The sequence below is a fragment of the Morus notabilis genome, unplaced genomic scaffold, assembly GCF_000414095.1.
Source record: "Morus notabilis unplaced genomic scaffold, ASM41409v2 Scaffold3, whole genome shotgun sequence".
NCBI classification, from domain to species: Eukaryota; Viridiplantae; Streptophyta; class Magnoliopsida; order Rosales; family Moraceae; genus Morus; species Morus notabilis.
The window spans coordinates 567,819-618,370 of NW_010359918.1; the positions used below are offsets into that span (position 1 = coordinate 567,819).

Here is a 50,552-nt window from a genome sequence, read left to right on the forward strand (position 1 = left end):
ATAATATAATAATATAATAATATAATAATAATAATAATAATAATAATAATAATAATATAAAAAAAAAGAGCAGCACAAAATAATATAGGGATATTGCCTTTTTTTTCCTCCCGTAACTTGACTACCTTTCAGTGGGCACCAAGAGCACAAGCCTTTTTTTCGGAATCATCAACAGTCCAGCACATTCTTTTTCAAATTAAGTCTGAAACACAACCATATATCTACATCTCTTTTCAAGTAACTGCGTAATTATCAATTAAAAAAAAAGAGCAGCACAAAATAATATAGGGATATTGCCTTTTTTTTCCTCCCGTAACTTGACTACCTTTCAGTGGGCACCAAGAGCACAAGCCTTTTTTTCGGAATCATCAACAGTCCAGCACATTCTTTTTCAAATTAAGTCTGAAACACAACCATATATCTACATCTCTTTTCAAGTAACTGCGTAATTATCAATCTCTTTATTGCTATTAACTAGTTTTTTCTTTTTTTTTTTCTGTTTTGTTGTATTATTAGGGTTTGTAATTATATAAAATAATTTAATACGTAAATTGGATTATATTTCATTGACATGAGAATCCTTGGAAAAAGACCAAGCATAGTACGTATAGAGATAAAATGTAAAAATATTGTACAGTTCATAATTTATACAGAGAGCACTGAAATCAACATATGGATGCCTCCAAACTCTAAGAATATGATGATCATATGACGGTGACTTTGGGAGATAATGGTTATCCACAATATTCTTCTATAACCTTTTTGTCCTCAGCAGTAATGAATATATATATATATATATATATTTGTACACTAGCCTAGCCTGATTGAAACTAGGAAAGTTCCATACAATTGTGATTACGATCTTGAGGAATCAGTGAAACAAATTACAATTCGGTTATATATATCATGTTTTTGCTAGTTAATTATATATATATATATATATATATGCGTCGTCAAAGATCACGTAATAAAACCTCCACCGATCAAATTGAACTCAACTTTCGAAATCTGCAAAACAGCGGGCCTGGAGTGTTGTAGTGTGGGACACACTTTGAAATACCACCACAACATGTGATCGTTTGGGCCCCACTCCCCCGCACTTCAGTGGTTTGAATTGAAACCAAAGTCTTTATTTTGCTGCAGTAGATATATATGCACTGTAACAAATATTAATGATGTAAAATATATAGTCAAAATTATTACTAGAAATCATTGCAGAACTCGAGAATTGTTATTATTATTAGATATCCCACAGATGAATGCATGCCCAGCCAAAGAGGCAAAAGAACATGACAATTTGCTTGTCCCTACCTTACAAACATCCAAAAGTTTGCCCAAATATTGCCAGCTAATATCTCAAAACACAAAATGCATGGTAGTTCCCTTGGATTTATTCAATGTTTTTTTTTTTTTGTTTATTATATATTTTGATCTGTTGAGACTCCTTGCTCTTCAACCCTATAAAAACCCCTTCACTCCCAACATTGAACTCCATCAGCCTTTCCACTGCACACATACTTGAAAGTAATAATAATACCAAAACCTTTTAATATGGCTTCCAAAACTACTTCCTCTTCGCTTGCCCTCTTCCTTGTTGTCAACCTTCTTTTCTTTGCCCTTGTAAGTGCTTGTGGCTCTTGCCCTAGCCCTAACCCAAAGCCAAGGCCACGTCCCAGCCCTCGGGGCGGTGGGGGCGGCGGGGGGTGGTACTCCAAGCCCTGGAACTGGCACAGGTGCTAGATGCCCTAGGGATGCTCTTAAAATAGGAGTATGCGCTAATGTGCTCGGTGGGTTGGTTAACGCCACCGTCGGAAATCCTCCGGTGACTCCATGTTGTACTCTCATCCAAGGCCTTGCTGATCTCGAGGCTGCCCTTTGCCTTTGCACTGCCATCAGAGCCAGCATTCTTGGGATCAACATCAACATCCCCGTCAATCTAAGCTTGCTGCTTAACGTTTGCTCAAGGAATTCTCCACCTGGTTTCCAGTGCCCCTAATTAGCTAAGGCTCCCAATAATAATATTCATTTCCTTATAATAAATTTCCTTTTTATTATAACAGTTACCTAGTACTTGTTGTCTGGCTTATAAGTATAACGTGTGTCGTGGAAATCGCCCATTTCCCTTGTTATATGCTTGATCATATGTTTGATTTGCGGGTGTTACAGTGATGAATCAATAAGATCCAACTTGTGATGTGTCTTTCTCAATTATTATGTAATTTCCATGGGTTTATGAGATGTATTGTCCTCCTTTTTCCTGTTAAAGAAGTTTGAAAATCTCTTATCAAGTATCAATCTATCCTTGGTATTTTTTTGGTATATGATTTATATATATATATATATGTGTGTGTGTGTGTGTGTGTGTGTGTGTGTGTGTGTGTGTGTCTATGTATGTATGTATGTATTTGAACGCATGTATATTTTTGCCAACATGACCTTGACAGATATATAATTTATAAATATACGTTATATGTTTTGTACGTATATATATTTTGGAGATTAACATGACCTGATTTAATCAACATATATATATATATATATATATGTTCGTACATATGTATATTTTGGCAACATGACCTGTTCTAATTAACATAAAGGATCGGTCATATTGGAGATCTATTAAGGAAACATAGTACGTACTGAGCAAAATATACATGTAATGTATATACATATACATATATAACATCTTTATTTGCAGTCACGCACGTATACTACTCTATATGTATGTTCACAAATTAAAAGAAGGTCCATGATGTTGTCGACCGAAACTCCAACATAAATACATGTCCCGCCAAGGCGGATGGTTGGTAAAAGCAATATTAAAATATATGACGTACCTAAGGTTCATCTACTACTAAGAGTATAAGGCGGTTACTAAGATCTTTATTCCCCCTTCTTTTTTAACTATGGTTCATGGGCATTAAACCTAGATATATACATATATGTATGTATTTTAACATACATATACATGGGGAATCAAGCTTTTAGCAGTGTCAATATGTTGCATATATATATATATATATATATATATTAGTGTTTAGGTATTCAATATGCTTATAATTATATATAGACAGCAAAAGAAAAGGAGGAAACTAATAGTTTCAAAGCAACTTAACAAATTGATAACATTAATATTAGGACCTATTAAAGCCTTCATATGTAGTTCATTCCACACTCATTAATCAGTAAATCAAATCTCCACTCAACTTATATTAAAAAAATTATAAGATTGTTAACTAAAATGAATGTATCTAAAAGACATAAAAAATAAATAAACAGATCGAAAATATTTTATAATTTTGGTGTAATATTTTAAAGAGATTAACATAAAATAATTGAAACTTCTACCCTTCTATACTCGAAATAGCCCGAGGGTGCTTCATTTTCTTTTCGGTGTTCATGACATATATGTCTCATTATATATGAATTCATTTTGTACATTTTATTTATAGTATCAAGTACTACAATTATTTATCTAGCACTGTTCACCCGTGACTCATGGTATTTTTTGGGTGAATGCCTCCTCACATGGAAAAAGAAAAAGGTTGAAGCAACATGTGCACACCTAAGTTTAATTGTTAGATTAATTCCTGGAATTGGCTAGCAAACAAATATTTCATAATTCAAAAAGTAGTCACGATCATATATGTTATTTCAGCTAAAAAGTTGATAATAAATATCTAAAATGTTTGAATCACAAAATTAGACAGCAACTTTCAATGGAGAGATCAGAAGGATATATTATTATTAAAATGGAAGTAGCAAATTATTGTACGTACGTTTTAAAATTAAAGGTAATGTAACTTTGTAACCACCTGTACCTTTATCAGGTACAAATTGTTACAATAGGACCGGTTAGTGTTAATGTATGCATAATTATGTTTAATCATTATTCAACAGTAAATTAATTAGCTCTTTTACCATGCAAAATTCCATATTGATGATCATGATCTGATGCTGAATACGTGTGATTTAAAACTATTAGACATAATATTCTGAGCCTGATTTTCTGCCACCGTTGTTAGATTTTCTTCTGCGAAATATTCTGTCATGATTTAAAATCTGGAGATTCTGACCAAGCTGGATCGATGAATTAGGAGAATTACCAAAAATTATGTCATGATTATTGGACTGCAGTACTTGCTCATGGATATCGCTCATTAATTTTTCACCCCACACGTAAATGGAAAACCAAGTAGCAAAAACCACAGTAAGGCACGTATTCACGTTCCATCATATGATGGCCAAAAAATCGATAAAACCCTATTAATAACAGGTAAGATCTGCGCAGTTTTGTCTATATATATATATATATGTAGTACAGCTAGCTAGTAAGATTATACAGTAACACGTATATATCTCGTGATTTTATTTTGTTTTCTATATATGAAATGAATATTTAATGACCGACATAACAAAATTATAAATCACATTTTTAATCATATTTAATAACAAATCACACTTTTAATATTTATTAATTATCTTTTTAGACAAACTAAAAAGAATAGACAACTAGTATTTAAGTTCGCCGAGACATCCCAACAATAATATTTACTACTACTAATAATAATAATAATAATAATAATAATAATATTACAAGTTATAATAAGTTCAAATATGTAGAGGATACAAAAAAATAAAAATAAAAAGAGAGAAATCATCAGAGCCAATTACAACCGAGATTAATAAGGATTCTAGGCATACGCAAATTTTGATTTGCCTAGCCATATGCTAATTATCTAGTGCGCTCTTTCTATCTCATATTCACATCTTTCTCCCTCTCTCTCTACTACATTTTTCTATCTTGTCATAAATGGCCATTCTCCACTTGATATACCCCCATAATTTATATTTCCTCAAAATCAATTGTAGCTCGATACTGGAGTCATCAGGTCAATTATATTGGTCCCACACGACCACTATATTCTCTCCCGTGAACCAGTTTTGGCACATTCGCGTTTTTATAATAATGAGCAATAAATTATAGCAAACAGAAAACAAAACAACTTTATACTTTTAGGTTACATATATATATACACACATATATTATTGCACGTACATAGATTGCTTAAACATATGACCAAACATAGCATTAATGATGTGAGCGCACGTTGAGTTTGGTACTCCTAACCCGTTTCAAGATCGCAAAGGATAGCACATGTGAATATTAATTTATTCTTAATAGATGAGATTTTCCGGCCTAAGCTAGCTTCACCAACAGAATACACGGTATTTGGTTTTCGTGATATTTCAAAAAAGACCGATTGATTTATTTTCCACTTTGGTCTATATATCAACATTTTCTTTTTGGTGATCATAATTGAATTATGGAGATCAATCAGCTAAAAGTTTCAAAAGCTAAATCATGCCTTCAGCCTTAAAGTCAAAGTTGATGGCCATTTATATTTGGTTTGTGTGTTGATCCCTTTCAAGTAAAAGGTGGTAGAAAAGAGACGAAAATTTTAGTCATTAATTAATAATAGCATGTTGGAAGTATTAGTAAATCCCACCTATATTCATATGTGGGAAAAAAAACCAACAACTTCATATAATTATGCCTTGGGATACAATGCCTAAGCTTGGCAAGCAATTATAGTTGTGTGCACTCATAATTTGTTGTACTTTTTCTTCAAGTATACTCAACACAGTATTGTTTTCAGTAATTATAGCATAACACAATATTTTTTTCAGTAATTATAGCATATTCACGGTCAGTTTCGCAGGATGCATATATGTTATGCACAATACAGAAAGAGATCACCATTCCCAATGCTAATCCTGTAACGGAAACATCCTATGTATTCGTGTAATAATGTGGTGAAAAACTGGTTATACATGTAAAACATTCCGATTACTGCAATGTGCAATGTTATAACTCGGACGTAGCTAGCTAGCTTATAATTAAGAAACTTTTAACAACAACAACAACAACAAAAAGAAGAAGACTTATAGTAAACAGACAGAATAATCACAAGTACTACTTTCAGTTAACATGAATGCATGCTTTGATCACTAAACATAACGAGAAGTTACAGAATCCAAAGCAGATGATCACAATGTGCAGTACCCCCAAGCAGTAACATGAGGGTTGCAACAATATTATGGAAAAAACATAAATTAGAAGGAAAACAAACACAATCTTCGAATAAACCCGACAATTAGGGTTTAATTAAAACCCTGTCTTTGGGCACACGTACTTGATTAACAGCAAAACTTATGAGGACCATGATCATGATCATGAGTTTCTTGCTAGTCACATTTAGAGAGGAGGACAAACGAAACCAGGTGGAGGAGTCTTTCCACAGGTGATTAAAACTTGAAGGGCAAGAGGGATGAATATGTTAAGGTTAAGAAGCTTAATTCTTATTGCAGTGCACAGACAAACCGCTGCTTCAAGCTCAAGCAATCCTCCAAGCACCGGACAGCAAGTATTCTGAACTGGGTCTCCCAAACCAATGTGAACCAAACCACCAAGAACGTCCAGGCAAAGCCCTAACTTCAGCGCGTCAATGGGACAAGTCTGTGAAGCCGGTGGCGAGGGCGTAATTGGGCTTACACCTCCACCTCCGCCACCGCCGCCGCCACCTCCACCACCACCTCCTCCTCCTCCTCCGCCTCCGCCACCAGGAGACGGTGGACCGGTGTAAGGTGGGTATGTGGGGGAAGGAGGAGGGTTGGTCACCGGAGGAGTTATGATCGGAGGAGATATGATGACCGGCGGGGAGATAACTGGAGGGTTTGTGGAGGGCGGGGAGACTTTTGGGTGGCCTCCTCCTCCCCCTCCTCCGCCTCCGCCACCGCCGCCATGGTGGGGAGGGTTCTTGTGGGTGGGGGGTTTTGGGTGAGGAGGGATTTTGGGTTGGCCACCGCCGCCGTGGCCGGGGCTGGGGCGGTGGTAAGGTGGCTGCGGAGGATGTTCATGACGTGGAGGGTGTGGCTGTGTGCATGGACCGCATGCATGGATTAATGGCGGCAGTGACGTGACCATGAAAATCATGCAAATGAAGAATGTGGCGGCAACCTTATTGGAACCCATATTGGTTTAGGGTTCCTTTGAAGATCGATAATAGGCGCAATACTACGGGGTTTCAATGATATAGTGGTTTGGTGGTTATATATATATATATATATAGCTGAACTTAAGAGACCAACCCGTGACAGCTGATCGATAACCATTGAAACACAATGGAATTAGCAAGTTTTAAAAAAAAAAAGGAAAAAGAAAAGGGACTAGAGAGAAGCCAGAGTCCAGTTAAACAACAAGTTGGCGTAAAAACATGAGAGAGAGAGAGAGAGAGAGAGAGAGAGAGAGAGAGAGAGAGAGAGAGAGAGAGAGAGAGAGAGAGAGAGAGAGAGAGAGAGAGTGTGTGTGTGTGTGTGTGTGTGTGTGTGTGTGTGTGTGTGTGTGATGAATGTTTAGAGAACTTCATGGGTTCGAATGTGAATAAATTCGAGGGGTTTGTCCAGTGTTGTTGGTCGATTGCAAACTTCGATATGAAATCCGTGAGTGCTTCAGTACGATCTCGTGAACGTGATCGATTTCAGAACCACTTCAGTTTCGCAGCTTTCTATGCATCCTCTTTGTTTGCTTCTAAATTTTCCTCCCCCACTTCTCCTCTTCCCCTTCTCTCCCTCTCTCTTTCTTTTTTTCTTTCCTTTTTAGCCCTTCTAGCTTTTGTACGGGATGTTTATTTCAAGGATTTTATAGTTCTGAATTATGATTCTTGAGTTTTTAGAGTATTTTTTTCTTATAAAAAATTTAAATTTTAAAAATTAAAATTATAAATCATAATTCTAACTTATAAACTAAACGTCCCAATAATTTCTCTCTCTCTCTCTCTTTTAACCTCTTCTTCTTCTTTTTTTTTAATATACAATATGAGACCTTAATTTTTCACTATATTAAAAAAAATAAAACAATCAAGATTTGAATTTTAAGTTACACAATTACGCACCCAACTACTTCTTTGTTATACTGCACATAAAAACAATACAGTAAAATGTTTTTATCGTATCCCACCAAAAAATTTTCATTTTCATTTTTTTTTTCCTATTGTTTTTCATTTCCTTATCGGGCTGTCCTTAAAAATAATAATTAGGCATGGCTTCCAGCCAGGCATGAGTAGTATCCTAAGAATTTTATTCATTAGCTATATGGACAAACTTTAAAAATTATATTTGGTTACGACTTACTGTTTATGTTTGACAGCTTTTGTTTATTGGCTGAATTTATTATGTTTAACACATAAACCTTTAACTATTATACTCAAAGCCAAAATCTGCACCTTTAGGTTACAGAAGTGAATGTTTCAGAATATAATAATTTGATAAATAAAAAGGGCTACTAGAAGCTCGAGTGAATATCAAAGAATAATATCATATGAAGTTTGATCAAGAAAATATCAAATTTGAATATGTTTGTTATAAACTTATATATGTCAATTTTTTTTTCCATCCACTCTTGGTATGATGGCAGGTTAGTCGGAGACCTAAACACATATGCTACCCAAAAACATAAAAAATAAAAGAGTAAAGATCATATGCTCAGAGTCTCTGCATATATAGGACGTGCCAATACTGCTATGTACTCCAGTTCACGATGCGAACATGTGAATTCTTGATTTTTTTTTTCTTTTTGCGTTTTAATTTTTCTGTGTGCGTGAAGGATGTTAATGTGAATTCCCTATTCATTTTAATTTCTTACCTTTTATTTTTTCATTTTTTTTTTCGGTTTCTTATATATGCATTTCTACAAAAATTCACATTTTACATATGCAACGAGTACAGCTCACCTAATTACCTTTATATGTCAAGATTGTATAATACAATATAAGTAGTTTTTTTTTCTTTCTTTTTTACTAATGCCTTTAATAATTGGCTAGCGTCACATTGCAGATTGTAATGGTATATCCTTTTTCGCCAATATATATCAGCCTTCCTTCTACTACTTAATTCATTTAAAGGAATTTAATTAGCGTTGTATGTAACTTTAATTACCCTTTCAATTTTCATCTAAGATTTCTCGGCCTTTGAGTTTTAGACTAGAACTATTAGATGCCTATCTACATCTAGCAAAATGCATTTATATATATTCTATCGTTGATTTTTTTTTCTTTTATTTGTATCTCATGGGACTTGATTAATTGAACCGCGGAATTGTATAAAATCGAAAGTAAACTCGCACACTCACCAAACACTAATTAAGCTGGTCTGAAATTACGTAAACTAATCTAACCTTGATGCTAATGAACACAACTTGCTTCTTGATCAATAGACATGTCGTCGCAAATATTTTGTCAAAAGATATACATAGATAGGGGTTGGTACTTTACCCATATCATCTTTTTGTTTGTGCAGAATGTGTTTTTTCAATATTGAACAGTGCATCTTGCGATATAATTAGCTAGCTATAGCATATGAAGTTCATGCAGACAAATCAAATGGCTTAAAATACGTGTTTCAATCTGATCCACAACTTTTCTTCTTGATAACTAAGTACCAGCTGAATTTGTCTTAGTATATACGTGTAACTTTAAAGTATATTAGCAAATGTTTTGTTTTAGCATGACATAATACGCATTAATCTTCAGTAATTAAGATTCTTTTCCCTTTTTTTTTCCTTCTTTTGGTTGCTGGAAAATTTTAATCATAGTTTGTCTGTTTATGGCCGTGGACCCAAATTCATAGCAAGGAACGTTTTGGAGTGTACCCCAATTTGTCCCAAGCGAAGTGACATGTGTCCCGAGCTGCTATGTTGCAAGTGGTTGTGTATATATAGGATTAGATTGTTTTTATTTTTATTTATTTATTTATTTATTTTTTGCATATCATTGTAGCGTTCTGAGATGTGAGAGTGAAACCGCGTACTTTCTAGCCATATATAACTTTGCATTTAGTTAATTATTAGTCAAAAGTCCGAGCGTTATTGTATTATACAAAAAATTGATAATTTTTATGTACATACATATAGATATATCTATATAATATTCTAATTTAAAGTTTCTTAGAATGTATTATAACTTTTGTTTTCTTTTTTTTTCTTCTTAACTGTAAAACACAAATTTTAAAAAATTATACTAATAATAATAATTAAGTAACTTGAAAATTTTTAATGATACGTGGTGTAAATTAAAGAATTTAGAAGTCGTTACATTACCTGATCTTTGGATGTTTTCTGGATTGGTCTATTGACTTTAGTTCATAACTAAAATAATAAAATATTGTTAAAATATGTATTCAAAATAATAAATGTTGATTTTTATTGATAATTGAAATAAATTAGTAAATATAAAGAAATGAAAAACTAAGAAAAAAATGCACAATGAGACTATAAGGTAAGAAAAGGCCCAAAGGCCCATGCGCAGTAAAAGAAAGGGAGAAAGAAGAAAATAGGTCAAGACTTGAGATGAATTAAAATTAATAGGCCAATAGTTTACATAAGTTAATAAATAGGCCAAATTACTGTTTTCGTCCATAACTTGTCTGGTTATGAACTATAACTTGACAAGTTATTATCCATAATTATCCATAACTTGTCTGGCTATGAATCATAACTTGACAAGTTTATCCATAACTTATCGTGTTATGAACCATAACTTAACAAGTTATGGCCTATTAATTTCTATAACTAAAAATTAGCCTATATACTTTTTTAAACTTTTTATATTGGCATATTTTCTATTATTTCCCTAAAAGGAAAAGAGAGGGAAAAAAAAGGACAAACTGGACAATTCAAACTCAAAGGATAAAACCCGTATTTTACTTTCCTGCTTTTAGTGCTGAAAATAAATAATTGACGAGATCATCGTGCATGTGTTTCATTTTATCCTGATCAAATGTATTCTTGACGATCATTGGCCTTAATTATGCCATCCATTTGAATGTTCATCCAAACTAGGGAAAAATGAGATATTATAAAGAGTAGTTTTTTATATGAACCATTACTCGACGGGTACTATAATATTGATCACGGAATATTAATAATCATCAGTTGCTATATATAATTATTCAAAGAATATATATACATATATGTGTGCGGGCGTGTGTGTATTTATATGTATGCTCATGAGTTGATAAAATCATCATAGCTTAGCTAGTGATTTACATAACATCTCAATAGTTATAACACTAAATTCTGTCTTGCAACAAAACGATCTGAGTATATATGTACATATGTGTGTGTCCATGCTGGCTAGGATTTATGCTTTGGCAGTAAGTCTCGGATACTTAATTATACTTGCAAATTAATCCTATTTAGTTTTTGTAATTGCAACATATATTTTTGTATTATTTTGGCTTGAAAACGATATACTTGGCTTGGACTTATGTTTTGGCACTAAATCATGGACACTTAATTCTAATTGCAAATTGCAAATTAATCCTGTTTAGTTTTTGTAATTGTCATATATTTTGCATTTGGATTGAAGACGATATTTTTCATCAAAAAAGACTATATTCTGTTCAATTTTTAAATATATAAAAAGAGGCTGGATATATTAAATGTGTTAAGGTCCGGAAAATACTTTGGATGATTTGAAACACTCTAAAGTAGACAAGGCTTGACTTATAGAATTGTAAATAACTAGAAGCTCTCCAGTACTAGTCATCATCACTGAAACCACAAGTAAATATTTCGGTAATTAAGAACTCAAACAATACATGAATTCAAAATCCACATTTTTATTAGAATGATACAACAAAATCTAGAAAATCATGACTAGGATCAAGAAGGTCAAGATCATGAGGATTGATCCTTCCATATGATCCCCGTGAAACAATATATCATCGATGTTCAATATCGATGGCATAATGAGCCAATGAAAACAATCCCAGGAATCAAACAACGTCATCATCATCGTGATGAAATGACCAATAAAAAGGAAACAAATTAAACATGAAAAGCAAAGATGATCAAGAGAGAGTACTAGTAAGTACGTAGTACGGTACTCAATGATGATCAATTAAGCACATTGGAAGCCAGAGGGAACGCCCGTGCCACAGTAGTTGAGAAGCAAGCTAAGTTGGATTGGGATGTTGAGGTTGACGACTCCCAAAACATTAGCCTTAAGGGCGGTGCAAAGGCAAACAGCAGCTTCCAAATCAGCCAGACCATTGATGAGAGAGCAGCAAGGTTCCTTGGGTGGGACCCCCACAACAAGGTGAACCAAATCATCCAACACGTTGGCGCACACGCCTAACTTAAGGGTGTTGATAGGGCAGCTTTCCTTCTTCTTAGGGCTGGGGTTCGCCGGCGCCGACGGGGTCGATGGGGTTGATGGGGTCTTGGGGTGGTGTTTGTGGCTCTTTTCGGGCACCGGTGGACAAGCTGGGACATAGGTGGAGCTCACCATGCTGAAGAAGATTATGTTGAGGGAGAGGATTAGGGCAGTGGACACTTGACCCTTGGAATAAGCCATATTAATTTCTCAATTAAAATTAAGGACAAGAAATTAATTGAGAAACCGGCTTTGGGTTTTCAGCTAGCTAGAGAGGAAAAAATTGTACTAGTACTAGCTAGTTATGGAAATGGTGAAGTTGGGGTGTGGATTTTATAGATGGAGATTAGGGTTAGAATATATACATATATTGTAATAATAATTGGACACATACATATAGAATTATATTATTGGGCATGTGGGCATGTAGGGATAGATCGGAATACCAAGCAGCGCACAACCTGGCAACGCAACTTGGAAGATAAGCCTATGGGACACTTTGGACTTTTCTTTGTGTTCTCGTTGTCAATTTTTGTGGCTTCTTAGCTTCCTAATTAGACATATATAGTAGTGTTATACTACTATATTCTATACAATTTCGAGGGTCGTAGTTTTCTATACTTTTTATTTAGTCGGTAAAATATATGTTTTTTTTAAATAATTTTTAATACTTGAGTGTCACATTAGGGATTTGAGAAGTTCGGTGCTTTTGTCAATATATATTATTGTGTGGAAAAATATGCTTTGACACGTCATATAATGATCGTGCTCCATGTGACCCTAAACCCGCCACGTCAGGTAGCGGTCGACGCCTAAAGCTCATTTCCCCATCCGCCATCCGGTGAAAAGGCCAACCCTATGGGACAATTCTTGCAACTATCAACCCTACACAAAGTCGAGGCCTGCATGATTTGTTCGCAGCAAACCAGCGGTACCGTGAGGGGATCGACCGGAACGGAGGCCGCGCCTTGTGAAATATGATATAGGCGCAGAGGGCAGAACGCATGAGTTTGGGTCCACGCCCCAAGAATGACCTCTAAGGTGGCAAGGGGGAAATCCCTATGTTACTTCTGGGTTTAGAGAATGTCAGTAGCACAGGAAATGATTATCTGCCCATAAACCACCTAGAACGCACCAATGGAAATCACAGAGGATCCGCAGAGCCGCAATAGTGGATAAAGTGGGTGAGTGAACAGTCCAAAAGGTGCTGAGAGGCTACGGTCTAGGCAGGTAGGATAATAGGTTACGTGAGAAAAACCATTAGAGAACCCCCTGTCACAGTCCGCCCCAAAGGTACCCATATGTAATCTGTAAGACATAAAAAGGGCAAAGCCCGAGAGAGAGAAAGGAGGGTTCTTTGTAATCTTTGGAGAAAAAGAAAAATACAATAACAAGTGGATGTAGCTCTTTCGTGATAGAGTGAACCACTATAATCTCGTGTGTTCTTTTCTTTCGTTTTAACGACAAATCGATATATCTTCAAAATACCTTGAAAACAAACATAATCGGTTGCATAAATCCGAAAATATAACTAGTTTTGGCCGGTAACCCAACTGACCACCGAATGGCAATCCAGCATAACTTTGTTGACGAAATTCCACCATCAACATATACATATATATATATATAAGAAGTTAAATTTTAAATGTCTTAGGTAATATTAATAAAACGTGTTTCAGATTTATCTTGATATTATTTGTCATCTGGTGGTATGTTTCCAAGCGGTGAAATTAAATGACTATAAGACGAATATTATAATCTACTGACTAGCTAAGCTAGGCGCCGATCAATTTATACTTTGTTGAACAAGGTTTCCAACAATATGTTTTTTGTTCAACGTCCGATTAAAGAAATATAAAATTAGAAGAAACATGATGATGAGGCCGAATTTAGTCTTGACAAGCATTAATATTAACCAGATTTTGCATCATGTGAAGTTCATTTACTGTTTCCTCTAATATTCACTTGGTCCATATGTGTGTATGTGTGTATACATTAAATAAGATTAATTATAATTACACATTTAGCCAAGAAATGTGTAGAAACTAGAGATACTAAATCGACATATACATGTGATTGGAATTGTCATTTAGCTTGTTACTGATCATATTATTATGGGGAAACTCAGATCAACCCATTGTGGACCTTCACTCGGCAGGAGAGCACATGAACAAAGACGTGTTGTGTCCTCTCCATCTGCTAAAGTATATTCTACATATAATTTCCGTCTATTAATTAAGGTCTCGTTCAGTTCACTGATTTGAGTTTTAATTTGAGTTGAGATGTAATTTTATGTGAGAATTTCTAATTGTAATAAAAAAATTAGATATAACTTTTTATAAGAACTTTTAACTGTGATAAGCTTAAAATTAAAAACTCAAATCGATAAAATGAACGAGACACAAGAGATTTTATATTAAGTTTTAAATCCATAAGCAATAGCATGAACTTGTAATATGTATCTTCCGAATACGATTATTATTACAGCTAGCTCTTATTGCACAGAAGTCATGATTAATATGAATGAAATTGTGATGGTGACTATATATATATATCCAATTGGCTAGAAAATGAGTGGATAAAGAAAGTTGAGTTTCGAGAAGTCTAGTGGTACTATTTTGCAGTTCATAGACAAGTGAAAAGAAAAGAAATCTTATTTCTTGATGATGCCACGGAAAGTTTTCACTTTCTCTGAGTAGTCAATTTCGTTTCTCTGATTTGACAACAAAAAGAAAATGGCATCATATAAGTTTTACTAGTTTCAATAACATACTTTTTTACACATGTTAATAATTGTGATTTTACTTCGAGTGATTTTGTATTTTGTACGATGGAATTAGAAATCATAAGGTAGATTAAAAAATGATGGTTTCCCAACCTAACAAATGAACAATAATCAGATCAGCACTTGGGAATACGCGACCAAATATCATTCATCGTGAAGCATCATTATCATAGAAAAGAACTGTTGCACATTGAAACTTAAGCGGGTCGTGCATTAATGGACAAATGAAAATGGCAACAAAATTATATAAATAGAGAGAGGACAATTGGTGGCGTATTTAAAAGAAAAAGGTGTTTGCATGTTATATAATACCGAAGTTCTACAAATATATATATATATATAAAATAAAATTGTACCACCAATACAAAAATGAATCCTAAAATATAAAACCATTGCACCCGTAAATGAATGTGCAAATATCTAATAAAAGAATACCCCATAACATGGCTTCACAGTGTCTACAGTACAACTTGTAGTTTCCGTTAAATCGTCATCCTTGAGATATAAAAAATTACAAGTACCATACTCCTTTTTCCCATTTTAATCAAATAAATAGAATATATAATTACTAAGAGCATCTTCAATACAATGATATAATTGATTTGCCAATGGTAAATTTAGCATTTAAAAAAAAAAAATCCAATGCAATGCTATTTATTGTGGCAAATTTATCATGTGCTATATTTTTTTGATAAATTTCTCACAAAGTATAACATATAACAAATTTGACATTTGATTCTTATTGTTTATACGGTTACTTTTACATTTAATCATTAAAACTTTTATTTTTAAAAATTATTTTAAAATTAAAAATTTACTTTTACAAATTTCAAAACTTAATAATTATAAAAAAGTAAATTTAACATTTCAAAAAGCATTATACATTGAACCAGAAATAAAAATAACACGTCATATTATAATTTTTAGTGTCAAATATAGCATTAGTATTAGCATAGAATTAGACGGTTTAATAGCCAAATCCTTGAAAAAAATAATTTGACAAATAAACGTGGCCGGCCCATCCGCCACCGTTTGAAAATCGAATATACACAGTAAAACCTTGCCAATTTGCAATCTCACAACGAAATATGGATCATGGAGACCAGAGCTTGATGGGTATCTGGCCCCCAGAGTGTAAAATATTTTACCTCCAAAAATTGCATTGGCCATTCATTCCTTTAATGAAACTACATAATCTATCAAACTAGGGAGGTTTAATTCCCTTGACAATCAGAAACTCGAGATTTCATCATTTCAAGAAACAATTTACTTCAAATCAGAACATACAGCACATTTCCGCATTGAGACCAGTTTGTCGGTTTTAACTCGCTTGTTCCTAGTTCATTTTCTTTCATCCAGTTTGAGCGCTACTTATACAATATTTGGAACTAATGAAGATTGATTAAAATGAGATAATTCTCACTTTGTTGCCAAACAAAACAATATGCAACTCTGTGGTTGAAGATGTTAGTTCAGAAAAAGGCGAAAATGATCTATTATTTAAGTTTACACATAAGGTAACCATGATCCCTTATTTTGAACCATTCCAAACTCCGAAAACATACAAAAACCAAAGACAATCTTAAACATAAGTAACCAGCAACTAGCCACTCCCAGATCTACCTATGGTTCTCCACCAAGCTCCACTCGTAGATTGTCATAGGGATAAACTTTGGGTGTCTGTACAAAGAAACAAAAAAGATTCACCAATCAGCATAAGTGTCAAATGCTTTTCGAAAGCATTATAGCCAATTAAGCTGGTATCAGAAAAATATTACATGAATAAAAAAAAATGCAACATAAGAGAAACTAGAAAGCAGAGCCAAAACAGAGTCGGAGAAGAACTATAAGCTTTCTAATAATTTGCACCTCTTAAGTACAGTTCCATAGATTCATAATACGAATATCTCTCACAATAATAGCTTACAAGGTTGCGCTTTGAATAGATACAGTCGACTAGTCATTGTAAAGTCTCAGACACCACGTATATAAATGTTTCAAGTATACGTCAAATTGTCGAAGTTCAGATATAGTGGTGTCGGAAGAAAATAACTTTCTTTGAAAAAATGGATATGCGTGCGGGCTTGCTTCTTGACACATTAAGAAAAGGAAATAATAAACAAGGACATCAGCTCTTTGCACTCTTTATCCAGTTTCCGACACACCCAATATATATAGAATTCTGGGAAGAAAACTAAACTTGACTGGAGTAATGAGCTGGGAATATCCCCTCACAATTTTCCACTTTTCTCCAGAATCAGCATGCTAATACCATACCATGCGACACTCCATGTCAGATGCAAAGAACTTCAAACCTTCAAAGATTCAAATTCCTATTTACTTAACAAGATTTTGTGACTACTGAGAGGTATCATAGCAACAACAATTTCCCGCCACTGAAAAAACAAATGACTCCATCCAAGAGTCTGACAAAAGATAATTTGGTATTTCCCAATCTGCAATTGCCCTCTGCAGTCAGCGGCAGAGTGTCCAAAAGAAACTAATAACGTTCTCTGAGTAAAGCTTATTAAAATTGTGTAAAGCGCTACTTAGATGACCAAACTATACATAATGTGAAAGGCAATTAGAACAAAAGCAACTCGTGAGATAGTGGTTAAACACCTAGAAAGTGGGTTAGAGTCCATTGTAGCCACATTACACAAAATTTAAGACTTTGATTCAATTTAGAGCAACAAGAAGTAATGCCAACTCTATATGTATCACAGGATCGAGCGGTTTCATACAGAATCTACAAGTCCAGATCAAAGCCATAATCGCTCCAATTCAACGTAATATAAGATTATAGTACGTTTTAATGTTACAATTAAGGCCATTCAGCTCTTTCAAAACTAAAGGCAGGGGTCATTTTGAAACAAATTCTAAAAAAATTCCATCTTTTCACCGGGGGCGTGATTCAGCAAACAGGAATCTTGGAAAACAATCCCACTGGGAGAATCCTTAATTGAGAAAGATTAAAAAACAAAATTAACTATGAAGCAAAGCCGAGTTTTGAGACTTACAAAAGGAATCTTGGAGGCTTTGTCATTCCAAACAGCCAACAATCCCAAGGACGCGAAAAAGCCCAAACCTCCACATAGCCAAGCCAATGCTTCATACTACACAAAATTCAGAAATTCCAAAATAAACAAATAAACAAATAAATTCCCAAATCTACGAATTCATAAACCCTAAAATTATATACCTTACCAACAGTATCGGCAATACGATCTATACAGGGCTCGGGAAATGGGGTTCCGTTGTCCCAAACCAATTCGTCGTTCACAGGAAGCTGAATCGCCACACACACCAAAAACAAAAAAAAACAAAAAAAAAAACAAAAAACAAAAAACAAAAATGAATGCTTTCTTAGAGTTCGATTTCAGGTTTGATTAATTTGAATAACTGTTGAGAAATAAAAAAAGAGTAATAGAAATGGGTTATGGATATCTAGGTTTTTATGCATACGGGCTTTTCGGGGACGATGTGCTTGCCGACTGGGAGGCCCATGCCGGAGCGGAGGCGGAGAGAGGAGGCGACGGAGCGGCAAACGACGCCGTTTCCGCCCATGATCTTGGACGCCACATTGCTTAATCTCCCTGCCATTTCTCTCGATCGAAATTCTTCTTCTTCTTCTTCTTCGCTGTTTGTTTTCTACTGCGATTTCTTTAGTTGTCGTTTACAGACGGCATAATAGTGGCCCTGTTGGTGTGGTTTTTTGCTCTCGATTTGTGGGTGTGGTTAGGAATTTGGGATATGCGTTTCCAAGTAGAACGGCGTCGTTCCTAAGGCCCAGCGCCAGATTAGTGTGCGTTGTCTCCTAATGGACTATAAGCCCAGTAGTCTCTGATTCTCTCTCCATGTTAGGCAGTGTGGCCTGATGGACCTGATAGCCCAACCTCATGCAGTGCTCCAGTAAAACACAGAGAGAGATAAAGAGGGAAGTAATGGTTTCCCATGATTTTACGAATGTCTATTATTTATATAATTTTAAATAATTAATATAAAAAAAGTGAAAAAAGTAAGTGTAAAAAAAATGAAGAATTTATTCTTAAGAATATATGAGTCTGGACCTTTATCCCTTACTCTTGATAAATATCATTTTATTTGTCTAATTATTTGACTAAAAAGGTTATGAATTAAGAGTAAAGGGTAAAAATCTTTACCCGTACACTTTCAAAAAGTATTTATCAAGATTACCCATTAAGTGTCATCGTAGTCTTTTTATCTCCTTTTTATTAATTAAATGAAAAAATTTTATTATTTAAATGGAGTGCTATAAATAGTATTATTTACCATTTAAGTGGTATTTTTTGTTTTTTGTCAAAAAAAAAAAAAACAACAATAACAAAGAAGGGATAACAAAAACTCCTTATTAGGTTTGGAGATATTTAAAATGAAGTTGGTTGAAGTTTTACAATTGAAATACTATTTTTAAAATGGTTTATGAGTGATTGAAATAATGAGCTCGACTACAAAGGAATCCAAGATGGCTCAGAAGTAAGGGTGTAAGAATTGAGCCCGAACCCGAATAATCCACCTGACCCGACCTTAAAATATAAGGTTTTAAAAAACATCGGATTCAAATAGTCCCAACCCCCACTGTGCGGGTTAGGCCGCGGGGCGGGCATTCTTTAACCCGTTATGCCCCGACCCGGCCGTCTCATTTCCACTTGGGGTAATGAAGTCTGTAACCTTAAATCCCTAATCACTTTCACTTCACGCCCCCCTCAGTCTCGCTCGCCTCCCTCAGTCTCACTCGCCTCCCTCAGTCTCTCGCCTCACTTCACGCCTCTTTCTCACTTCTCAGTCTCTCGTCGTTCCTCACACTCATCGTTCCTCATCCCCCGTTCCTCTTCTTCTTTTCAGTCTCTCATTGTTCCTCAGTCTCTCACAGTTCCTCACACTCGTCGTTCCTCAGTCTCTCGCCGTTCCTTTTCTTCTTCCATAATTTTTTTGTTTTGTTTTTTATTTCTCTCTAAATCAAAGCAAACCAAACAGAAACGCTGTCAAAAAAGAAGAAGAAGAAAAAAAATAGTGGGTTTTTCTTTCCTTGTCTGCTTTGTTTCTATTCTCTCTCTTATTTTTTTTTCTTCCCTACCTGTTGTTGTTATTAAATATTGTTGTTTTGTTTGGGATTGACCTTTCGTTTTGTTTTTTGTGTTTGGTCCATCTTTTTCTAGCTTATTTAAGCTTGAAATTTTGTCAAAGGTTGAATCTTTTTCTTGAAATTTATTACTTTGTGAATTGGGTTTGTTTTTTTGTTTGTTCTTCCTTGCTCTGATTAGATTATAAGTAAGAATTGGCAAAAATAGGGTTTTTGATTAAGGCAATGAATCAGAGCTGACAGAGCTTTGATTTGGGAAGTCCTTTTTTTAATACTTTGAAAACAAAATTATGGGAAAACCAACTAGGAAGAAGAAGGATCAGTGAATGTGGTTTGGCTTTGTTGAGTACCGTCGGGCAATCAATGAATGTGGTTTAGCCTTGGAGGTTTCTCCGAGATATAGCTGAAGAGAGCAAAGTGTTTTCTCAGAGCTGGGATTGATTCAACTTCGGGTTTGGAAACTTGAGGATTCTGTGGAATTGTGATTGCATCTGTCATATGGATTTTCTTTTTTATAGTCTATAGTCGTTGGTTTTAGCTTTTTGTATGGTACTCGTTTATTGTTTCCAAAATCTTTACTCTCATTTATTAATTTCTAGTTTTTGCTTTCCAGCCGAGGAAGAAGAATGAAGACTGAAGAGGCATTTTCAGTCTATAGTCTATACCCGAAAAAGGTTAAGAAGAAGGCAAGACTGAAACAAAAAGGTTCTTTTTTTTTTGTTTTTTGTTTTTTATTTTCTGTTTGTTTTGTGACAACTGAGAACTAAGAAATAGTATGCTTTCATGAGAACTGAGATGAACTGATTTTAGGTTAATCTCTACGCTTAGTCTCAATCATATTTTATCTGTTTTTTAGGTTAATTTGTGTGCTAGATGGAAAAATTTATCATCCACCCGATACAAACTTCTGAAAGCACTTATAAGTCCTCTGCTGAAACAGAAAGTGACAAATGCCAGACCAAAAATCCAACCTATGTCTCTGTGCCTAAAGAACCCATTACCTTACCCACTCCCACACCCAGCCCTACCCCTGTACCTATTTTGGGCACTGAAATTGAAAACAAAAAAGAGGAAGGATATAGTAAAAAGAGGAAGAAGTCACAAAAAAAGTCTCCTGTTTGGGATCATTTCAAAATCATAGAGGGTGAGGATCCAAATGAGCCTAGGTGTAAGTGTATCTATTGTGGGGCAACATATGCGCGTGATAGTATGAGACATGGCACTAGTAGTATGAAGGTTCACATAGAAAAGCAATGCAAGAAATACCCATATAGGATCCAAGACAAAAAGCAAAAAATTCTGAGTTTCCAAACCAGCACTGAAACTGGTAGTAATCTTGTTGCTATAGGCTTTAATAAGGAGCATTGTAGAAAAGCGTTAGCAAAAATGGTGATTGTAGATGAGCATTCATTTAGGTTTGTTGAAGGTGAAGGATTTAAGAATTTTTGTCAAGTGACGCAGCCTAGATTCTCTATCCCCTCCCGTGTTACGATTGCCAAGGACATTTACCAACTTTTTTTGGAAGAAAGGAAGAAACTGAGGGATGAATTTAGTAAAGGCAGCCAAAAGATTTGCCTAACAACTAATTGTTGGACATCCTTGTAAAATATTAATTATTTGTGTCTTACTGCACACTACGTTGATAGTGAGTGGACTTTGTAAAAAAGGATTATAAACTTTTGTCAAATTTCAAACCACAAGGGAGAGAGTGTTGGTAAAGTCATTAAGTCATGTTTGCATGCTTGGGGTATTGAGAGAGTCTTCACTATGACTGTTGATAATACCTCCTCAAATGACTCCATGATTACCTACTTGAGATGGAAGATTAAGGGGTGGTTGTTTTAGGTGGGGAAATTCTGCATGTTAGGTGTTGTGCCCATATAGTGAACTTAATTGTCAATGAAGGTTTAAAAGACCTACATAATTCCATAGCTGCCATTCGTAACGCTGTGAGGTATGTTAGGTCTTCTCCAGCTAGGTTGTTGAAATTCAAGTCATGTGTGGAGTGAGAGAAAATTGAATACAAAGGTCTCATAGTCCTAGATGTCCCTACTAGATGGAACTCCACCTACATGATGTTAGATGCAGTCATTAAGTTTCAAAAAGCTTTTGAAAGATATGAAGAGGAATGCGACAAGTTCGTGTCTTATTTTTTGGAAGATGAGGGGGAAAACAGAAGATTGGCCCGCCACTTGATGATGATTGGGAGAATGTTAAGGTGTTTGTGAAATTTCTGAAGACTTTTTATGATATAACTTTGAAGTTTAGTGCCACTTTGAATGTCACTTCAAATTCTTACTTTCATGAGCTTTGTGAGATATAAAACCAACTATCTGAATTAAGCAAATAAGAGGATTCAATACTTTCATCCATGGTTGTGAGTATGAAAAAGAAGTATGACAAATATTGGGGGAATGTTGAGAATATAAATTGTCTTCTCTTTGTGGTTGTTGTACTTGATCCCAGGTACAAAATGGATTATTTGACATATTGTTTCTTTGTAGTGTATGATTCTTGCACTTCTGAAACATTAGTAAAGAATGTGAAGGATACTATATACCGGCTACATGAGGTTTATAGTGGGAACAAGGGTTAATCTGTGGCTAATGAAAGTGGTGGGGAGGCGGCAACAACAAGTACAACGGAGGTAAAAACGGACGCAGAAGGAAAAAGATGTTTGTAGAGCTCATTTGTTAGGAAAATGAAGGAGAAGAATGTGAATGAGTACAAAAATGATGTGGACAGATACTTGACAGACCCTATGGAGGATCTAACTCGGCCAAATTTTGATGTTTTAGATTGGTGGAAGAATAATGCAACTAATTACAAGGTTCTCTCACTAGTTGCAAGAGACATTCTTGTTATTCTTGTTTCAACGGTAGTCTCAGAATCTGCTTTTAGTACAGGAGGCCGTATCCTCGATCCCTTTAGGAGTTCATTGAGCCCCAAGATGGTGGAGGCATTGATTTGTACACAAAATTAGACGCGTAGTCGTGAGCACATCAACCTTATTGACATGAAAGAGTTTAATAAATATGAAGATATTGAGTTAGGTAATTTTTTACGTTTTACTTTTTCTTTTTTAACTTTATTTCATCTTTTTATTGTTTATTTTGTTGTCCTAAACCTGATTCTAATGATTTTTTTGTTACGTTTTCTTCTCAAGATGTGTCAAATTCTATTGCAACCCGTGAGAGGCAAGTTGGGAATGGAAGTGCTATTATTCTGGATTAAACTGTTTAAAGTGGACTAAATTTCTTATTTTGTTGGACTATATGGACTGTTTATTTGACGTATTGTCAATTTTATTTATGGACTTTATTGACTGTTAAGAAGTATGTTTGATGTTATGTTAATGCTTATAGACTGTTTATGGACTTTATGCTTTTGGGCTGTTAAAAGAGGTATGAAGTTATACATTAAAATTGGTTTTCAGCATTTACTTGGCAGCATGTTGAATACTTGTGTACTACCAAACCTTGCTCTTTTCCTGCGGATGTTGATAGCATGTGAATTTAGTAAAAGATTCACGTGATAGCATGTGAATTTAGGAAGAAAATTGCTTTAGCAACCTTTGGACACAGGCTCAATGTCCAGGGCCCAAGCCTGCCAACCCGAGTAACCTAAGCCTACACGAGGTCACCCGACAGGTTACGGGTTTGTGGGCTTAAGAAGGTGTTGCGGCCTAAAATTTTCTCAACCCGCACTGTGCGGCTCAGCCTAATTTTTCAGCCCAACCCGATCCTACCCGGCTGAATTACACCCCTACTCAGAAGTCTGGAACATGTCTAAGAATAATGTTAAATTTAATGTCAGATATAAGTCAAATCTAACACCAGTGATATCATATATAATACTAGTTAAAAAATGAGTATTTCACCTGACTCATTTAAAAGAATAATTATACAAATTCGCGGAGAAAAAAAGAGAAAGAAAAAAGAAATGAAAAAAGAAATAAAGACAAAACTAAGAATAAAAAATCTGAAGTAAAAGACCGAGAAAAAAAGACAAAAATTAAGAAAAAATTTGTGCAAAATGTTTCACAATTGAAGTTGAAATAAAATTTGTGCAAAATGTTTCACAATTGAAGTTGAAATTTATGAGGATCACAAGAAAATGATGTTTATGTAAAGACACATATGAGAATTAATTAATTTAGTAAAGTAATTAAAAAATAATATTTTAAATAACCATAAGAAAAGTATTTAAAGGATATATATTTGAAAATATATAAAAATCAAATGTTAAAAGATGTAATAAAAAAAGATGAGAGAAGAGAAGAAAAGAAAAAAAAAAACTTAAGAAAATTTAAAGAAGAAGAAAAACAAAGCTAAAAAAAAAAAAAAACTAAAGATGTAACGAAATATGAGGAGCAACAAAACACCCCAAGAGAAACTTATTCTCTATTTTAAGGTGAGAATAGATTACAAAATTATAGATAGCTATATATTGAGAAACATTTATTTTAAAGAGTAATTGAGAGAACAATAGCATTTTCATGATTCAAAAAAAAAAAAAAAAAAAAAAACCATTCAAGTAGTTAAAAGCAAGCTAAATAAGTTAAAAATGAGATTGAAGTAACAAGCCAACCTCATTCTCCTTTAAATAGACATCACATGCTAAAATTGTTGGGTTAACAATTCATCTATATTTGAGGATCAAAGTGCCCGACCATTGGTTAGTTTCTTACAAGACAAAATAAACTAGAGACCTCAGGCTTCCCAAAAATACAAGTAGGTAACATAAACCAAAAAGGTTATAATAAAAGCAACAAGTTGGGTTTAAATCTGCCACAAAAGTGTCTCCATATTCAAATCCCCAACTGAGATTGCACTTCCAAGATGGTTTTAGCCGAGTCCCTAAGCTTCTGTGCCTCCTCATCAGTGAGAGGCACATTAGTGACTCCTAAGACACCACCCCTCCCAAGTTGTGCAGGCAAGCTTAGGAACACTTCTCCGCCGTCAATGCCGTAGAGCCCCTTAGCAAGGACCGAGACCGGGTGAATCTTCCTCTGGTTTCGGAGTAAACTCCGAGCTAGGTTAGCTGCCGAGTAGCCTATCGCCCATGAGGTGTAGCCTTTCAGACTAATCACTTCATAGGCGCTGTTTACAACTTGTTTGTGAATGTTCTCTAGTGTTTCTTTCTCGTACCTTATTTGTTGTTTCTCTAAGAAGCTCAGCACCGGCACTCCCCCGACGCTGATGCTAGACCATAGCGCCACTGAGCTGTCACCATGCTCCCCAATCATGTATGCCTACATTCATATTTACCTTACAAGCGTTACATAATAGGTTCATCAAAAAAAGGAATATACATATATTAAGCAGTTTTAATCCACTGAGTTACAAACGATGACCTCATGTGCATATATGCCTTTACACTTGTGTGTTCTCTTTCGCATAATTAAGAGTGTGCAAATCATTTAATACACCTGCATCACTGGCATAATATCTTAGTTTTTCATTATACATTAATTTGGATTACTACTTTTGTTATAATAAAGTAAGTGACAAATAAATCGAAGAAAGACCATATGCACCGTGAAAACAAGCTCTAAGCTTGAATCAAACTAATCCACAAAAGGAATAAAAAAATATTCACTTGGCTTTATAAAATTGCCTTGCCCGACAACTTTTCAGAAGCCAAACACTCTAGCTCCATGTGTTTTTTGCCAAGTTGCAATTTATTTTTCCACCCCCAAACAAAAAGTTGCAATTTACAATCCAAAACATTCCACTAGTGGTTAAGGATCAGTGGCACGACGACCAAATATATATATATATATATATATATTTTTTTTTTTTTGGTAGCTAATAAATTAAATAAAAAAATTGATCATAAAAAATGAAAAAATTAAGTCACCTGCACATCCTGAGCATTGACATCAAGGTGATCCGCAATGAGGAACCGGAACCGCGAGGAGTCCAGATTGGTACCTGATCCGATTACCCGATTCGACGGGAACCGGGAGAGCTTCCAGGAGACGTACGTCAAGACGTCCACGGGATTGGAGACGATAAGCAGAATCGTCTCCGGCGAGTACTTGGCGAGTGGAGGAATGATATTCCGAAAGAGAGCAACGTTCCTCTGGAGGAGGTTGAGCCTGGACTCGCCGGGGATCTGGCGGGCGCCGGCGGTGACGATGCAGAGATCGGAGCCGACCGTGACAGCGTAGTCGACGGAGGCATGGATCTTGGTGCGGGGGAGGAAGGCAGCGGCGTGCTGGAGGTCGAGCATCTCGCCGCGGAGCTTGTCGGCCTTGGCGTCAACGAGGACGAGCTCGTCGGCCAGGTCCTGTGTAAGGATCGTCTGTGCGATCGCCATCCCGACGTTTCCGGCGCCGATCACGGAGATCTTCGTGTGGCGCTTGGTCGGGGAGGGTGGACCGGCGCTTGCGATGGGCCGGAAGAAGGCCTCCGACAGGTCCAGCCCACCCGGGCCCAGCGACGAAGCTGACTCACTCTTCTGCATACTAACTAACTTGTGGAAATCTCTGTAAAATCTGTGTAGATTCTGGTGGTGTTGCAAAGGATTGGGAAGACGGAGTTCGTATTTATAGTGGGATGAATGAAGCCATCAGTTTTGGGATTTTTCTACGGTCTTTTTTCATTTCTTTTTAGATTAGATGTTTTATAATCTTTTTTTTTTTCTCGAAGGTCTTTTTTTCGGAAAAACGAAACCACAAAAGTTCTCATTTCTTTACCACAATTTAAAAGTTTTTGGGTTCCGGTTATCTCCTGTGAATGGATTAGTTTGGCCTCTTTTGACATGTTTTTTGAAGACTAATCTTTAGATTTGAGTGTTTTTATGTACTTTTTTTTTTTTGAAGAAATATAAACCCTTTTTGCAAATTGCATAGAAGTTTTATTTATATTTTTATTGTTCAAATTTACTTAAATATTCTTAATAATAAATTACAATTCTTTTTTCTAAACTTGAATAAATTACAATTCTCAATTACTCATTTTATTTCTTTCAATTTACATATAAGGAGATTTTTCGGTAATTTACATATAAAGAGCTTTTTTGATAATCCGTCTTATTAATAATTTTAATTTTAACCGTTAAATTTAATTAAAATTATATTAAATTAAAAAATATATAGAATAAAATAAAATTCTGATAACTAAATAGTAAGATACTATTAATAATCTATTTTTAAAAAAATTACCGGAGAAAATCCAATAACGAAAATCAAATAAAGTATTTATCCCTGTTTATTTCAAAAGACTCGGCCAAAATCAAATTATTTCAAATCAAAATAAAAAAATCAAATGTTGTACCCGTAGGGTCATCACGTGACTAGATTACGGTATGCTCCTTGGAATTACAGAACTAGCCATGCAGCCAGCAGGTGGGAGTTTTTATGGGGCGGTGGTTGTTAGATTCGTCATTTTAGAATGTGGAAAGGGAGTACTAGATTTTTGTTGGACAATGAATGAGTCAATGACAATATAATATCAAGATTTTCCTCTCTCCTTTTCGTGTTTTCCACTTTTCTTGGGGCCAATCCATAATTCCCTTCTTGACTCTCCGTGGAATTTTCCCCTTTTGCATGCTTTTTAGTTTTGACGTTATCTTGGGTGGCAAGGAAAAAGAAAACCACCATTTGCGAGAAAACTAGGGGCGAGTAAAACTTTGAAACCATCTTCCATTATAGTTTCATGTTACTTTGGAAGATTCCCACCGACTCATTGGAAGCTTCAGTTAGGAAAAAAACTCAAGAATTATTTCTCATTAGCCTATGAAGTCGTTTAGAAATCTAGGAAAAAAAAAAGTGATGCGACGATGTTGACCAATTATGCTACCAGAAAATAGAAATGATGGAGCGCCAAAGATTGAAATTTTAGTGCATTGCATTTGAGAGCTTCATTAATCAACTATAAAAAACTGTTTCACAATTTTAGGAAAAATATGCAATTTGAGTTATGTTGTGAGGAGGCATGAAAGGATGGGAAAGAAAAAGAAATGTTAAATGGGGCTCTTGTGTAATTTCCAAAGTTTATATGGACGGGTACTGTTAGGGGTAAAATGGTAAAGTAAACAAAGGGTCAAAATGAGGGAGCAGGTTGCAAAGACTGGACGACAACGACAACATTGTTCCGGAACGACAGTTGAGAGAGCGTCGTTTCAAAAGAGTCAAAATGTCAAAGCAAAGCAATAAAGAGGAAAAGATAAAACACAGGTGAAACTGAACAAAACTATCAATCAACAATGGAAGGAGGAGGAGAGGCAGTGGCAGTGGCAGTGGCAGAGCTGGAGAGGATCCAAACCCAAATTCTCCGCCGCATATCAGAGCTAGAGCTCTCCCTCCATTTGCCCCCCTCCGCCGCCACGATTTCCGACGCCGAGAGCGACACCGAAGCCCGCCTCTCCTCCATTCTCCGGAATCACGGCATTAACGATTTCGCATTGAAGAATGTTCCGTCCGATTACTACGACTGGCCTCTCGAGGATCGCCGCCGCGCTCTCGGTGCCGCCTCCGTCGATCATCTCTGCAAAAGCATTGTTCTGGTAATATATTATCCCTCCTCTGCATTTTTTTTTCTTTTCCTTTTTTTTTGGGCTAGGGTTTCTATTATAGAACTAAAAACGCTAACTTTAGTTTTGAGAATTGAGTAATTTACAGTTTCAATTTCGACAGCAGTATGAGTAAAATTTGGTTATTATCTCTGCAAAAGCATCGCTCTGGCAATGTTCTTTTCGTTTCCATTTCCGTTGTTGCAATTACTCTTCATTTGCATTTGCATTTCCGTTGTTGGATGGAAAGTTTGAAGCTTTATGTATAAAAACGTTAGCTTGGAAGGGGAACTGGTTTAATGCGTGAAAGTGAACCTCTATTTAATGTGATCACAAATGTGATCAAGTGAATTTAATGGGAAATTTCATTCTGTGCTGCTGATCTTCAAATTATTACTCAAAAACCTAAAATAACTTAATAAAGTAGAAGCAGCTGGAATGGAGATGCCAATCTAGTTAATCTTCAGAAATGAGTTTTGACGGTTTCAATTTTGGTACTAATGTGGAGCATTAAAGCATGCAGAAATTGAAACCCAAAGGATAAATTTGAACTTAAGGTCCTACAAAATTACATGGTTATAAGTTTCTAGATAAAGTCTGAATCTTTTTGTGGAAGCCTAAGGTGACATTTGGTTCATGAATTCAAAACCATGGTCCATGATTCTGATTCTTGAAATTCAAATTTTTTGTGAGAGAAAAACAATGTAGCAGAACCAAGAACCATGATCTTAAACCAGACAAAACCCTTGAAACAAACGTCACCTAAATCTTTATATGTAAAAATGTTGGTTTGAAGAGGGACGTGAACCTATGTTTGCTACAGAGTGAATTTGATGAGAAATTTTGTTCTTGAAGTTGTTTGATTTAGTAAATTTGTTAATGAAGTCCTGTAGGGCTGGAATGATGTTGTCAAGCTAGTTAGTTTTGCAAAATGAATAATTTTCAGTTTCAATGTTTGATAACGACGTGGGAGTTTTAGAGGAACAAATTGAAACCTGAAGGAAAACTTGAACTGTGGTCGTAAAGATAAATAATCATATGATTTTAGACAGAGTCATTTGGTAAGTGACGATTTAAATCACAATTTTTTTATTGTTTCGGGGCAAGTAGGTTGTTAGGGTATTTTCATGACGTGAAAAATGGAAGATACCTTTTTTTTTAAGAGTTGATGATATTTTCTAAGAAAAGACAGACATTAGCAACGTTGTGATGATAAAAGTAAATAGAATTGGCTTGTCTGAACTTCAAGATTAGACATTAGCAGATTGTGGGAATTTTATGATTATGGTAGCAGTGGAAGGACTATCTGTTTGGAACTATCTTATCTTTCAGTTCTGACTTGTATTCACTGGATTTGTTTACATCAAAGTCATTAAAAGATTCTCCCCCTCCAATTTTTTTTTTTTGGTGTGATGAGGGTCTAACAAATTTCTCTCTCCAACAGGTGAATACACAAGCCCAATCCAATGTTACTGATTGTAGTGATCACAACAATTCAAAGTATTATGTTGTTGTCGTCCAGGTGACTCTTTTTTGTACTAAAAAACTAGATTAGTGACTTGCCTATCTTACCTGCTACCTGATCATCATTTGACTTTAGGGATTTTATTATTTGCAGTACACCGCTCGATTTAATGCTGAAACTGTTAAAAACTTCCTGTATTCACTCAATGATGGCAAGATAGCAAAAAAGAAATTCAACTGTAAGTTTTGCGCCATATAAGTAATGCATCTAACTTTATTTCACTTTCTTGTATTCACGGAAGCAATTTGTTGACTTGAATACACTTGTTTTTACTTGCATTTAAGTTCGTTCTTCAAGTCTGCAATTAACCTATAAACCCAAAATTCACAGCAATCCCTAAAAAGGGCCTATTAGGTTTTCAGCTGCCTTTCTTCATATACTATGTATTATTCTAGGTCTTTAATATAGTTGTTTTATACCCATAACTTACCTTCTTTCTTTTTACTAGTGGAAAGTGTTTTTACGAGGTTGACTTGTCTTGTGTTCTTTGTTGATCTTAAGAATATCTTGAGAGTTTAGATGCTTTTGGGATCAAATTCTGACTCAGAAGCTGATACTTGTTTGTGTTACATGTAGTGAGGCTTGCACCTGAGGAGACTTCAATCAAGCTGACTGGATACGAGCACAATGCAGTGACATGTATTGGCATGAAGACAGACATACCGGTAAGTACTCTTTTCACAGAGTTAGTGTTTTGTCACGTCCGTAGAAGCAACATACTCCATATTGACGTGGCCCTTGAAATGATGTTTTGGGCACTCATGTTATGTATGCCTTCAAGTGATGAACCAACGATTAAGAGACACTAAAAATTCGAGGATGGCTCAGAGAGATGAGGGAACCTGAACTGAACTTTCATCCAAGTTTACCTTGCAAGTTAATATGATTTCTGAACTTCTGACATGTCTAATGCGTAGATTGTTTCTTAAGGTTGTCGAAGGATTTCTTTTTTAACACATGCATTTTGGAACATATTCTATGACAAGTTGCTTGATTGTCTCTTTATGCTAGAAATAGCTCTAACACGTTGGCCCTTGAGGTTCGATTGCTGGGTATTGGGTTAAGCTAGTGTTGTTGGTTTATGTATGTCGTGATAGCTACATATTCTTTTTCTTTTTTTTCTTTTCTTTTTCCTGCTAGAATGCTGACTACATATTTTACGTCTGAAATGCATATTCCACCCCATGAGACCGGTCAAGTCTTTTCCAACTTTCATGCTAGCTTTTGGCTGGTCCACTGTTCCGAATATCTCGTATGTCAAAAGCTCCATCCTGGAGTGTTATATTTTAGATTTTAATATGGTGGTCCAGTTTATTGGTTGTTTCAATCAATAATAATCTGCCAGCCAGTCTTCTACTTCAACAATAAGGGATTGACGCTTACTTGGGTTAGCATAGTGTAGCTAGGTTTTTGGACAGCAGAAAACCTCTAGCATTTGTTTGCACATTCATTTTTGTAGGGGGACACCATTTCATGTTTGAAATTGTTGGGAAACACTTGATGCAAGGTTATATATATAGAGAGAGTATATTCTCGAATAAAATCTCCCTTCGTTAATCTGATTCTTGGTGTGATTTCAGGTGATTTTGGATGAAGCGATTGTGAAGCTTAACCCCAACTTCTTCTGGCTGGGCGGCGGTGAGGTTGATCTGAAGCTGGGCATTAGGACCTCCGACTTTATCAACTTTGTTAAACCTTTCATTGTCAGCTGTAGTGGTACTTGATTACCCAGAAAACCCACCAAGACTTGATTGCAGAATTCAATATCTAACAATATCGCCCTAAAGAAGCCAGGAAAATTGCCTATATCACATAAGTTTTGTGCCAGGAGAACATTTTTCCTTATTAGAACTAGGAATTCATTCTTTCAAGTTTTCAGTAGTCACAAAATACTGAAAATTTTGTACTTGTTTTTTTGGTTATAGCTGATAGCTAGGATGAGAGATTGTCATATTTTGTATTTTTTTATTGATAACTTCAAATGGGATGAATGGCCCACGTCAGAAAATGTGTGTTTAGGCCATGTCTCATATTGTTTCCATGGACAAGATTGGCGAAGGTGACACATGAATCTTAGACTATACCACTATGCATCAATTTGCGCCATTTGTTTTTGGTAGGTAGGTAACATAATTGGCCTTTTTATTTAATACAACTGAGCCACTCCATATTCTTTATTTCATCATGTCATCATGCTTTGTACACCCGATTTGCAACGGAATATAATATGTGTTGCTTTGCTACAGTACTAGGTTTTGATATCTTGCTTAAGAATTTCATGTTCAGGCTTCATTTATCTCTTTTTTTTTTTCATTTAGTTTTAGTGAACGAAATATTTTGATTTATTCGCTACTATAACTTCTTTTTTAATGCATAAGTAGGAGAATTATATGGTTTTAAAATATACCTTTCTGCCATAGATCTCTATTCATTTTGAACCGTATTTTCATCAATTGTTATATTATCATATTTCCCTTGATATGATATTGATGTGATTAGATGATTAAAAACTGTCCTACCAGTAGAGTATTTTTTTTTTTTCATATCACTTCAAGAATTGTCCTAACAAGTATTATGAATTTAATGTTGCAGGAGATCTCTCAAAAATCTCTCGTCTCTCTCCCCATGTTTTCAAGTCATGTCCCTACCATGAGTTAGGACAAGACAGATCAACTGAAATGGAGAAACTAGCAGCCAGAAAAGAAGATTGCTATTTCTTTCATTTAAGAATACCAACCAACAGATTCACAACAATTGGCAACATATGCCATGGGCATATGTTTCCTTCTTCACAATCATTTATTCCCACTTAATAAAATAAAAGGTACACACACATTGCAAGTAGCCCTTATCCATCACACTGGATTGTCCACTAACTGATTATCTTTTTCTAGATATAATATTTGATTTTTTTACAATTCTACCAAAACAGTACCATGTGAATTCTCATTCATGAAGATGTCGTAAAAACAAAAAAAAGAAAAAGAAAAGTTTGGGATTGTTCTTCTTATGCAATACATTTTTTAAGCAATGGATTAATTATTCTTCTGAAATTATTGTATAATTCATAAATATAGGCCTAAGAACAAAGTATATCATATTTTTATAGGAAGATGCTTGGTGGTGGTGATGTCTAGGGTTTTTGGTTGTGAATCGGCGGAAAATCTAGGGTTTTTCATTGTGAATCGGCGGTTTCCGGTGAGGTTGAGCATAATCCATGACTACTATGTCCTCAACAGCGTCCCCTTCCTTGGTATCGACAGCTTCTTCCGTGTCTTGTGGAACAAATCCTAGCATTGACCTTCCATGTCCCTCTTGTCCCTATAAGACCACAATATATAACCAAACTCATTAATCTTTTTTGGTGAGTAGCTATTAGCGTATATCATTTTCGGTGAGTAGCTATTACGATATGTGTGTTAATGTTGAGGTGATATAAGAACGAATTAATTTTCCTCCCCGGTTCAAAGACCAAACTGTTACGATACTCAAAGTTCAGGACTAACAATGTCAATTATCCAAAAAAGAGTCACATGTTGCACATATGATCCATTGAATCCGCACAATTCACCATATAACGCTAGACTTAATTTTCTTTTTCTTTTTTACTTTTTTGGTCGTATCTTGATCGCATCGTACGGTCCTGTTTTATGCATATATATATGGATGATTGCATACTGTTTGTACTACTACTTATGAGATGCATGCATGGACGGACCATCTGCTATGCTTTCCTCATTAGGGACATGATTGGTGAAGTATATGGCCAAGAGTTTGGTCCCAGTATGATTTAACTATAGGTTATTGGAATTAAAAAAAAAAAAAAAAAAAAAAAAAGAGGAAAGAAAATATATACATATATTATATACATAATGATATACCTTTGACGTTTCAATAATCGATTGTTGCAACTCCATCTGAGAAAATGATTTTGTAATGCCATTTCCTGCAGATCCCACCAATATATATCATTAATCCATCATATCACAGAAATATTAATGAGACCCAATAATAGCCTAAAAACAATATATAATATTGTAAGATCAACAACAACCACGACAATTAGGAAAACTAACAATATGTCAGAAACAAATTGTATATCCTTTTCCTTGTGTGATCATTACGTACTCTTACGTACTCTAACTTAAAGAAATCTATGTAAAAGCCATAAGAATTTATGGGTCAATTTATTTCGATTATATATCTATATATATACACACACACACACACACATTTTTATTTTTGTTGTTCTAATATTGATGGTACTTTAATTCTTCTTTCGCATACTTGATAAATCATGTTATTCATGGATGGTCTCCCCCGGTACTTAGATCCATTTGATATACTTTCGTTTTGTTCATGAAAAAGTGATTATACACACCCATATATCTTATGGCAATTAATCTTTGCAAGGTTGAGAAACTATGATTGTGATGGACTAGTTGATGCTTGATGTTAGTCTAGAATGCAGTTTAGTCCATTTTATTCTTATCGATCAGCTAGGCATGCACGAGGAGTTATCATTCAACATGATATATAATAATTAAAAGACGAGTTGATTTAAAGACAACCTGAGGTTGTTCCATCATCCACTGACGGTTGAGCATCATGTTTTTCCAAATTGAGCCTTAAAATTTCCAATCTCAAAGCATTTGCACAGCGATTTTCATTTCTGGTTCTTCCATTGCTTTTCGCTTGATGATCCTGCCTTAAGCATTCTACTGATGGGATTGAAAGATCAGCCTTCATATTTGACTGCGGATTTGAAGTCTCATCAGACAGTTTGGCCTTCTCGACTTCCTGCACCAAACCCTAATAATTTAGTATCACATACATGAGATATACATACAATATGTGTGTGTGTGTGTGTGTGTGTAGAGAGAGAGAGAGAGAGAGAGAGAGAGAGAGAGAGAATTCTATTGATCAATATTTATGTCTTCTTTCCAAAACTTCACGAGCAGCACTAATCAGTTGAAAATGCTTTTCAAACAATTCCATGGAATTAATTATACAGGCATATGTCCATGGTTCAGTGCACTTATGAAGATCTAGGGCCTGAATATATAAATGACTACGTTTTTTTCTTCTTAAAAATAACAAAAAGAAAATTTAAAAGAGAGCCATACTAGAATATAATACTAAATTTTGCATGCATCTAGAATTAGAGAACTACTAATTTTGGCATGCATCATAATGCTAGCTAGGGATATATTACAAATGTGACAGAATTAAGCTTCAATACCAACCTTAGCAAAATGGTAGGATTTTTGGCCAATTTGGTTGTCACTAGAGGCCAAAAGACGAGCATTGCATGCATGCAAAGAGCAAGCAAGACATAGGAGAAAGAGAAAGGCAACAGAAGACATGATGATGTATATTTCTTGAGAGATAATATATGTATATATGTGTGTGTGTGTGTGTGTGTGTGTGTGTGTGTTAACTATAAGCTGGATGAGAAATGATATTCCTATTCAAGTCTTTTGGTGTGTGCGTGTTGTGTATATATATTTTATACTAGTGAAGCTTAATTTTGCAAGTTGATATGTAATGTGAGTTTCAGTATTGGAGGTTCCGAGAGTATTTGTAGTGAGGGAGAAACAGAAGAGCATTAAATGCAGGTTGTGTATTGGAAGAGAGACTTTCTTTAAGAGAACATGCTGGTGTTTGTGTGATGAACATTGAGAACGAAATTGAAGATATTTGGGTCCTCCCTTGTCTCCCTTCCTCACTCACTTTTTAAATCACTCATGAACCCCACTCTATGAAGGACAAATCCATTATAGAGCTACGTAGTCAAAGATATGTATCTCTGTGTGTGTGTATGCATATGCAAATCAATATTTGAGCAAGAATTAAGAGAGACAGACAAATTCTAGAAAGAGAGATTAATTCAGAAACAATCAATTACTATGGTGATCCATAATTATGTTCTAATTAATAAGAAATATTCTAACAAGATCAGAACATGACTTGGAGACAGATATTACAAGAAGATAAAATGGGATCACGAGAAAGTCAAATTATCAGTTACTAAGTCAAAGTAGGTAGATAAATTTATTGGAAAGTCCAAGAAGTAAAATCCGCAAACTAACACGAGGAAATGAAGCTTGGTCCTACCCATGTGTTTTTATACAAGAGTTCCCATTCCTTGTCCTAGTGATGTATAACTAGAAGTTTATGGGTTGCAACTACTAAGTCCTTCCTTCCACCGTGTTTTCACTCACAACTTTGTACTTTTTACACAAGAATGAACGTATGATAAGATGAGAATTTGTTCGATGTACTTTATTATCATGCCTACATAATACGTCGGTTCAATGAATAGTTAATATTTAAATTATTTGTTCATGCCAATTCTAATTAATGTAAAAGATTCAAGTAGAATTTATATGATATTTGTGACCATAAACAATTGAGGTAAAAATATATAATTAGGAGAGAGAAAGATAATTAAATATAATTAACATAGATGACATACTAAATAAAACACTAATCACTTATCAGAAGGCATATCCTAGCATCTAGCTAGTAGTCGTCTTCATGCACATCCACAAATCACTTCCTCATTCTCAAATGGCCTTCTGCCACTTACCTAACCTCGCCCCCGACTCAACACTGATTATGACCTAAACTCATTTGCTTAAACCCGTTAGCTTAATGCGTGTTATTTCCGTGTCATGACTCAAATTGCCACAGGATGATGTTGATCATGAAATTTATCATTAACAGAAGAAGAGTGGTTTTAATGGAAAAAAGAAGGCTGGAGCAAATGGAACCTAGATGTGAGTGGGAGGTGGGGACATTGGAGGAAGGGGGGAGACAAAGAGGCATGGCTAACCCGTCAATTGCAACTTCCTTTTGGGACAACAAAGGGTCCAAAACTTCCAAGGTTGGCTCCACCATCGTGGGTTATGGGAATGCACGCCAACATCGCATGTAGTGCATGTGCTTCAGACGTGGTGCAAACTTCCACATCATCCCCTGGACCGCCCTACACTCATGGGTTTACTGTTCCCTAAAGCTCATCTAATTTTGTTTCCATTTCTCATATTAATATAGGTTAATATATAGGTTATATGTTTCAGAGGTTCTTAGCTACTATAGTTGGATCATGAAACTGACCAATCGAAACAAATAATGGCTAACACGTCTGAAGTTCTTGCAACATTTTTTTTTTCCTTTGCAATGTTTCTTGGCTCAAATGAAACAAGCATTAAGACGTGCTCATCAAATCAAACAATCATCAAGACGTCCTAACTTGTCCCCAAACCCCGTCAGAGACAGTTTGGAAGAGGTGTTTCTGAGATGAGATGAATTATGTTTGGGACAATGTTGCGACGAATGTAATTTTAAATGAGCAGTGCTATTGGGCATCAACGTTGTTCGACACAACTCACATAAGGTGCTAAACAACACAATTTCGTCATGACAGAACAGATGATGCCCAAAGAATTTCCTCGCGACAGATTGACATCATTTAAAATGTGTGCTGAATGTTGATACTTGGTCTGAGAAATCTTACCGACGAACCGAAAGAAAGTAAGGGGGGACAAGGAATGATACTAGTCTAGCAAGCTTGGTGGGCAATGGAATTGGTCAAAAACTCAAATTTCTCCTCCAAAAGACTTCTTTCCATTTATCCACAAGGTGTCAATCTTATGGTCAAAAACTCAAATAGTAATTCCCATTACAGTTTGGAGAGAGAGAGAGAGAGAGAGAGAAGCACATGCATGTTTCTCTATCAGAGTGTGTAAAGATGCCACTAGGTGATAAAAAACCACCATATTTACCATTAAGGAAATACTTGTAGTTATATATACACAAAACTGTACACAATATTACCAGCAAGGTGTTTCAGATATAGAAGGAAAAGTAAAGCATTAGCAGAGGGAAATAAGATGGTGGTTGCGGAAGTCAAATAGAATAAGCTCCGTGAACCAGAGTTAAGTAGGATCTTAGTAACCAAAAGTGTTCTCTCCACTATAAGTGACATAAAGAAATCCATCTTCATCCTTCTTTTCTTCATAAATGGCAGACATAATTGCACCTGCAAAAGCCAAAACAAACGGTGATTCCTCATGGACCCCGTCAAAATTGAAAAGCCTCCCAACTTGCATCAAAATCTGAGGGCAACATTTACAAACATTTACCAGTAGGTGGGAGAACATTGTCCACAAAGATAAAGATTGCCTTTTCTGCACTTAGTTTAATCCTTTTCCGAATCACATAAACAAATTGTCCCACAGTTAGGTCAGCCGGGACAAGGTACCTGTAATTTCCAATTCAAGTTCGATCAAAAGACGTGTAAAAAAAGGCCAAGTGCTTTAAGAGAAAATGAAAGGCTTAAAAAAAATAATAACGAAAAAGTTTAAAGAGTATCAAAGCAGCAACAAAGCAACTCAGAAGCCAAATTGACTGTGGTCATACAAACATAATCATAGCCAACAAAGGAGGAGGAGAAAGAATTTAGAGACATTAAAGTAAACATGTACAGTCTACTACTATACAATTCTCGATGGTACCAAATTAACTATGCTAAAACCTGCATAAATCAAAAAACTCTTTGAGCCGAAGAAAACCATGTAAAAAATAAATTAGGAACATGGAAATCTAGAAACGCAAATAATAAAATGCAAAATCTTACTTTTTCTTATCAATAATTGGAATATCACTTCTCTCCGCCTTCTCCACAATCACCTTAAAATTACAGAAGTAAGTTTTATGCACAAGTCAGTAAGAAAACCAAAAGTAATTCCAGAATACCACTAAGATAAGTAAAGCCGGAAGTAGAATAAGAAAGAATCAAATTCCTCATTGAATTGATGCAACTCTAAACAACGTATTTGTGTCAAATAACTACAGCATCCAAACTCAACCGAGCTATAGCTAATAGCTGCCAATAGGAAATCACATATGGTTGTTTGGAAAGTGGGAAATATAATAGGCAGTAAGGAAAGAAAAGGTATATAACTCAGGTAAATAAAATTGAGAGGAAAAGGAGGACCTTTTTCAATGGAATCCTTCCTAATTTTGAAGTGATCGAAATTGGAACATGTGGGGTATTTTGATTCTCTCCTCTAATACTTCCAACCAAACAACCGTAGGTCTTAAAATCCATCCGCCGATCCCTCATCGTTATCCCTTTCTTCCACTTTTCCCCCACCAAACAAGACAACTTAATAGTCATATAACCATAGAGAGCAGAACCCTCCAAGTAATTTACTATCACAAAGAGTTCTCTATTTCAACACATTGTCAATCCAACAAATGAACCAACACTAAACACCTTAGTAAAAGAAAGTAATTCCTGTGTTTCGTCAGAAATCTCACCGGGATTCTGTCAGGGTACTTGTCTCTAATCCTTGCGGCCTCCGCTCGTCGCTTCTCTGAAGATAAAACAGAACATACTAACATAATTTACTGGACTCAGTATCAAATCCCCACATACTAACATTTAACTGCAACAATATTCCACACACAAACACTGCAAGTACATACCAAGATCATGTTCTTGCTTGAAGTAGCTCTTTGCCATTCCACCTGAAAATTAGCTCCCAATATAAGTGGAAAAAACAAAACCCACTAGTTCACAAAACAATAAAACGAAATTTAACAAACAAATATGTGCTTTTTTTTTTTATTCTGCTTCTTCTTCTTCTTTTATTCCTCCACCTTTGATAACAACGGCATTGCATCAGCAATCAATAAATGAATAAAGGGAAAATTCTCTTTTTTCAACAAAAAAAAAAAAAAAAATTGGAAAAACAGAAAGCAAACTGTAAACTATACATCAGTCGTCTCAGAAACAAATCCCTTAACTAAATTTGAGAAAAATAATTAAAAAAATTATTGAAGCGAATTATAGGGAATAAACAAGAAACTTCTTTTAAAGTCAGTGCAATCATCGAGAACTAAAATTTTCAGAATGATCACGTACTGGGCCGACCTTTATACATTTTTAATTCAATTTATAAGCACATGATAATAGATAATCCTGATTAAATCAAAACTAAAATTATCCAAAAAGAAACTAATTAAAAATTAAAGTAAATTGAGTGCAAATTAAAATCAGAGACCAAAATCAAACCTCTTTGAAAACGATTCCAAAGACAAAGAGAGAAGCTTTTCTGATCAGACACGATGAAACTTCCTTCGTGGTTTGGTTTGACGATAAACAAGTTTCGCTTGGCTTTCTTTTCTCAACTGTTTATATGTTTTTATTTTATTTATTTATTATCCAGTGGGCATTATTTTAATTTTGGGGAAAATATAACAAATAGCATATTCTAGATATGATTTTTTGAAGTAAATTGCAAGTTTTTTAAAACTTAGTAAATTATAGTATATATTCATTATTCATTTTAAAATAAATCAATATTTTCCAAACTTACCCTTACTGTTATGGTTTTCATCATTTGTTTCTCACCCCTCACACAGTCGTCAATCTCTCTCTCCCCGTCGTTCACTCAGTTCTCCAACAACTCCTCGCGAATGGCAGACTCCGGCAACAATGATTATGGGAGTCGGACAATTGCATCTGCATCTCTGGTTCGTTCACCAAAGATCTTCCACCCTCTTCTTCTTCCGATTTGGTTCGCAGCGGTAGGGCTATTCATTAACCCGTAAAATTCACAGTCTCAACCCACCTCACCCCAACTTAACTTGAAAAATACAATTTTTAGTATTGAAATTTATTTTCGGCCCATTCAATGTCTAGCTTGAAGTTTTATGGTAGGGTGTGGGTTGGGCCTATAATAGCCCACACACCGCAACTCAATTCGCGTTCTAACTTGTCTCCTCTAATATCTAATCATAGACAAGCAACTCATTTCTACTCTCTAGTTTCTTCGTGTTTGAATTAAACCTCTATGTTTGATTTATGTTAAGACTAATTTATGTTTGCTTTATGTTTGATGTTGGATAGACTACTTTACTTCATGTTTGATGTTGGATTAAACTTTGAATTTATATCTGTTTGAATGTTAGAGTTATTATTTCTATTTGATGATGAATTTTGAATATTGGATTGAACTTTGAGTCTTTGAGTATTTGATTCTTTGAATATTGAAACCGACCACCCAACTCACCCCGCACCGCCCCAACCCAACCCAAACATCATTGGGTTGTGAAATTTTTCTAACATCGTTGGGGCAAAATATGTGCAACCCGCACCCTTTAGAGTGGGGGAAGAAAAAACCATATCCCGCACTAACCCAACCCATGAACAGCCCTACGCAGCGGAGCAACGTTGTCAGATGGGAGCTTCGGAAATCTTCCTCCCTCTCACGAGAGAAACATCGTTGCTAAGCCTCAGATTTCGACGCCTCCGATCTCGAGCAAAACATCTGTTGCCAATGAAGAAGAGCGCCAATGATCATGGGAACATCGTCGTCGTTACGACTTGGTTGACTCCGATCTCTGTGTTTTGTTCATGTTTGCTGCAGGTGTGTTGCCAACCGAGAATGATGGACGGCGAGGGGCTACTGGGAAAAGGTGGACGGCGGTGAGATTTTTTTTTTTTTTTTTTGCTCAAACGACAGTTGGAAGTTTGTTTCGAGTTGTTTGGGATCAATTTGTAAAATTAATAATTTTAGAGAAATTTCTAAAATAACATAAAAAGCAGTAAATTCGGGTAAATATGATATTTATTAGTAAATACGGTATTTACGTTAAATACAGTGTTAAACGGTAGCTGGAGTCAGCAGTTAAATTTTCAAATAAATATAGTATTTATCGGTAAATACAGTGTTAAACAGTCGTCGGATTCTGTGCCTAAATTTTCAGATAAATATATTATTTATTAGTAATTACGATATTTACTGATAAATACGGTATTTACTAGTAAATACAGTATTAAACGGTTGCTTGAATCAGTGGTCATATTTCCAGATAAATATGATATTTTACTAATAAATACGGTTTTTACTAGTAAACACAGTATTAAGCAGTTGCCGGAGTAAGTGACTAAATTTTCGTATAAATATGATATTTACTAGTGAATACGATATTTACTAGTAAATACGGTATTTACCAGTAAATATAGTGTTAAACAGTCGTCATATTTGGTGTTGATATTTACTAGTAATTACGGTATTTACTAGTGAATACAGTGTTAAACAGTCGCTGGAGTCGGTGCCTGAATTTTTGAATAAATATAATATTTACTAGTAAATATGTTATTTACCGATAAATATAATGTTAAATGGTCACCGGAGTCGGTGACTAGATTTTTGAGTAAATATGATATTTACTAGTAAATACGATATTTACCTGTAAATACAACTTTAAACAGTCGTCAGAGTTGGGGGTCGACTTTTTGAGTAAATATGATATTTATGGATAAATACAGTGTTAAACAGTTGTCTGAGAACAGTCACCGATCGCTGAAAAATAGTCCCTGGTTGACGAAGCTGATCGCCAAAATTGGCCGCCGGTCTCGACTATGATAGACTTGACTATAATCTATCTATTTTAAAAAATATGTTATAATTTATTATTTTTTAAAATAAAAAAAAAACGTTAGGTGAGATGAGTGAGGTAGAAAGTATTTTTAAATTTTTAATAATATTTAAAACTTAAAATATCAAATTATATTATAATTTTTTTTAAATAATATGCTATAATTTACTAATTATATATTATTTCTTATTTCCCTCTTTATCCCTTAATTTTAATACATGGAAAAATGTACGGCAGCTCCTACGTCAGTACTTACGTGGCGCAACAACAACACGCATATTGTCTTGGGAAGCAATCAAGATTTCTGTAGCCGTAGGATGAGATGAACGCACCAAATTGTCAAGGTCCCTCCACCGCTAGCTTTGCCAAATTTTTTCTACGACGCTTCATTGGTTCTGCGTCGTTTATATAACATGTCGTTTGCTGAATCCAAATGCTACGTCGTTTCCTGTATTACAATACATGTTGTTTCGTAATGCAAAGTACGATGTGTCGCTTGCGTACTATGTAAAACGACTAGTGCTCAATCATGAAGAACGACAGGTTCTTTATGACATATAAACTACATGTCGTTTATGAGTAATAATAACATTTTTCTCCACAAAGCTTGTGAGCATTCAAAATTTTAATTCTTCTTTTTCTCTAAAACAATATTCAATAGCATTTTTCTACAAAGCTTGGGCTTGATTGGTTTTGTTAGTTCGAATTACAACTTAAATTTTTGTTATAGTATTTTCTCTTATAAAAATTTAAATTTAACTTTTTGTGCTACAATATTTTTTCTCATATGAATTTACTTTTCAACTTAAATTCTCAACTCGAATTAGCAAAAATGAAAAGGCCATAAATCTAAAAATGTATCAAAAACAATATTGCAAAATCCATACAAAAAAAATCTTTTGATGCAATACTAAAATATTCATTTAAGTCGACTCAAAGAATTATATGATACGATATTAAAAAATATATTTTTATTTAAATTACAAAGTTTGAAATCATCATATTTTTATCATATTTTATTTTTGTTAATATACATTTGATCTGATGTGACTATGATATAATTTTACATGACAAACATACAATATCTATAAGTAACCTCTTAAAGTTCTTCATGTAAATATACATATGTTCGGGAGCCTAAAGAGTTTGTCTTCTCATGATCTTTTCTATAATTGGGAGCATTTTGTTGGTGACAAGGACTTGAGATCCGGATAATTTACTTTTGGAGGGGGAAAAACATATAGTCTTTGCACTTCTTTTGATATATAAGCTTGGGCCACCTTTTCGGCAAGTGAAAAAAATGTAAGAATGGGACATAGGCATTATATATAGAGTCCTCTAATTATAATCCAACAAAAAGCAAATTCTTGTCTGGAGCTACATTGGCTTACCACTTTACTTTGTGTTGGCTAATTAGCTTCCAATTACTTGGTTATTGGCATTCGGTCTTCTTGATCTTCTTCTTCGTTATTTTTTTTTTAATTTGTTATTTTTTTATGACAATCCGACAAACACCAAATCTTATTGCCTTATCGTTCAATAAAGCAACAAATATCCCACTTTAGTTCGAAACAATTAAATATATAAGCTTTACTCCTAAAAAAACTCACATATTTATAAATATATATAAGCTTTTTCTCAACATTGGAAATTGTCCTCGACCGGTTTTTTTTTTTTTTTTTTTTTTGGGTTCCTTTTTCTAATTAGAAATTTTTTTTCTTCTTTAGTTGGATGGCAATGGACAAAGATTTAAAATCGTGACTATAGTAATAAAGTTAGGAAAAAAAGTATTGTAACGCTTAAAAGGTTGAATAAAGTCATGTGAATTATAGACAAAAGTTGCTGGTTTTACAGTTTAAAAGTTCACTAAAATATGTGTTAGTACTGACCATGCATTAATCCAATATAATTAAATCAGATTAAATCAAAACAAAATAGATCAGGTGGCCTAAAGATGGTCACTAACATTATTTTCAGTCCAATAAATTTTTTTTTCTTATTTTTATTTTTTGTAAAGTTTGGTTGTTAAATGTTAGGTAAAACCGGTCATGCATGTTTTAATTTAATTAAAGTTGCCCTATCGCTTTAGCCAAAACCAAAAAAAAAAAAAAAAAGAAAAGAAAAAAAAGGCCTCCTATTATCGCACTTTAAATGGTACAAACTATTTCATATTAATTATATGAGAAGCAAATTTCTCCATTGGGACTTTTTTTTGTCAAGAAGATCGAAATGTAAAAGCAAAGGAAAATTTATTGAAAGGAAAAAAAGAATACATAGTAATACTATGCACATTTTAAACTATCAAATTTTCATCAAGTAATTATTAAATTTGTTAAGAATAATATGCCTTTTTCTCTCCACTCTCATTACCATTGATCCTCCTCTGATTTGATTTCCTAATTTTCATGCCAATCAAGCAGTGGTCAACTATCTTTCCGTTGTATATTATTCCTTAGCTGTACTTATCTCTTTTTATTTTATTTCCCATGATTAGCAAAGGTGCAAGTTGTATATATGCATTGTAATCTTCAGAAATAGTGTGAGGAATATAATTTCTTCTTTTCCATTTTCTAAAATTTGTCAAAATTTGTATTTTTTTTCTTGATATATATCCTTCCGAAACAAACAACACTCAAAATTAATATGATAACATATGATCAACATCACATTATATTAAAAAATATGCATAATAGATAATTTTTTATTAAAATTTAACAGTTAAAAATTAAACAACTATCCACAATTCATTTTTTCCTGTTAAAGAAACTTCAATAGAAAAAAGAAAAGTAACGAAGTATATATATGTCTTTGGCTCTCATTTAATTCGTTAAGTCAAATTTTTAATTTGAGTTAAGATATGATGTTATGTGTATTTTTTATTATAATAAAAAAATTAAATATAACTATTTTTAAAAAAATTTTACTATAATAAAATTTAAATTCTAAACGCACGCAGAAAAAAAAAAACGGGACTTATATAATGACACCCAGGTAAAACGTCCAAGTGACTATCATAACGATCGACCATCAAATACAATTGTCAATAAGAAACACCACACGCAGGCTTTTAGCAATAACTCATAATGTCTTGTTCCTATAGACCACCCTAAGTCATCGCATCATAATAATTGTCGTTTTCGAACTTGTCAGTTGATATATCATAGGCGTGTGGAACTTTTAATGCAAAAAGTTAATGCTAAAATATAATAAAACAAACATAAAAGAAAGGAAACAAAAGAAAAATCAAAGAAGAAGGTTCTTCGTGATGTTTTTCCTTTCCTTTTTTTTTTTTTTTTTTTTCTTTGACCCATGCATTACATGGTATTTCTAATTTTCAAAACTGGAATGAATCGATAATTCATCATATACATACATATACACATACAAATACATGGAAGGTGATGCGAATTCAAGAGAAACGTGTTTTAGATTATTTTTGGGTTTTGGGACATGTTTTCATTGCTTCCTTTATGATACTAATTAACTGCTAAAATTGGTAAATGAAAAGGAAAATTAAATACTAGTGCACATGTATTTTGATCTATACATAGGTTTATTTTCCATAATATGTAGTTGAATGCAGATAATACAGATGAAAAAAAAAATTTCTTTTGGCTAACCACTGTTATAAACCTTGAGAATATATGCATCAGTTATTAATTTTACAAAATTTTTTATTTTTATGTGATGAAATATACATACACCAATAGTTTTTCTTCTTTTTCTTCTTTTTATTTTTATTCTTTTGCTTTTCAGAACAGATTTGGTGATTGACTAGTGCCAAGAAATTCAATCCTTGTTGGATTCAATTAAACCCACAAAAACAAACAATCCAATGATGGGGACACAATTTGGAGTGTGTGGGACTTGGTATATTTTTTTCAGCCTCCGACCAGAAAGTGACGAGAAAAAGTTCATTGTGCAAGCAAATGATTTTAACTTGTGTTTCTTGCAGCTATTATAAAGGTATATATTTAGTGTTTTTTACACTATTAAGGTGGTGCTCTCACATTTTAAGAAATGTTATTTTGATACTCTGAAGCTAACTTTTTGGACATAACATGTCTTTTATACCCCTTTTATTCATTTTTGTTTAACTCGTTCAAAATTATGAGAAAAAGACCGATTATCTTTTTGTCCAAATTTCAGTGAATGATATTTTCAATGCATCTTCCTAATTTCGAACCAATTAAATAAAAAGGAAAAAAAATATTAAGTAAGGGAATTTTATATACGAAAATCAACTTTAATGTACTCAAATGTTATATTTAAAACATAAAGGCACTGTATTAATAATATTATTGAAAAAAGAAAAGCACGAAATAGCTTTCTAACAATTGTGAAAAACATGATAAACTAATACAATATGTTTTTTTCTCGAGAAAATAAAGAAAAATAAAACAATATGGAAGGAAAATATTTGAGTGGGGCAAAGAGATTTGGAGTTGTGTCACTTTCCACTTCATAGAAACAAAGAGGTTTTGGTTAGGGCATCACATGGGGGTGTGCATAAACTAAGCCTTCATCCTGACATGTCCAAATCATGGTTTTCCCTAAACTATTCAAATATTCATACTAGACCAAAGCCTGTCTCTCTCATCCCTTCTAGGGGTGTAATTTGGCCGGGTAGGGTTGGGTTGAGCCAAAAAATTGAGCCGACTCGATTAGTGCAGGTTGAGAAAACTTTGAGCTGCAACACTCTCTTAAGTCTACAAATCCGCAACCTTTCGGGTGACCTCGGGTGGGCTTGGGTTACTCGGGTTGGTGAAAACCAATTTTAATCTATGATTTCATACCTCTTTTAATAGTCCAAAAGCATAAAATCCATAAACAGTCCATAAGCATTAACATAACATCAAACATACTTCTTAACAGTTAATAAAGTCTAGAAATAAAATTAACAATACGTCAAATAAACAGTCCATATAAAGATAGTCTAGCAAAATAGGAAATTTAGTCCACTCTAAACAGTTTAATCTAGAATAATAACACCCTCATTCCCAACTTGCCCCTCATGTGTTGCAACAAAATTTGACAAATCTTGAGAAGAAAACATAACAAAAAAAAATTATCAGAATCAAGTTTATGACAACAAAATAAACAACAAGGAGATGAAATAAAGTTAAAAAAAATAAGTAAAATGTAAAAATATTACCTGACTCAATATTTTCATATTCATTAAACTCTTCCATATCAATAAAGTTGATGTGCTCACGACTACGTAGCTAATTTTGTGTACAAATCAATGCCTCCACCATCTTGGGGCACAATGAACTCTTAAAGGGATCGAGAATGCGGCCTCCGGTACTAAAAGCAGATTCTGAGGCTACTGTTGAAATAAGAATGACAAGAATGTCTCTTGCAACTAGTGAGAGAACCTTGTAATTAGTTGCATTATTCTTCCGCCAATCTAAAACATCAAAATTTGACCGAGTTGGATCCTCCATAGGGTCTATCAAGTATCTGTCCACATCATTTTTATACTCATTCATATTCTTCTCCTTCATTTTCCTAACAAAGGAGCTCCACAAACACCTTTTTCCTTCTGCTTCCGTTTTTGCCTCCGTTGTACTTGTTGTTGCCGCCTCTCCACTACTTTCATTAGCCACAGATTCACCCAGCTTCTCCCTACTATAAACCTCATGCAGCCGGTACATAGTATCCTTCACATTCTTTGATAATGTTTCAGAAATGCAAGAATCATACACTATAGAAAAACAATATGTCAAATAATCCATTTTGTACCTAGGATCAAGTACAACAGACATAAAGAGAAGACAATTTATATTCTCAACATCCCCCAATACTCGTCATACTTCTTTTTCATACTCACAACCATGGATGAAAGCATTGAATCCTCTTGTTTGCTTAATTCAGATAGCTGGGTTTGCATCTCACAAAGCTCATGAAAGTACGAATTTGAAGTGACATTCAAAGTGGCACTAAACTTCAAAGTTATATCATAAAAAGTCTTCAGAAATTTCACAAATACCTTAGCATTTTCCCAATCATCATCAAGTGGCGGGCCAATCTTCCGTTTCCACCCCTCATCTTCCCGAAAATAAGACACGAACTTGTCATCTTCCTCTTCATATCTTTCAAAAGCTTTTTGAAACTTAATGGCTGCATCTAACATCATATAGGTGGAGTTCCATCTAGTAGGGACATTTAGGCATACGAGACCTTTGTATTCAATTTTCTCTCGCTCCACACATGACTTGAATTTCAGCAACATAGCCGGAGAAGACCTCACATACCTCACAGCGTTACGAATGGCAGCTATGGAATTATGTAGGTCTTTAAAACCTTTATTGACAATCAAGTTGACTATATGGGCACAACACCTAACATGCAGAAATTCCCCACCTAAAACAACCCATTTCTACCCCTTAATCTTCCTTCTCAAGTAGATAATCATGGAGTCATTTGATGAGGCATTATCAACAGTCATAGTGAAGACTCTCTCAATACCCCAAGCATGCAAACATGACTCAATGACTTTACCAACACTCTATCCCTTGTGGCTTGAAATTTGACAAAAGTTTATAATCCTTTTTTACAAAGTCTACTCATTATCAACGTAGTGTGCAGTTAGACACAAATAATTAATATTTTGCAAGGATGTCCAACAATCAGTTGTTAGGCAAATCCTTTGACTGCCCTTACTAAATTCAGGCCTCTGTTTCTTCCTCTCTTCCAAAAAAAGTTGGTAAATGTCCTTGGCAATCGTAACACGTGAGGGGATAGAGAATCTAGGCTACGTCACTTGACAAAAATTCTTAAATCCTTCACCTTCAACAAACCTAAATGAAAGCTCATCTACAATCACCATTTCTGCTAACGCTTTTCTACAATGCTCCTTGTTAAAGGCTATAGCAACAAGATTACTGCCAATTTTAGTGCTTGTTTGGAAACTTAGAATTTTTTACTTTTTGTCTTGGATCCTATATAGGTATTTCTTGCATTGCTTTTCTATGTCAACCTTCATACTACTGGTGCCATGTCTCCTACTATCATACGCATATGTTGCCCCATAATAGATACACTTACACCTAGGCTCATTTGGATCCTCACCCTCTATGATTTTGAAATGATCCCAAACAGGAGACTTTTTTTGTGACTTCTTCCTCTTTTTACTGTCGCCCTCCTCTTTAGGCACAGTGGTAGGGCTGGGTGTGGGAGTGGGCAAGATAATGGACTCTTTAGGCACAGAGACAAAGGTTGGATTTTTGGTCTGGCATTGGTCACTTTTTGTTTTAGCAGAGGACTTGCAAGTGCTTTCAGAAGTTTGTGTCGGGTGGATGATAAATTTTTCCATCTAGCACACAAATTAACCTTAAAACATATAACATATGATTGAGACTAAGCGTAGAGATTAACCTAAAATCAGTTCATCTCAGTTCTCATGAAAAACATAATATTTCTCAGAAAATAAAAAAAACTAACCTTTATGTTTCAGCCTTACCTTCAATGAATATTATAGTCTTCTCTTCACTCTTCTTTCTCGGCTAGCCTGGAAACAATAACGAGTACCAATATTATTGTAAATAAAAACCGAAACCGATTTATCTATAACCTGCAAATTTATCTTTTTGTATCATAATTTTCAAATAAATAATACAAAAATTAGAGAAGCCCAGAATTTTCAAATGGATCAAGGAGAAAAAAGTAGAATAAAAACTGCGAATGCAAGCGTTCCTTTTAATCACAAAATATTCCCAGCACCAACAAGGTAAACTAAAAAAATCAGATATGATGATAATAGCAAGAAGAATATCATTCATAAAAATGTAAAGTTTCAGCATATCTTTCAGATAACAAGTAACTAAAGGGGTAAACTAATAAAATACAACAGCGTGAAGCTTAAGGCCCTAACAATCTTCACTTCACTAGTAAAAGGAGAATGTAAATCTATTAAACAAATAAATATCATGTACCTGCTGA

General features: G+C 34.6%; 7 protein-coding genes and 1 pseudogene across 9 annotated transcripts; 2 read left to right on the plus strand and 6 right to left on the minus strand.

Annotated features, from left to right (window-relative positions):
* Nucleotides 1-1,465: 1,465 nt before the first annotated feature.
* On the plus strand, nt 1,466-2,282 carry LOC21402001 (annotated as a pseudogene).
* Nucleotides 2,283-6,048: 3,766 nt separating this feature from the next.
* On the minus strand, nt 6,049-7,273 carry LOC21402002 (36.4 kDa proline-rich protein). The gene has a single exon (XM_010095405.2). It carries the CDS (start codon nt 7,034-7,036, stop codon nt 6,260-6,262), a length of 777 nt encoding a protein of 258 aa, XP_010093707.1. The 5' UTR covers nt 7,037-7,273; the 3' UTR covers nt 6,049-6,259.
* A 4,368-nt stretch (nt 7,274-11,641) lies between these two features.
* Nucleotides 11,642-12,615, minus strand: LOC21402003 (putative lipid-binding protein AIR1). The gene has a single exon (XM_010095406.2). The coding sequence runs from the start codon at nt 12,414-12,416 to the stop codon at nt 11,961-11,963; it is 456 nt and encodes a 151-aa protein (XP_010093708.2). The 5' UTR covers nt 12,417-12,615; the 3' UTR covers nt 11,642-11,960.
* Nucleotides 12,616-16,471: 3,856 nt separating this feature from the next.
* On the minus strand, nt 16,472-18,720 carry LOC21402004 (NADH dehydrogenase [ubiquinone] 1 beta subcomplex subunit 8, mitochondrial). The gene is made up of 4 exons (XM_010095407.2): nt 18,466-18,720; nt 18,203-18,289; nt 18,021-18,116; nt 16,472-16,680 (listed from the first exon to the last, which is right to left on the minus strand). Exons 1-4 carry the CDS (start codon nt 18,601-18,603, stop codon nt 16,624-16,626), a joined length of 378 nt encoding a protein of 125 aa, XP_010093709.1. The 5' UTR covers nt 18,604-18,720; the 3' UTR covers nt 16,472-16,623.
* Nucleotides 18,721-24,676: 5,956 nt separating this feature from the next.
* LOC21402005 (L-lactate dehydrogenase A) lies at nt 24,677-26,835 on the minus strand. The gene is made up of 2 exons (XM_010095408.2): nt 25,967-26,835; nt 24,677-25,358 (listed from the first exon to the last, which is right to left on the minus strand). Exons 1-2 carry the CDS (start codon nt 26,573-26,575, stop codon nt 24,915-24,917), a joined length of 1,053 nt encoding a protein of 350 aa, XP_010093710.1. The 5' UTR covers nt 26,576-26,835; the 3' UTR covers nt 24,677-24,914.
* Nucleotides 26,836-28,318: 1,483 nt separating this feature from the next.
* On the plus strand, nt 28,319-32,815 carry LOC21402006. The gene is made up of 6 exons (XM_010095409.2): nt 28,319-28,618; nt 30,069-30,146; nt 30,243-30,327; nt 30,726-30,814; nt 31,730-32,269; nt 32,742-32,815. The coding sequence occupies exons 1-5, from the start codon at nt 28,319-28,321 to the stop codon at nt 31,871-31,873; spliced, it is 696 nt and encodes a 231-aa protein (XP_010093711.1). The 3' UTR covers nt 31,874-32,269; nt 32,742-32,815.
* Nucleotides 32,816-32,893: 78 nt separating this feature from the next.
* Nucleotides 32,894-35,839, minus strand: LOC21402007. The gene is made up of 4 exons (XM_024163845.1): nt 35,396-35,839; nt 34,721-34,949; nt 34,031-34,095; nt 32,894-33,470 (listed from the first exon to the last, which is right to left on the minus strand). The coding sequence occupies exons 1-4, from the start codon at nt 35,513-35,515 to the stop codon at nt 33,315-33,317; spliced, it is 570 nt and encodes a 189-aa protein (XP_024019613.1). The 5' UTR covers nt 35,516-35,839; the 3' UTR covers nt 32,894-33,314.
* Nucleotides 35,840-37,916: 2,077 nt separating this feature from the next.
* Nucleotides 37,917-40,753, minus strand: LOC21402008 (autophagy-related protein 8f). 3 transcript variants are annotated; one of them, XM_024163835.1, is made up of 7 exons: nt 40,541-40,753; nt 40,237-40,352; nt 39,648-39,689; nt 39,480-39,556; nt 38,794-38,846; nt 38,300-38,418; nt 37,917-38,196 (listed from the first exon to the last, which is right to left on the minus strand). In XM_024163835.1, exons 3-7 carry the CDS (start codon nt 39,682-39,684, stop codon nt 38,105-38,107), a joined length of 378 nt encoding a protein of 125 aa, XP_024019603.1. In that variant the 5' UTR covers nt 39,685-39,689; nt 40,237-40,352; nt 40,541-40,753; the 3' UTR covers nt 37,917-38,104. The 3 variants fall into 3 exon arrangements, with proteins under 3 accessions (XP_024019603.1, XP_010093713.1, XP_024019602.1); XM_010095411.2 differs by lacking the exon at nt 40,541-40,753 and having other exon boundaries at nt 39,480-39,535; nt 40,237-40,378; XM_024163834.1 differs by lacking the exon at nt 40,541-40,753 and having other exon boundaries at nt 40,237-40,378.
* Between the last annotated feature and the right edge of the window lie 9,799 nt (nt 40,754-50,552).

Bases quoted from the DNA above. Each gene is read 5' to 3' on its own strand.
- LOC21402003 (XM_010095406.2), bottom strand. From the start codon at position 12,416: ATGGCTTATTCCAAGGGTCAAGTGTCCACTGCCCTAATCCTCTCCCTC.
- LOC21402008 (XM_024163835.1), bottom strand. From the start codon at position 39,684: ATGGCAAAGAGCTACTTCAAGCAAGAACATGATCTTG. The intron at 39,557-39,647 runs GTATGTACTTGC...AAATTATGTTAG, and splicing joins CAAGCAAGAACATGATCTTG to TATGTTCTGTTTTATCTTCA. The intron at 38,419-38,793 runs GTAAGATTTTGC...TGGAAATTACAG, and splicing joins CCAATTATTGATAAGAAAAA to GTACCTTGTCCCGGCTGACC.
- LOC21402002 (XM_010095405.2), bottom strand. From the start codon at position 7,036: ATGGGTTCCAATAAGGTTGCCGCCACATTCTTCATTTGCATGATTTTC.
- LOC21402006 (XM_010095409.2), top strand. From the start codon at position 28,319: ATGGAAGGAGGAGGAGAGGCAGTGGCAGTGGCAGTGGCAGAGCTGGAG. The intron at 28,619-30,068 runs GTAATATATTAT...TCTCTCCAACAG, and splicing joins TCTGCAAAAGCATTGTTCTG to GTGAATACACAAGCCCAATC. The intron at 30,147-30,242 runs GTGACTCTTTTT...TATTATTTGCAG, and splicing joins ATTATGTTGTTGTCGTCCAG to TACACCGCTCGATTTAATGC.
- LOC21402007 (XM_024163845.1), bottom strand. From the start codon at position 35,515: ATGTCTTCTGTTGCCTTTCTCTTTCTCCTATGTCTTGCTTGCTCTTTG. The intron at 34,950-35,395 runs GTTGGTATTGAA...GGTTTGGTGCAG, and splicing joins AATCCTACCATTTTGCTAAG to GAAGTCGAGAAGGCCAAACT. The intron at 33,471-34,030 runs GTATATCATTAT...GTGGTCTTATAG, and splicing joins CGATTATTGAAACGTCAAAG to GGACAAGAGGGACATGGAAG.
- LOC21402005 (XM_010095408.2), bottom strand. From the start codon at position 26,575: ATGCAGAAGAGTGAGTCAGCTTCGTCGCTGGGCCCGGGTGGGCTGGAC. The intron at 25,359-25,966 runs GTGACTTAATTT...ATATGAATGTAG, and splicing joins TCAATGCTCAGGATGTGCAG to GCATACATGATTGGGGAGCA.
- LOC21402004 (XM_010095407.2), bottom strand. From the start codon at position 18,603: ATGGCAGGGAGATTAAGCAATGTGGCGTCCAAGATCATGGGCGGAAAC. The intron at 18,290-18,465 runs GTATGCATAAAA...GTGGCGATTCAG, and splicing joins ACATCGTCCCCGAAAAGCCC to CTTCCTGTGAACGACGAATT. The intron at 16,681-18,020 runs GTAAGTCTCAAA...TTCTTTGTACAG, and splicing joins AAGCCTCCAAGATTCCTTTT to ACACCCAAAGTTTATCCCTA.